The 67,950-nt window shown below is 37.4% G+C and overlaps 9 protein-coding genes, 1 long non-coding RNA gene and 1 pseudogene across 18 annotated transcripts; 7 read left to right on the top strand and 4 right to left on the bottom strand.

Annotated features, from left to right (window-relative positions):
* Positions 1 to 1,514: 1,514 nt before the first annotated feature.
* Positions 1,515 to 2,867, bottom strand: LOC148696443 (uncharacterized). Its single transcript, XR_015963828.1, has 3 exons — positions 2,676 to 2,867; positions 2,373 to 2,451; positions 1,515 to 1,758 (listed from the first exon to the last, which is right to left on the bottom strand). It is a non-coding gene; the product is annotated as an uncharacterized LOC148696443 (long non-coding RNA).
* Positions 2,868 to 7,076: 4,209 nt separating this feature from the next.
* Positions 7,077 to 13,741, top strand: NHL8 (NDR1/HIN1-like 8). The gene is made up of 7 exons (XM_068450138.2): positions 7,077 to 7,675; positions 10,149 to 10,223; positions 10,304 to 10,817; positions 11,556 to 11,941; positions 12,653 to 12,879; positions 12,992 to 13,139; positions 13,328 to 13,741. Exons 1-7 carry the CDS (start codon positions 7,151 to 7,153, stop codon positions 13,454 to 13,456), a joined length of 2,004 nt encoding a protein of 667 aa, XP_068306239.2. The 5' UTR covers positions 7,077 to 7,150; the 3' UTR covers positions 13,457 to 13,741.
* A 4,730-nt stretch (positions 13,742 to 18,471) lies between these two features.
* On the top strand, positions 18,472 to 24,197 carry LOC137711329 (E3 ubiquitin-protein ligase COP1-like; annotated as a pseudogene). The gene is made up of 13 exons (XR_015963691.1): positions 18,472 to 18,925; positions 19,009 to 19,077; positions 19,158 to 19,313; positions 19,399 to 19,686; positions 20,164 to 20,321; positions 20,437 to 20,502; positions 20,629 to 20,707; positions 21,884 to 22,039; positions 22,146 to 22,244; positions 22,861 to 22,965; positions 23,273 to 23,452; positions 23,644 to 23,754; positions 23,835 to 24,197. The product of XR_015963691.1 is annotated as an E3 ubiquitin-protein ligase COP1-like (transcript).
* A 2,232-nt stretch (positions 24,198 to 26,429) lies between these two features.
* LOC137711610 (uncharacterized) lies at positions 26,430 to 28,895 on the top strand. Of its 2 annotated transcripts, XM_088695970.1 has the most exons (6): positions 26,430 to 26,737; positions 26,837 to 26,915; positions 27,421 to 27,507; positions 27,678 to 27,814; positions 28,078 to 28,209; positions 28,575 to 28,895. In XM_088695970.1, exons 1-6 carry the CDS (start codon positions 26,592 to 26,594, stop codon positions 28,762 to 28,764), a joined length of 771 nt encoding a protein of 256 aa, XP_088552096.1. In that variant the 5' UTR covers positions 26,430 to 26,591; the 3' UTR covers positions 28,765 to 28,895. The 2 variants fall into 2 exon arrangements, with proteins under 2 accessions (XP_088552096.1, XP_088552097.1); XM_088695971.1 differs by lacking the exon at positions 27,421 to 27,507.
* Positions 28,896 to 32,390: 3,495 nt separating this feature from the next.
* On the top strand, positions 32,391 to 37,995 carry HSFA1D (heat shock transcription factor A1D). The gene is made up of 2 exons (XM_068450699.2): positions 32,391 to 33,187; positions 36,554 to 37,995. The coding sequence occupies exons 1-2, from the start codon at positions 32,885 to 32,887 to the stop codon at positions 37,808 to 37,810; spliced, it is 1,560 nt and encodes a 519-aa protein (XP_068306800.2). The 5' UTR covers positions 32,391 to 32,884; the 3' UTR covers positions 37,811 to 37,995.
* A 1,974-nt stretch (positions 37,996 to 39,969) lies between these two features.
* SAMBA (valine-tRNA ligase) lies at positions 39,970 to 43,043 on the bottom strand. Its single transcript, XM_068449963.2, has 3 exons — positions 42,797 to 43,043; positions 42,449 to 42,559; positions 39,970 to 40,404 (listed from the first exon to the last, which is right to left on the bottom strand). The coding sequence occupies exons 1-3, from the start codon at positions 42,966 to 42,968 to the stop codon at positions 40,343 to 40,345; spliced, it is 345 nt and encodes a 114-aa protein (XP_068306064.2). The 5' UTR covers positions 42,969 to 43,043; the 3' UTR covers positions 39,970 to 40,342.
* A 53-nt stretch (positions 43,044 to 43,096) lies between these two features.
* LOC137710826 (uncharacterized) lies at positions 43,097 to 47,196 on the top strand. 6 transcript variants are annotated; one of them, XR_015963689.1, is made up of 7 exons: positions 43,097 to 43,550; positions 43,876 to 44,266; positions 44,400 to 44,566; positions 44,806 to 45,114; positions 45,266 to 46,350; positions 46,482 to 46,593; positions 46,826 to 47,196. XR_015963689.1 is itself a non-coding variant. In XM_088695969.1 (5 exons), the coding sequence occupies exons 1-4, from the start codon at positions 43,386 to 43,388 to the stop codon at positions 45,100 to 45,102; spliced, it is 1,020 nt and encodes a 339-aa protein (XP_088552095.1). In that variant the 5' UTR covers positions 43,097 to 43,385; the 3' UTR covers positions 45,103 to 45,114; positions 45,266 to 47,196. The 6 variants fall into 6 exon arrangements, 2 of the variants coding, with proteins under 2 accessions (XP_088552095.1, XP_068306062.2); XR_015963690.1 differs by having other exon boundaries at positions 45,266 to 45,694; positions 46,043 to 47,196; XR_015963688.1 differs by having other exon boundaries at positions 46,482 to 47,196.
* LOC148696442 (uncharacterized) lies at positions 46,299 to 47,029 on the top strand. The gene is made up of 3 exons (XM_088695218.1): positions 46,299 to 46,350; positions 46,482 to 46,648; positions 46,826 to 47,029. The coding sequence occupies exons 1-3, from the start codon at positions 46,299 to 46,301 to the stop codon at positions 47,027 to 47,029; spliced, it is 423 nt and encodes a 140-aa protein (XP_088551344.1).
* Positions 47,197 to 48,686: 1,490 nt separating the features above from the next.
* Positions 48,687 to 52,748, top strand: LOC137710297 (leukocyte immunoglobulin-like receptor family A protein). Of its 2 annotated transcripts, none has more exons than XM_068449229.2 (5): positions 48,687 to 48,821; positions 49,052 to 49,177; positions 50,183 to 50,272; positions 51,125 to 51,392; positions 52,339 to 52,748. In XM_068449229.2, exons 2-5 carry the CDS (start codon positions 49,135 to 49,137, stop codon positions 52,610 to 52,612), a joined length of 675 nt encoding a protein of 224 aa, XP_068305330.2. In that variant the 5' UTR covers positions 48,687 to 48,821; positions 49,052 to 49,134; the 3' UTR covers positions 52,613 to 52,748. The 2 variants fall into 2 exon arrangements, with proteins under 2 accessions (XP_068305330.2, XP_088552094.1); XM_088695968.1 differs by having other exon boundaries at positions 48,739 to 48,821; positions 48,942 to 49,177.
* Positions 52,749 to 53,618: 870 nt separating this feature from the next.
* ATSYP24 (syntaxin) lies at positions 53,619 to 57,483 on the bottom strand. The gene is made up of 7 exons (XM_068449227.2): positions 56,901 to 57,483; positions 56,312 to 56,405; positions 55,973 to 56,112; positions 55,731 to 55,805; positions 54,304 to 54,461; positions 54,120 to 54,220; positions 53,619 to 53,975 (listed from the first exon to the last, which is right to left on the bottom strand). The coding sequence occupies exons 1-7, from the start codon at positions 57,092 to 57,094 to the stop codon at positions 53,910 to 53,912; spliced, it is 828 nt and encodes a 275-aa protein (XP_068305328.2). The 5' UTR covers positions 57,095 to 57,483; the 3' UTR covers positions 53,619 to 53,909.
* A 2,151-nt stretch (positions 57,484 to 59,634) lies between these two features.
* On the bottom strand, positions 59,635 to 63,548 carry LOC137710684 (protein IWS1 homolog 1). The gene is made up of 11 exons (XM_068449783.2): positions 63,127 to 63,548; positions 62,641 to 63,046; positions 62,261 to 62,380; positions 61,863 to 62,083; positions 61,637 to 61,766; positions 61,488 to 61,550; positions 61,326 to 61,403; positions 60,854 to 60,945; positions 60,653 to 60,709; positions 60,359 to 60,512; positions 59,635 to 59,894 (listed from the first exon to the last, which is right to left on the bottom strand). The coding sequence occupies exons 1-11, from the start codon at positions 63,144 to 63,146 to the stop codon at positions 59,796 to 59,798; spliced, it is 1,440 nt and encodes a 479-aa protein (XP_068305884.1). The 5' UTR covers positions 63,147 to 63,548; the 3' UTR covers positions 59,635 to 59,795.
* Between the last annotated feature and the right edge of the window lie 4,402 nt (positions 63,549 to 67,950).

Raw genomic sequence — 67,950 nt, 5'->3', positions numbered from 1 at the left:
TAACATTGTTTAAGAGATGTGATAGATTTACTTAGCAACAAATAAGCATCTTTTAAGAGATAAGATGAGTTACTACTTAGTAGAAGTGGCCTTCTCCTATTGTATTTTCTGACAATCTCAAGGTGTTAATTGGATGGTCATATACTCAACAACTTAAAGCACGTTTTTGGAGTAATTAAGTCGGCTTTTTGTTTGATTACTTAGGACTAATCGAACTGTTGGTTTCCCTAATTCCAACTATATGTATGTTTCTGAGGTTTACGCTCTTGCCTCTTTGCTACATTAGGAAATACAACTAAACAAATATTTTATTGTTGTAGGGTTGTGTAAAGGATATGTTATTCCCCCCTACGCAGTGCCTTTATTTATAGTAATAAGGGAGGAAAAAAAATCTTTCTCCTCCAAGAAATACAAGTCCTAATAGTAAAGAATAACTAGAATAAAATCTAATATAGGATTTACACAATCACACTTAAATAAAAGGTTTATAACACTCCCCTTTGAGTGTGTAAATACTCAAGTAGATTCGGCATCATGTAGAGTTGAGGAAGTTGACTTTTTGGCACTGAATCTGGGAACACGCTAGTCTCAAATAAGGTAGGAACTTGCATAAGGCAGTAAGTCTCACAAAAAACCCTATGGCTATGGTAAAAACCCGAGTAGGGACAAAATCTATAATCTAAGGAAAAATGTGTGAGTAATGCAAAGTCAAATGAAACGTCTACGGGATGTCATCATAGCTATGATCAACCCAAGATGGGTGCCTCGTCAAAACCTCGTTAGGTAGAAAAAAACTCAATGGGAAAAATGCTCCTAGTCGTAGGGAAAAAGAGTACATTAAGATCAAGCAAGAATACTTCAGGATACTCCCCCTGAGTTTGACACAATTCCAAAGAGAACCAACAATGTTACAACTCAGAAAGTTTACACATACCAATCCCTTGAACAAGCTTCTGAAATGTCGCCTTCAGTACTAATTTAGTGAAGAGGTTGGCCAGATTATCTTGTGAATGGATTTGCGTGACTTCAATCTTCTGATGCTCTGGTTGTTGAAGTGAGAAAAAGAACTTCGGCGCAATGTGCTTGGTGTTGTCTCCTTGCTGTTTGATGCATGTTATGTTGTCTTATTAGATTGTCGTCGGGATGGCAACGATGGGGTAAAGATCATAGGAGCTTCAAATATGGCCCACAACTGCTCTTAACCAAAAGCATTCCCAAGTTACTTGGTGTAAGGCAAGAATTTCAGCATGGTTAGACGAAGTGGCAACTAAGGTCTATTTAGTTAACCTCCAAGAGATTTGTGGTGCCTCCAACGGTAAAGATATAATCCATTGGAGAACGCGCCTTATGTGGATCAGATAAGTATCCTACGTCGGCATAACCAACAAGGCAAGAATTGACTCGAGATAAGGGGGTACGGCATCACTCGAGGATCTATAGAGGTAGAACAAGCCCAAATCCGTTATACCTTTAAGGTAGTGGAATATATCTTTAACACCAGTCCAAAAAAAAACTATATAAGCCAAAAGATGAGTAGTATTATATATACATGGTTCTCATAGCCCAGGTAAGTAGAGACTCTAACCCATTGAGATCTACAACAACTTAGTTTGCTACACAACAAAAGGATCGATTACAGACAGAGACTAACTATACAACACTTTGGCAGCTCACCCAAAAGATATGTACTCCTGGACTCCCTTTAACTAGCCCACACTAGAGCTGCCACTTGAAACTCAGCTAGTCGACCCTACACACCTGAAAGTACATGTTTAGGAAAAACGGGGTGAGCATAAAATGCCCAGTAGGGGTAAGTTCGTAGTCATTTAAAATTTCTAATGCATGCCGAAAGTAGTAAGAGTGATTCAAAACCACTTATATTCACAACTACGTAATCCAACAAATCTGAAATATGCTCAAAAGTTTTTGGAAAATAACATATGACAGAAAACAAAGATTTCGGAGCATCAGTAGCTTGATAACAATGGTACAACACACAAGTTCAAAGTCACCTCTTTTGTCATGAAGATAACAAAGCCATTACCATTTAAAGAATCACTAGCACAACAAATCATAAAGATTTTCTTTTATCCTAAACAAGTGACAAGCAGATTGGAAAGAACCGTAATATACTTGACCAATATTCATATCACATGTATTTATCACTTTCGTAACTCATTCTCACAGCCCCCACACATAGAGCTTTCCTCGGGAAACCTTGGGTCATTGTGCCCATAATCAAACAACTTCATAGGTCATTGTGCCCATTCATACATTTCTCAACATTCACATCTGGACAGGTATGATACTACTTTTCATCTACTTTCACAATTTGAAAAATCAAAATATTTTTATGGTTAAAGCACCCTTACCTCAAACTAAATTTCTTGACATTCAACTTCCAGGGTGTTCGTCGACTTGTTTCGTAGTCCCCTTGTCCTTCTCTTCCTTCTATAAGTAAGAAAAACCATCACACACCACTTATACAAATACCAAACAACATACCCTAATTCAAGATTAATTGGGGACTTTAATCAAACACTTGGTGCTCAACTCTAAAACTATAACATGAATTATGATACCTTCATGATTCCTACTCCCACCCAAACCAATTCCTGGGTTAACAAACCAAAAACAAAAAAATCAAATAGATCCCAAAGGTAAGAAATAGATACCTTAAATGGAGACAAGGGAAAGATCCTCACTTGTTCTAGTCTTCACAAGCAAAGAAAACTAACTCCTCTTCCTTAGATTTCCTTTTTTGACAAGTTAAGAGCTAAAAAGGGATGACCTTTTCATTTCTTTCGGCTGGAAGGGGAAGCAGCTAATTGAGGGGTTTTCTAGAAACCCCATCCCCTTTTTCTAACGTCAGCTTTTCCTTTTTTTTTTTTTCAAGCCATGGCTTGGTCTCAAAAGTAAGAGAACTTTTAATGGCCACAAGAAATCTACTCATAATCACCACCTAAAATTTTGTGGGGATATTACAGCTATTCATATGAGCTTTACCCTTATGGCAATTTACATTTATGAAGCTTGGGCTTGAATTATGCCTTGGACCTTGGTTGTAAAACTGGACACCATGATTCTTACATTTCCCATTCCACTGGTCTCACCTGTGGCCACATCCTCGTTTGTAATTATTGCCATAAGAGGATGTGATGTTCACTTCAAGGGAATCAGCATTCACTTCTAGGAATAGCGTCGATCCAATAGGTCGGGACTGATGATTTTTTATCAGGAGCTCATTGTTCTATTCAGCCACGAAGAGCACTAATATTAGCTAGTTATACTTGGTAAAGTCTCGCTTTCTATAATGCTGTTGCAGGAGTATGTTGGAAGCATGAAAGGTGTTGAAAGTTTTTTACAGCATATCTTCCTCAATGATATTCTCCCCACAAAGTTTGATCTGGGAGCTAATTCTGAACATTCAAAGTTATACTTAGCAACCGTCTTGAAATCCTGGATTCTCAAGTGTGTCCACTCATAACGAGTCCTTGGGAGAATGACAGTTTTCTGGTGATTGTATATATTTCAAAATGCCTTTCAGATAGCTAATGGATCTTCAACTGTTAGGTACTCGCTCTTCCATCCTTCATCAAGGTAGCGACGAATCAAGATCATGGCATTCGCCCAATCTTGAGATGATGCATTGTTTCCCTCCTTGATGGTGTCTCTAAGGTTTCTTGCCGTCAAATGGATCTTGGCATCCACTACCCATATGAGGTAGTTTTTCTCAGTAATATCAAAGGCAACAAAATCAAGTTTTGCCAAGTTCGCCATTTTCTGTTTGTAAAAGAAAAATAAGATGTGTAAGAACTTGCAATAGTATGTATTATGGAGGAATGTAGTGTTAGAATTTATGGTTCTTACAAATTTCTCATTTTGACATTCAGGCCAATATGATAAGCACTCGAAACTTCAGGCTCAAGATTTGCACAATTAACGAGGAATGTGATTGTACCGCACCACTCTCATTGAAATAATATAGCGTAGGATGGGCGATTATGCCGCACCACTCAAACAGTAGGAAAATTTAAATATATAGTGGAGGGTGGACGATTATACCGCACCATCTAAAATTGCAATAAAAGTTAAATTTGTAGTTCAAAGATGGGCAATTGTACCACACCATCTAAAACGAAGTAAAATTAACATAAATAAGCACTGGGTTAGTAATCAGAAGCTACACCAAATAAGAAATAAAAAATATAAGTAATTGTTATATTGAGAACTTGGAGAAGGCATAGTGCTAGAAGATCTTGGCAAGGGTACATCAAGCATGTGAGGTAGAGACGAAGAAGAACAATAAAATCCTTGGAGGAAGCATTTTTCGATGAAGGGAAATAGGAACTGGTTAAGGCTAGAGAGTCGTGCTGATAACGTGTTATAAATAAACAAAAGTTAGAGAGATAACCTTTGCTAGAGACAAGAGCGAAACAGGTACAATGTATCACACTGTTTAGTTTTGTAACTATAACACAAAAGGATTGCAAGTGAATAAGGGAAGGAAGAGACATTGATCTTATTGCTTTCACTTCTTTTCTTTTATATTGTGTGTTGTGATCATACAAGGAATACTCTTTATATAGAACCATATCCGTGAAGAATTATAAAAGTGAAATGAGTGCATTTTGAAAAACATCATACAACAACAACAATGCTACTATTCTTAAGTTTTCCTCACTTTTCATCTTTAACTAAAACATGTAGACATTCATTCCCACAACTTTTACAACAAAAAGTTCAAAATTAAAAAACAAAAATTATAACAATTACAAAAAAGAAAAGATGACGTAAAGAAAATTATATATGTCATCTAGGGGTGGTTCGGTATGGGATACCATACCGAAACTAGTATCCCGAATCCCAAACCAAAATTTTTCGGGACAGGAATTTGAAGACCAATCCAAAACCAAATTTTCGGGAATCCCAAATTTCGGGAATCCCGAAATATTTTCTGGATTTTGGGACAAATCGGGAATCCCAAATTGAAATATGAAATTATGAATTGTTCTTCAAATATATAATTCATGAACACATTCATGAACTAGGAATTTCATTTCATTCACACTACCATTTAATTGAATACTGGCATGCCTGACTGTTTTTATCATAGTCAAAATTCAAATTAATTAAACCCTTTTTGCAATATGTTGAGAGACAAAAGAACCAAGCCTTCTAAAATCATCAGCCATGGCAACAACAATAATAAAATCCACATGAATATCAAACAAAACATGAAAAATATGCAAGGTGTAGGGCATTCCAGGTTGCAGAGCATGAATTAGAAACTATTAGCATCAATTATAAAAGAATAATATATATAAAAATTAATATTATATATTTTTGGTTCGGTATGGGATTCCCAAAATATCGAGAAGCCAATCCCAAATCCCATACCGAAATTTTGGGATCAGTTCAGGATAGCATCCCGAAAATTTTGGGAATTTCGGTTTGGGAAATTTTTGATTTGAGATCGGAATTTTTTCGGTTCGGTTCGGAATTTTTGGGAATTTTTTCCACCCCTAATGTCATCCATCATAATCTTAAAGATGACGTATAGGAAAGTTATGTACGATTACAAAAAGAAAAAAGAAAATTATATACAATTACAAAAAGGAACAAAAACAGTGGTCCCAAGCTATGGTTTTGTTATGAATATAACAAAGTGTAATCGTCAACTCACAAAAAGGCTGGTTGACGTCGTGCACGCCGCCTTGTTTGTCTTTTTATCTTCCCTTTGTCCTTACTATTAAATAAAATTATTAGATTGTTTTTGTTAAAACTTAAAGTTTTAAATCATTTAGTACTACAATCTAGTATTATTCATCTTCATTTGTAAGCAAAAGGTCTTAAGTTTGATTCTTATCAAAGGCTAATCTGAACCACATTATTGCTAGCCTCTTGTAAGGCTAAACTCACATCCTCCCCCTTAGCGTAGATAGACTTTTTAGCCAAAATGGTCCTTGAGATTTGCATAACTCATCACTTTGGTCCCTGAGATTTGAAATCAATAGAAGAGGTCCTTGAGTTTGTCCACTATCAATCATTTTGGTCCTTCAATGAAAATTTATATTAAATAAGGACCAAAATGACAAAAATACCATCAAATTAATAAACAATGGGCCAAATGATTTGACAAAAATTAAGGGTATTTTATCATTTTAGCCTTATTTAATAGAGATTTTTTTATGGTGAACAAACTCAGAAGTTACTTCTATTGATTTCAAATCTCAGGCACCAAAGTGAGGAGTTATGTAAATCTCAAAGACCATTTTGGCTAAAAAACTGTGTATATACTATCGCTTGTCCTTACCATTAAATAAAACTATTAGGTTATTTATTGTTAAAACTTAAAAGTTTTGAGCCACTTAGTATTACAGTCTGGTGGTATTCTTCTTCAGTAGTAAGTTTTGCAAAAGGCGAATTTGAACCTTATTATTGTTAGCTCATTGTGAGGCTAAGCCCATCCCCTTTCCTTTATTGTAGATAATATCGTTTGTTAAAAAACAAAATATTAAAGATTTGAAGTCCTTTCATTGATACTTTTTAAGACCATTAAGATAATTAAAGGAATATGACAATAGCATTCAGGAGCTAGGACGTTTTTCGTGTCAGAAGTTATGGGTTCTATCTCTATTATTAATGTACACCCTTTAAATAGGTAATGGATCCATATGGAACGGTATGATATTTGTTAATATAGGTTTTACCTTAGTGAGATATACAATCTTTATTAGATAAGATTTTTTAATATGTTTCAAAATAGAATGATGCATTATATGTTATTATATAAATTGACAGGCTTATATAGTTTATGGAAAAATAATCTTCTCTGGATCCTGTTTACGGAAATTCTGGTAATCAATTAATTTTGTTCATTTATCGTATATCGTGCGGTCAGTTTTTATTATGTATTATTTTTATTTATTTAAAATTTAAAATTTAAAATAATTTCTAATTGCATGATATAAGATGAACGGACACGATTGATTGATCCAAAAGGATCCGGAGAGGATTCTATTCTTAGTCAATTTGTCCTTGTTTAGCGCAATGAAAGTCCCCCTTTCCATATAAAGAAAGCACAGAAACCCACACCTCAGTTTCTCTATCTCTTCCTCGACCCCGGTAGACTAATTGCGAATCTGCCATGGGAAAGGACAGAGGAGGAGGAAGTGGAAAACAAAAGCTCCGACCTCCCAACGGTCCTGACTCACCTTCACTTCCTTGCTCCTCTTCCCAGCCAGAGAGGGTTGAACCCACCGCCTTCACAAGCCACTCCAAACCCCCAAATTTTATCCCAAACCCAAAGAAGCCCAGAAATCCCAATTGGGTTTCACGGAATCGGCGTGGCCCGCTGGTCAAACAGCAGTTTGTGAAGAAATCTGAGGTGGGCTCTTCCAACGATCAAGTGGGGTCTGGGCGTATTGTCGAGACAGCAACTGGGCAGCAAGAAGAACATGAAGAAAAGGAAGAAGAAGAAGAAGAAAAAGAGAGAATCGCTATTGGTGTTGGTGTTGCGGGGGAAGACGTTGGGGCGTCGGAGTCCAGAAAATCTCATGAGGATGATGATTATGATGTGGTGAGTAGATTGGAAGAGTTGCAGCTGGGTGTCCAAGAGCCCGAGTTGTCGGACGAGCAGCTAAGGATCACTGATCAGGCTCAGGCGGATGAGGTAATATGAGACCTTCAAGTTTTTTTACTTTCTCGTTGATGCTAGCTTTAATTGTTGCCACCATTTTTAAGTATAATTTAATTAGTGTAGCTTGGATTTCAATTCAGGCTTACTTATTTAGCTGTAGTGTGCTGAAATCATGAGAATTTCCCCGGTGCCACCGTGCTGGTGGTATCAAATAAGACTCACACATTAGTTGGATATTAGTCTATTAGATGATACCTCATGTATTAAAATTTGAGTTTCACTTGGTATTTATCTCTGCATCATTGCTTATTTTCTTAAAGTAAAATCTGAGCAATTTGATTCCCTGCTTACGCTTATCAGCCCTCTCTTCGAGTCACAAGTCATAGTTATTTGCAAAGCATGCTCTTGAGTCTTGACATTTCTGGACAAAGGTTGTACAGGGCAAGTGTTTTGGTTTTATCTACCTGGGTTTATGAAAAATCAAATCAATGGGGATGGAAAATTATTCAGTAAAATTGACCATGGAAGCACTTCAGTTTTTCTTGTGTCTCAAACAATATAAATATTTATATAGTGAATTTCAGAGAAAGAATAGAATAAATAGTGAATTTCCCTAGGAAGAGCTTTTGTTGTCGTTTCCAGATTTGAAAAATAGTTAATGGATAATTGGATAGTTATATTTGATTTGTCACTTTGGCTTTTCTTGAACTGAATTAGTATTAGTTTTGGTATAGTGAAAACCATACCATTACATTGGTTCATTTTGTCATATCTGAGTTTCTATTATATACAGCCCCTTCTATTGTTTTAAGTTTGAACAAGAAATAGAATTGGGAACATCAGAGGGAGCAAAAAAATAGTGACAGAAATAGAATTGGGGAATGTTAAAAACAAATAACCGTGAACTTTTAAAATTACTGGAGAGCATCTTCAGTCTGAAAGAAAACTCTTGAGTCTATGATGTTATCGTGGTTATTTGTAACAGGCTTTTGCATGTTCTTTATTGGTGACATATTATTCACTTACCAAAAAAATATTCTTGAGGTTTGTTTCATCTTGAAAGGTTGGGGTTTATATTCATCTCATAACAAACTTTAGGAACCCAGAAAAGAGTTAAAAACCAAAGAGAATATTGAGTTCAGGATTCATTATCATAAGGATTCGACGTAACCTTGGAGTGCCGGCTGTCGACTACCTAACGCCCTCCCCCTCCTCCTTTATCCGGGCTTGGGACCGGTAATGTAAGATAAACTTACACAGGCGGAGTTAAAGAGAATATTGAATAAGGTAATTTTAATCTAGCATGTATGCTGTATGGACTATGGAGACAGAAATATTCGAGTTAAATAATGTTAATCTCGCACGAGCTTTGAAATTTTCATTTATATACCATTCAACAGTTGCTTCAGTACTAATTCCATATATGCACCCAGTATAGGTTAGGATTTAGTTCTGGTATAAATTTCTTTTACTCATGAAGTTTTTTGAAAATTGATGATTGACTTTTAATTTGGATGCCTTATGTGTCTTTATGCATTCCTCGTCCCCAGATTTGAAATGAATTGTCAAGAAAAAAAAAAAGAAAATTAATTATATCTACAAAGGCATTGGAGAAGATAGTTGAGAATCAGTACTCAGTATGCCAAGAAAGAAGAAGATGAAGTTTTTGAGGGGTGGAAGGAGAGAGACGAGTATGATTCATAGTGAAGAGGGAGAAGAGAGTATAAATAATCAAAGAAGTTTGAAACATTTTATTCATTTCTATGTTTAATAGTTGCTGTTAATAAAACAAACTAGTAAAATATAATCTAGATACAAGCCTAGCCATTGAAAGCTTCAATCTAATTCAATCTAATGATTTAAACAGTGTGTCACAATGAGTGTCAAAAGTGTTGTCTCGTGATTGTGAACCATTTGTTTTAAGCGTACGCTTTTTAGTGCTATCTCTTGTGATGTGAAAGCTTTAAACATAATTATAAATCGGTTTAATTTCTTTTGGCTGGTCTATATAAGCATATGCATTTACTTTTAATTTTTTTTCTTACAACTGTTATCCGACATGTAATCATTCTATTGTTTTACTTTCTAGGATTCAATTCATCTTTATCATTTTTACTCGTACAAGTGATCTGGTAATTCTACATGATTTGGTCTACCACAAAGTTTTCTTTTTATTTGTTATAAAACTCCCCATAAGTCACCCTCAGTTTCGGGGTGTGATGGATCGGTATAATTTGGTGCTCACACGTTTTTTAATATGCCTAACTTTTTGCTACATAAACATTATAGGGAGGGACTGAAGCTAGAGAAAAGGAATTGTTTGAAAGTGAAACATAACAAGGAATGATAGGGTGATGGATGTGACTCTGTTTGTATGTGAGATATATAATTTGGCCCTCGCATGTAGGAGCATTTCGAGCCTCCTTTATGTTACTTTTTCTAATTTGTTCAGCGTGCAATTGCTCTTTTTCTTTGGCACTTTTTCTCATCATTATGTTTTTGGCAGTTGCTCGCTATGGAGTCCATTTATGGAGACCATTTTTGCATTTTTGAAAGACAAAGAGACCTTCGATCATGTCAGGTTTGGCAATAATCCATGATTTTAGAGTTCCTTTAATTATTTATTTGAAAGAAATTCATATGACACCTGTGCATATGCAGATTCATATACACATCGAAGCTCCTGGTGAAATTGCTGTTACTACAAAGTTGAATTCATCGGATCATAAGACCAGAAGCAACAGTTCTGATGACTTCTCATATCCTTTCAATGTCCGGCATCTTCCACCAATTATATTGACGTGTATATTACCAAAATCATACCCAAGTCACCTACCACCTTATTTTTCAATATCTGTTCAGTGGCTGGATTCTAGTAAAATCTCCAATTTGTGTTCTATGCTGGATTCAATATGGACAGAACAATCAGGACAGGAGGTTATGTACCGATGGGTGGAATGGCTTCAAAATTCTTCTCTCTCTTATCTGGGGTTTGATAAAGAAATAATTCTTGGTCCTTATGGTGTAAGGGCTGCTGTAGATAGACGTGCAGTTACAGGAAGTGTTTCTCCAGATGTTGATATTCCGTTTATTAAAAGTTACAACGATGATAAACTACTTGAGAACTTTTACAATAATTTGCACGAGTGCTGCATCTGTTTCAGTGAGTATGCAGGTAATTATATTCTTTCATGACATAGGTTCTTTTGAATTTGATATAGAATTAACTTCTATTATTAAATTGGTTTGTCATGTTTCTCTTTCTTTTTTTTTTTTCTTTTGTGCCGAGGAATATAAAACATATATTCAGCGAGTTCACTTTAAGTTACACTAATTTTTCTTCAAGTTTGAGAATAATCAATAGTGATGGCACTATACGTTCTTTTTCATATGCTATATGGCGAACATATATTATGGTTAACTTTAGTATGATCATTGTTCGCATGCACATAGCCAAATAATTCTTCAAACAATTATGTCAGGGATTTCCAGTCAAATCATTTAGAGTTTAGCGGTAAGATCAACAGTTCAAAACATTTTATGAATCACACAAGTCAAATCGAAATTAACTTTTTGGTAACTTGTGATATTTTTCTAGTCCTTTCCTTCTGATTTCTGCACATGCATAACTATGCATTAAAAACTTGTATTCTTGTGTCTGTGTTAAACCACATCCTTGTAATGCATCTCTTGAGTATTCCATCCTTAGGATGAATCTATCAGTATCCAATTTTTCCTTTTAATTTATTTTAATTACTTTGTAGTTGATTGTAATTACCGTGTCAAAAGCCCTTGTAATTAGCTTGATTGATTCATCCTTAGTAGGCGGTTTATCACTGTGCCATCTGTTTATTATCAATTCAAAATGAAAATTTCAGGTCTTATTCATCGCACTAACTATGTATCTTTCTAGGCACTGAGTTTATCAGGCTACCATGCCGGCATTTCTTCTGTGGGGGATGCATGAAGACTTATTCTGACATACATGTCAAGGAAGGCACCGTACACAAACTGCAGTGTCCAGATGCAAAATGTGGGAGTATGATCCCACCAGGTTTGTTAAAACGATTGCTTGGTGATGAAGAGTTTGAACGATGGGATTCCTTAATGTTGACTAAAACACTAGAGTCAATGTCGGATGTCGTGTACTGCTCAAGATGTGAAACTCCCTGCATAGCGGATGAAGACCAGCATGCCCAATGCGTAAAGTGCTTCTTTAGCTTTTGCACACTTTGCAGGGAGCGGCGGCATGTGGGTGTTGAATGTATGACACCAGAGCTTAAGCTTCGTATCTTGCAGGTAAAATTTAAACTGCTTTATCATGTTTATCATTTCATCAAAGCAGGATTTTGTGGTAAAATCAACTGACGTTTGGTAAAAGATATATTTGGTTGTGAAGGTTTATACTATATCCTTTTGGGTGGTGCTATCCACATCCATTTTTACTTCTCAGACACCCCTCTCATTTTTCGGGCGTCGGATCGAATGAATTGAAGTTCAATGGACAAAACTTAACAAGGGTGTGTGAGAGGTAAAAAGGGGTGTGTGAATACCACTACCCATCTTTTTTTATCAGATAGTTTAAGGTATAGAAGTTTATCTGTGTAGTCTGAGTTCATTGAGTAAGAATATGCAATGGTTGAGTTAAATGGTCCAGAACCCTGCTTTCTGCCTCTTCACACATTCACACAGACAAATTTCTGTTTTCGTTTCTGGTTCAGCGTGCATCTAATGATTTTTATTCTCATCTGATTTTTCCAATGTCAATTGATTATTGTTGCAACTTGAATCTAATTATGCGTAAGAGAAAAAAAGAATATTGAACAATTTTTATCCTAAGATACATGGTTATTATTCTACTCATAATAAAAATTCGGGTTTGAAGGCATGTTTTCTGCCATGCTAATATGCTAGAGAAAAATCAATTCATCTAGTTTCTTAATTGTATGTTAGAAACTTCATTACATTTTCGTAGACTTAGAATTAGCTGTAAACGAATTTATTGAGCAGGAACGTCAGAGTTCCTCTCGCTTGAAGGATGATCAAAAACGCAAAGAACTTGAGATGATCAATGAGGTTCTCAGTGTGAGGGAAATTCTTCGCGATGCAAAGCAATGCCCATCGTGTAAGATGGCAATATCCAAAACCGGGGGCTGCAACAAGATGGTGTGTGAAAACTGTGGGCACTACTTCTGCTACCGTTGTGATAAGGAAATTGACGGATATGATCATTTCAGGTGCTTAAATCGATTTAAAGTATTTACAGGCTATTCCTATTGTTGATTTCTACATGCATGAATATTTACATACCTACTTTCTGTATAACTAATTAACTTGTTTTAATTGAAGAGATGGTGCATGTGAACTATTCCCGCAAGAAGAAATTCAGAACTGGGAAGCACAGATGAATCCACGACAGGTTTTGGGTCAGATTCAAGCTCAACTCTTTGTTCAGAATGGTCAGGTGTGCCCTAATTGTCGTCAGTTTAATGCCAAGGTAAGTCAAATATGTGCCCTAAGTGATGATTGTACATATTGAGGAAACTTATGTCGCTCTCTTTTTGATTTTGTTTTTTTGTTTTTGCAAATTTTGACGTAGCTAGCACACTAGCATATGGTATAGTAATTATCCTTTATGTTTTCGAAGTTCTGTGAATACGACTGACAAGAAACTTTTCCGACCAGATTGGCAATAACAATCACATGTTCTGCTGGGCGTGTCAAAACCACTATTGCTATTTGTGCAAGAAGATCGTGAGGCGAGGCTCTCATCATTACGGACCTAAAGGTTGCAAACAACACACTGAAGGATAGTTACGAACACAAACACAATTACATCGATCTATTCAAAGGAGTGAATGAAAACATTGTGGACGGACTCAGATCACATGTAAGTGAACGTTGTGGAGATTACATATGATCGGAACTTTAACAGCCAAGTGAAAATAAATGTTCTTTTCTATTCGCGGCAGTCAATGGCATCTTACCGGACTGCGTTTTCCTGTTTCATGGAATTTAACAGCCTCTTTTCATTTTTCTGCTCAAATTATTACGCTTCGTTTTGGCAAGGATATTCAATGTTGCATGGTTTCTTTTTCTGTTCTCTTTTCTGTTCGTCTCTCAAATAGGTCAGTTTTGGCCGACGGAACTTTAGTTACTTTAAAATATTAGAAAAATTATAAGTCTCATTAGTCCAAAGTATATGCGTTTAAAAAGATAATGATATTTTGTACAAAAAAAGATAATGAACTCGAGGGAGGTCATGTGGTTAATTTCCTCTTATGGTTTGATGTATTTAGTGGAGATTATCATATTAAGCCCACCTCTCCACAAATGTGCTGGGCAACGACCAATTTCCCACCCCAGCAAACCCCCCCCCCCCCCCCCCGAAAAAAAAAACAAAAACCCACTTCACTCACTCCATCCAATTAGCTGGGCTTAGGTGGAGGCCAACCATCTACTCAGCCTAGAATGGACTGACCCAGTAACCAACCCATCTGACGTCAGACACGGGTAGGATTTTTTTTTTTTTTTGGCGCAAGCGCGTGAGAAATACGTGCTGGTGGGCGCGCGTTCCCGATAGCACGCAGATGGGTGGGCCCGCACTGCGAGTGCACTATAGGAAGTGAGACTTGGGTCACGTGGCGCAACAATGGCCATTGGATTTTGAACAACTAGTTTTCTGGACCGTTGGAAATCCAACAATAAAAAATTGTTGAGTTTGAAATCTAACAGGTAGTGACGTGGCAAAATCTGGACTATTCGATTTCCAGATTAACGGTATAGGTTTTTTGGCCAAAAAACTTAAAAAAAATTAATAAATAAAGAAAATGTCAGAAATCTTATAGTTTGCCACGTGTCCAATTTTAGCCTGTTGGATTTCAATCTTTTTGAAATCCAACAATCTAGATTAATTAACTTAATAAAAATTGTTAAAAAATATTAAAAATTGTTTAAAAAACACAGAAAAAAATAAAACAAATTTTTTTTTCTATGAATACCTAACCATCATCTTTCACCTTACACCACATTTTAATATTTTCGACACCTTCAACCAAAATTTTCATATACTTTTGTGTGAAAAAAATGGCTAATTAGACGATCATCGAAGATGTTACGTTGTGTGAATGCTGGGTTCAAGCTACTCATAACCCGATTACGGGTAATGAGATGCAGTTGCGAGAACTTTGGAGTAAAATTACAACATCATTTTGCGAGAAACTTGGAAAAAACTCAAAAAGTTGTCAAGGTCATTGGAAAAAAAAAAAATCAACCAATCGCTTACTTGTTGGAAAAACGCCCTCTCTCAAGCTGCCAATAATCTAAGTAGTGGCATAAGTTTAGCGGATCAGGTGATAATATATTTATTTATTTATTTGTATTACACCCGCATTTTATAGTATTGTCTTATCCCGCATTAATTACCTTGATTATAAAATTGTCTTCTCCTGTATTTTATAGGCACTTCAAGCATAAGTTTGGTACAATGAGAACAACAAAAACAAATCATTCAACCGCTGGGAACGTCGGAATGTTGTCAAAGCTTGTATCAACTTGTCCAGAAGTTGTCATGCACGGCATCCCTCTACACTCTTTGCCAAAAGCAGACTTGGACCAACAGGAAGGGAAGTGCCTTAAGGGACGCTTGAAGCAGTGTTAGAGCTGACTCGTCCATCACTAAGGCCTCAAGGTAAAAAGGCGGTAGTGAAAAAAGGGAGTTCTTCCAAGAATGACTACAAAATATAGGGACAAACTTGCTCACCAAGGTGAACTGAACTTGGCACGGGACGCGGCTAGAGATGAGGCAAAAGCTACAAATATGCAAGTAATCTTAGCAGCTATTGAGAGACGTGATGCGACTAATGAGAGACAAAGACAACTACTTAATTAAGAAAGGGAGATGCGTAGAGAAGAAATGATGGCTCTACAAGATTGTGACACTATGAACTAGTCTCTAGAATGAGCATCTTTGAATTCTAACGAAGATCCTAGCACCACATATCCTAGCTACTAAGACTTTATGCAATTTCTTATTTATTTTTAGTACTTTATGTAGTCTCATATTTATTGTACTTTATGTACTTTCTTATTTATTTTTAGTATGTTATGTAATTTATTATTTATTTTTAGTACTTTATGTAAATTCTTATTTATTTTTAGTACTTTATGTAGTTTCATATTTATTAAATAGCGTACTTTATTTAAACTAAGAGCATGTTTATTCAGACAAAATAAAACTACAAAAATACACCAAATAAACTTAAAAAAAAAAAAACACACACACACCAAATAAAATTACATAAACACATCCAATAAATTTATAAAAAACACACCAGATAAAATTACAAAAACACACCAAATTCTTACAAAATCATGACATGTGATGCTACGGAAATGGTTAAAATTCTCCAATAAAATCTATCCACAAAAATTGTACTTTCGGATAATGACACATGACATGACAATATTGGTTAAAAATCCTATTCCAAAAAAATAATAATAATATTTTAATATGAATTGACTAGGCAATTCAGTTTAGAGCAACTCCACACCATTGGGGTAGGTCGGCTCAAAGCACAAAAAACAGCCCAACACCCCCCAAAACTCTTCCAGCCTAACCCAAGCCAACTTCTAGGCTGAGCCAAGGTCCGGCCTATGTGACGTCACACTGGAGTCAACATGACGTCACTAGCCAGTTTTGAATTTTTTTTGCGCCAAGCGCATGGGAAACATGCGTGAGTGGCCGCACGTTCCCAACAAGAAAAAGGGGGCGGGGCTCGTATGTGCTGGCACAATAGATGGAACTAAAGAAATGCCACGTGCTTCGGTATGGGCCATTGGATTTCCAACGGCTAGTTTTTTGGACCGTTGGATTTCCAACGGTCAAAAAATTTTGAAAATCAAATCCAACGGCTAATGACGTGGCGCATTTTGGGACGTTCGATCCCAAGATCAACGATCCACGATTTTCTCCCAAAAATGAAAAAAAAAATGCAAAACGGTCATAATTATGACCGTTGGCCACGTGTCAACATCTAGGTTGTTGGATTTGATTCTTTTCAAATCCAACGGTTTAGATTAATTAACTTAATAAAAAATTATTAATAATTGTTTAAAAACACAGAAAAAAAAACTTTATTATTTTTTTCTATAAATACCTAACCACCATCTTCCACAAAATAGTACTTTCAGATAATGACATATGGCGTGACAAAATTGGTTAAAAATCATATCCGAAATTAAAACTTTTTTTTTATTTTATAAAAAAAATTAATAATATTTTAAGTGGGCTGGGTGCCAGCACATTTTGTAAGGGGTGAAGATCGTTTGTGCGAGCGCATTTTTTAGGAATGGAGATGCATTTGGCCAATTACTATTCATTGGGGTCTATCGCTATTCATTGAGTGGATTAAATAAGTTGGGTGCCAACGTATTTGCTCATAGGGATGGAGTTGAACTTGGATAATTACTATTCATTACAGTCAATTACTATTTATTTAGGTGGATTGAATTGACTCTTGACCAGGGGTTTTTAAAAGAGTTCTACCTGGTTTGCAATTCGAGTTTATTTAACCCTATTGAATACTATAATGTCAGCTAGGCCTAGAAGTTGCAGCAATAAAAAGCCCAAATCATGCCATCCGAGAAAAGGCTACAGAATGTCAGCTGGAGGTGCACGTGGCTGATTGTGGACTTCTTATTTTTGTGTTGCACACACTAACGGTTGCCAACCAAACTCATGAACATTTTTAACTTCTCTCTCGCTTAGTTCTTCTTCTTTTCAGGTCACACTGCAAACGCAGTCTGATTCACCTTCAACCTAGTGCTCCCTCCTCAAATTGTAAGCTCTATCTCTGTCTCTCTTTCTCTCCCCTGATTTAATTTTCTTCTTTTGTGTAATATTATTCTGGATATTTGTTTGGCTTTCATTTGGGTTTTGATCAGTGATCTAAAAAGCACCGTTCAGGCTCTAGGTAGTGCACCGCCATGATTATTCCTCAAGCGTTTAAAAAATTAAAAAGGTTGCCTAGGTGCCCACTTAGACTGCATAGATCACGACTCTCACATGAATAGAAAATAGATAACTTTTATTTTGTATTATATTTTATCAATAAATTGTAGTAGGCTTGTTGGATACCTGGATGAACACTCATTATATGATTGGTCGTAATTTTCAATATGCTTTAGTACTTTATAATTTATGTCATTTTATTTTATTACTTGTGTATCTCAATATAATTATGTATTTGCTTAAGTACAAGTAGACATTTATTTATATGTTATGATAATAAATTTAATTAACACTAAATAAAACCTAGGCCCCCACTAGACGCCTAGGCGCTAGCCGTGGTCTAGCACCTTTTAGCACTTAGGTTTTGATGCTTTGCTATTTTCCCCAACTAATTAAATTTGCCATATATGTTGATTTTAAAATAATTGTTGATATTTTTGGCTAATTTGCAATTTTGCATTGATTTGATTGGGTTTACTTGTTTGAAGTTGCAGTGTAGCCAATTTGATTGGATATCGAAGACAAGGGCAGAAGGAGAGGCATTCCTTCTTTAGCGTTATTCTTGCAGGTTGCACCACTGGTCATTTGGTAAGTTTCAAGCACTTGCATCTCTTTAATTTCCTGCTTTTGTTTTGAATATTTTTGGTACTCTGCAATACTTACTGCTACTGGGGGATGTATGTTTGAAATCCTTTTCACTTTCCGGGTATTTAATTTTAGAACTTGTAAGCATGCTTAAGGTCATAGAAGTGCCTGCTATTTGATTATTTAGTAAAATGTGTAACATATGCCATAAATGTTAGAATTGCCCCAGATGACTACATCTTTGAGTATAATACCTGAATCGACACATTTTGTTTCTTAGTTCACATAAGAAATATGTAACAATTTTGATTTCTAGTCCCTGAAGAGCAGTAGTGGTTAATTGGGGCTCAAGAAAAGGTATAGAGAGAGAGAATGGAGGAGTGTTCGACCGGGGCTCTAGTCCCAGCAGTGAAACCAGAACCAAAGGGGTCAAGCTCGGGGATTTGGCATATCCAAGCAGTGGTAACATGGGTCGTCCGGTGCATGAGAAAGGACTGGCAGAGGTCGACAGGGACTTGTTATGTCCAATTTGTATGCAGGTGGTAAAGGACGTCTTCCTTACAGCATGTGGTCATAGCTTCTGCTACATGTGCATCAAGACCCACCTCAGCAACAAGAGCGACTGCCCTTGCTGCGCCCAGTTCCTCAGCACCAACCAATTGTTCCCTAATTTTTTGCTGGACAAGGTCTCCTCAAATTCCCACTCCTTAAAGATGAAAAATGATATACTTGGAACTGCAGCTTACTGTTGTACGACATGTACTGTAAGAAGACCTCGGCTCGTCAAATTTCCAAAAGTGCATCCCCTGTAGAGCATTTTCGCCAGGCATTGCAACAGGTGAGTCTGGCTATATGAGTCAAGTAAAATAATATATGAATTGTCGTTTGCTGTCTGAATGTGGTGGTGTGATGTGATAGGGATGTGAAGTGTCAATCAAGGAGCTAGACACCCTGTTGGCACTCCTGGCAGAGAAGAAGAGGAAAATGGAACAAGAAGAGGCGGAGAGAAACATGCAAATACTGCTTGACTTCTTGAATTGCCTAAGGAAGCAAAAAGTTGGCGAGCTTAATGAGGTTTCTTCGTATTGGTGTTAGTTGAAATATATTTGATTGAATTGAATTAAAAGGTATCTGTTACTAAGTCAATTCGATATTGCAGGTGCAAACCCATCTCCAATTTATCAAAGAGGACATAGGTGCAGTAGAGAGACGTAGAATGGAGTTATACCGTGCTAGGGACTCTGTCAAGCTGCGGATGCTTGGAGCGGATGATTCTATTTATGGGGCAAGAAAGCAATGGCTTTCCTCTACAAATAACAATACCGGTGCACTTAGTGGACGAGGAGGGATGTCGTCTTGGAATCTTCTGAAAAAGGATGCATCAGACTCCCAGTATATGACTCAAACTGGTCTTGCCATAGCCAGAAAAAAGCAGGTCCATGCACAGGTCAGTGACTGTCCTGTAATGATTGTAGACTAATTTTGCACTTTGTGTGCTTCTATTTTATAATGAATATACTACCCCTGGGATCTTTGCTATTATTTAAAGGCAACCCTCTCAATCATCCAAAACCTATTTCTTCATTTGCTCCTCAACAAAAGCCACTTCAATTATACCCTACAAATGCATTAATATACCTCTTTGTCAACTTGGCAGGAAATCGATACTTAATACTGGGTTTTGGTTATGGGGTTTCTCGACTTTAGTTGAGTTTACATTTATTTTTAGGGAATTATTATTAGCACTCCAAAATAGTTGCGCTGCACTCCTCCTTACCTTTTTTATTCCATTAGGAAGGAGTGAAGAATGAATTTTTTTAGTGTCAGCTCCCATATTGGTCAATTTACTTGAATTTAAGGTAAGCTAGACCCTCCTCATTTTTACGGCTGTCTTGGTTTGTTCTCATTCCATCCCTGGATGTAGTTTGGTGAACTCCAAGAGTGTTACCTGCAAAAGCGGCATCAGATGGTGAACCAACCATATTCCCAGCAAGAACAGGGCAAAGGTGTAATACAAAGAGAAGGTTATACTGCAGGTCTTGCTGATTTTCAAACAGTACTCACTACGTTAACATGTTACAGGTATGATCACAGATATTGGATCCCTTACATAAATTTACTTTTTGTTTGGGTTAACAGTCAGATATACGATTTTATTAACTATAATCACCATTCTTTTTTGTTGGCTATGAAACAGTCGAATGAGGGTCATTGCTGAACTTAGGCATGGGGATCTATTTCACTCCGCCAATATAGTATCCAGGTGATAGTTACGTTGCATATACTGTCTAAATTTCAGAATTAAATCTCTCGATTCCTTATGGATGAACTATGTTCTGGAGAAGTTGTAACTGGTAATGTTAACCTCATATGTTCATTTTCATTGCAGCATTGAATTTGACTGTGATTATGAGTTATTTGCTATTGCCGGAGTATCACGGTGCATAAAAGTTTTTGACTTCTCTTCGGTATGATTTCGATTTTAAGATTGTTTTTACCATTACTTCTAGCAACATTATTTTTCTACCTACAGTCGGTATTGTCAACTTCTAAAAGCAAGGGTGTCGAGATATTTTTGGTTGCTTGAGTGCATCGTCTAGTCAAAATGTCAAATACTAGAAGAAAGGGTGTTCAGATATTTTCAACAAAGACAATTTGCTGTATCTTTTGTATTGTTTGAATGCCTTCCTCTAACATATCCATATAGTTTTGATTCAATACAAAAGTTGATTTTACTTGGTATATTTGAACAAATAGAATTAACCATTGAACAATTAGCCAATTTAAAGAAAATTACTTGAATCATAAACATTCATGTATGGTATTTAAAAAATCTCTCATAATTTATGTTTTATTTATTTTTTTCTTTTCTGGATCTGGAGTATGAAGAATATTTGTTGATGGTATGACACAAAAACAACAACAACCAAACCTTATCCCACTAAGTGGGGTCAGCAGTATGAATCCTAGAACGTTATTGTGCTCGGTTTTGCACCAAGTCTTCTGTTAGTTACAAGTACTTCATATCATTTTTTATAGTCTCTTTAAAAGTGTTCATAGGTCTTCATCTACCCCTTTTGCCATGGGTCTCCGTCTCATAGTTGCATCTTCTAACCGGAGCATCTATAAGTCTTCGGGTTTACATATCCAAACCATCTAACCAATTTTCTCTCATCTTATCTTCAATTGCGGTCACTCTTATTTTACCTCAAATATCCTCATTCTGAATCATATCCTATCTTTTGTGCCCAGACAGCCAACAAGGCATTCTCATCTCCGCTACACTCATTTTTTGCACGTATTGCTTTTTGACCGTCCAACATTTCGTGCCATAAAGCATCATTGGACTTATTGCCGTTCTATCACTTGAGCTTCAATGGCATACGACTATCGCACAACACACTGGATCCACTCTTCCACTTCATCCATCCAGCTCGTATTCTATGGTTGAGATCTCCATCTAATTCTCCATTATTTTGCAAGATAGATCGAAGACAACTAAAATGTCCACACTTTGGTGAGGGGGTTGGTTTCTTAAACACACTCAAATTATGAAGCCAGCCAATCAGTTGACATCTCATTGACTACTGTATATGGCTTTTTGGAAATTTTGATATTGATTGTTAATGATATTTCTTTAACAGGTTTTGAATGATCCAGCTGACGTGCACTGTCCTGTTGTGGAGATGCCTACACGTTCAAAGCTTAGTTGCTTGAGCTGGAACAAGTTTACTAAAAACCATATAGCCAGTACTGATTATGAGGGAATAGTAACAGTTTGGGATGCAAATACTCGGTAGGTATGTGATGTTACTTGTTCTGATCGATGTGTCATGCGTGATTTGAACTTTTATACTTGTTACATCACCTTCAGTTTTTTTGCTCATGCTTAAACTTTTTCGACAGAGTTTCATGGAATATGAAGAGCATGAAAAACGTGCTTGGAGTGTTGATTTTTCATGCACAGAGCCCACGAGGCTTGTATCTGGTAGTGATGATTGTAAGGTACTCTCAAAATCTTTATAATGTTGAACCAAGTATTTTATTATGCTTACGTGACCAGAAATGAAGTACCAGTCTCTTTTTGGAAAAGCAATGAAATATTATTACCGTATGCACCATTTTTTACATATAAAATCATTAGTAAGAAATTTCTGAGAACACCCCAAGGGGGCATATTGCTATTGTGTATGCTAATATATATTGTTGCGACTTTCGGGTTTAGGCAAATGCTATATTTGCTATGCTTGTCTTAAGGTTGGCTTGGCTGGTTTAGGCTAACAAAATAGTTGATGTGTGCTTGTATCTGATTTATGCACTATATATAGGACATCATCAATGTTGATGTGTCCTTGTGCCCTTTGACGATGCATATTGGTTGTGGAACTGTTTCCTATGTTTTAACTTTTAGAAATACCAGTAAATATGTCTTTTTTAACAATGCCAAACAATATTAGATCCTCCCTTTATATACCTTGAGGTTGTGCTCACAGCTTACCATCTGACTTTCGGGATTTAAGTGAGCAATTTTGAGTGACACGTACTTTTGCTTTCTCCTTTTTTGATGCTCAAGGAAGGGATCATTATAAACTAACCACATCCTCTATACCCTGTAAATCAGGTAAAACTTTGGTGCACAAGGCAGGAAGCTAGCGTTATTGATATTGACATGAAAGCCAACATATGTTCCGTCAAGTATAATCCGGGATCTGGCAACTGCATTGCGGTATGCACCTTTCATTGCCTGTATTGGAGAAACTTTAAGGCACACTTTTGATCATGTTTAGTACTTAAATGATTTGAGGGCAACCTTGTACTTTTCTTGCTTAATTTGCGGTAATGTACGGTGCCTGAGAAATGCACTGGACTAACATGCCTTCAGCTGGCATGTGCATACGCTAATATGTGCATGCACACATCTATTAAGTTTTGCTTTGACATCCTGTGGTGGGTGGGGTATGTGGTGCATATAAGAGTCATATACATGATTTGTCCTGTAAGCTGAAACCTTCTTCTTCTGCTTCCTTTTCCAGGTTGGTTCAGCAGACCATCATATCCACTGTTATGATTTAAGAAATCCGAGCGAACCACTCCACGTGTTCACTGGGCATGGGAAAGCTGTTTCTTATGTAAAGTTCTTGTCAAACTATGAGCTTGCCTCTGCATCCACTGATAGCACGTTGCGGTTATGGAATGTGAGGGATAATATTCCAGTAAGTGATTATTCCATGAAGCAAAGTCAGTTTAGTACACTTCAATAGTTAACAAGTTATTATATGCTCTAATCTACGCGGTTTATAAAACCAATTGAGAAAATAGAACAGAATTGACTTATTCACATCATGTTATGAAACTTACTTATCGATTAACTAAGTTGTGCTCTTCATCTGTGTTTTGTTTGAAGGTTCGTACTTTCAAAGGTCACACAAATGAGAAGAACTTTGTAGGTTTTACAGTAAACAGCGAATACATTGCATGTGGCAGCGAAACAAATGCAGTGTTCGTGTATCATAAGGTTAGTGGCATTCAAACTTAACCCATTCCTGCTTTTTGTTACCTAGTGAATAAGTAAAATTTCGGGGTATAATTTTTCAGGAAATCTCTAAACCGCTGACTTGGCATAAATTTGGGTCGCCTGATTTGGATGACGCTGATGATGATGCGGGGTCATACTTCATCAGTGCTGTATGTTGGAAGAGTGATAGCCCTACCATGCTAACTGCTAACAGTCAAGGAACCATTAAAGTGTTGGTTCTTGCGGCATAGACAACTAAATGGAAAACTAAAAGCAGGTTGCGCGAGAGAGTTGTTTCTACGGTTCGATATTCGGTTGTTGAAGTGTAAATGCTAGGATTGAGATACAATGCCAGTGAATGTTTCATTATTTGTTATACAAAGAAAAGATACTAAATGTGCCAAAGAAAGTGAATATATATAGAGCAAAAATAGCTTTGGTTTGCGAGTAGACTTGTGTTTTATGCACCAAGTCTTCGTTTCTTGAGTTCTCTAAGCCAATGGCTTATTGCATATATCACAAAATTGATATAAACCAAGTAGATATTGGACAGGAATAGTAATAATATGTTAACATAAGATTATAAGCGCTGAAAATCGTATATTAACGGTGAAACTCAGGTCAGTAGGTTTTTCCGAGGAATGTGCAGAAGCTTGTAGTGGACCGTCTGCTATCGGTGCAGCCAATCGGGACCATCTGCTATCGGTGCAGCCAATCGGCATCAGAGAATGCAAAGAAGGTGGTTAACGGTCCCGGAGTGATGGTTAGGCCAAGGCCAAGAGAACCCTTGTGAATACCATCATTGACAATGATTCAGAATATAAATCATGAGGATTGAAAATAGTTTCTTCCATAACAAATACAAACTTTTCTTTCTTCCATAACAAATACAAACTTCTCTAAAAAGTTTCCCTTTTTCTCTCTTTAAAACTCTCTGTGAAACACAATTCCAGTAACTTTTGCCACCAACCTTAGCTTTTGGCTTGGATACCGGAGGCATCCACCCTTCCTTCCTTTCTTCTTTCCTCTCTCCTCTATTTTCTCCCGAGATTTTCCTTAGTTTCTCTCTCCTTTGCCCTCTCCCTCTTTTCCTCCCATCTCATCTCCTTTGTTCCTTTCCACCTCCCAGCTTCCTTCCTCTTCTTCCTTCACCGTTTCCAGTTTTCTCCCTTTCTTTTTTATTCTCGGTTCTCCGCTGAGAATAATCTTAGTTTTCCTTGAGTCGAGTCTCAACTATCCCGGACTTCATGCCCCTTATCTAGTGTTTTTTGCCTACTTTTACTGCTTTCTGTCTTTTATTTTTCCTTCCTCTCTTCTCCTTAGTTGTGATACTTCATCCCTATCCCACCATGTGCTTGGATTGGCGGGCTCCGATCAAAAATTGGATACCAGATCCACTTCCCTCCCTCACTTCCCCTCCCCCAACTAGCATATGTTACTTTGTTTCTATATATTTGCAGAGGTTCGTGAAGAGGACTTGGATCTGGGTCTATTTTCTCAATTCGGAGTTTGGCTTCCTCTGAGGATGTGACGGTGGTTGCAATGTGGTATTTGCTGCTGGATAGTAAGGTTTTTTATTGTTTGTTTTTTGTAGCCTTCGGGCCTAAGCTGGTGTGGGCCTCCTGTTGTTTCTTGGTTTGCCGCTCTCATTTTGTTTGTGCCTTTTACTTTCTCTGTAGTTGTCTACCCGGTTCTTTTTGGGCCTTGTACTAGTTTTTTATTGTAATAAAAATAATGTTTGTGATAAAAAAAAATAACAAATACAAACTGCTAGTCTAGGGACCGCTTGACAACTATTTCGTTTTTAGATTTTTTTTTTTTTTTTTTTTTTTTTTTAATATTGAAAATTCGTTTGGTAACTACTTTGAATTTTTAGTTTTTTATTTTGGTAAAAAAGATGAAAACTAAATACTAAAAGTCAAATTTTAAAAACTTAATAAAGTAGTTTTTACTCTTTGGTTTTCAAATTTCAAAAATAATAAAAACTGAACGCGCCGACATGATTATCAAAAGACTTCTTAGCATTTATTATTAGATTGGATTCAATAATTCACTGTTTCAATACATTTAAAGGTCATTTAATAACCATTTTGTATTCAAATTTTTTAGGGATTCAATAACTCACTGTCAGTAATGCTATATAGAGTAAGTGGGATATTATATGGCCACTAAAGACTATTATTGAAGGCATTCGTTGATTGCCCCATCATTTTTCAATATTTTTTGGAGTTATGTTTTTAGAGAAATTTTTTCTGTTAACACAATGCAGAGAGAACTTATTTCATGTTGTGTTTACTGCTTCTAATCCTTCCATTTATTTGCTATCACACACTCGTTCTTAATTCTCACACTTCTCTTAATTTTTTGTCGTTAAATCAAATGAATTGAAGAAGATGAATGACAAAAAATTAACAAGATGTGGAAGGTAAAAATAGATGTGTGAATAACATTATTCTTTAGAAAACGCACACTCAAGGAAAGGCCGCTTCCGCTTTCCGCCCGATTTTGCTTTTCTGTTGGATTGCATGGTGGAGATTGTACTTAATCCACTCTCCCACTTCCTTAACGTGAATATTATCATTTGTAAAACAAAAAACAAAAAATAAAACAAAACAAAACAAAACAAAGAAACAGTAGCCGTAGAATCTGTTTTAATGAGATTTTGCGGCTGGGATTAACTATGAGTTATAACCGGACATGTAGCTCTGAGGAACATAGACGCCCAATCCTTCATCCCTAAATTGTCAAATCCCTAACCCTAAACCCCCAATTTCCTCCCCTTCCACTCAATCTCAGCGTAATTGAGCTTAATTTCGTGTCGAGGGTTCGAAAAGAAAATGGAACGATTAGAAGTGGAATGGAAGAAACAGGCACATCGATGGTGGTCTCAATCCCTTCACTACGTTCATCTCATTCCACCTCAACAGATTTATACTGCCATGGCCGTACTACTATTCACCACGTTTTTGCTCTTACTGGTTATGTATGTATATATGTATATTTGCAGTATAAATTTAGTTCTTGAGCTTGTCTGTAATTTTAATTATTTTGATTTGTTTATATATTTTTGTGATGTAGTTAGGTTGTTGAAGCGCCCAAAAGCTAATACGATACTAGTGACTGGGCTTAGCGGCAGTCGCAAGACTGTGCTTTACTATCAAGTAAGCACTTTCGCAGCTTATTCGATTTTCTTCGTTAAATTAGTAACAGTATCATATGACTTAATGTGTAGTAGATAGAAGATAGATTCACCAATTGACCTGCTTTTCACAATCGTTCGTTAGAGCTCACTAGTCTCATGCTTGGTCCATGATATGTAATGCAATATAATATTTATGTTAGGCCAATTAATAGGATAAAAATTGTGCAAGCTTTCTACGAATTGGTTTTGCATATTGGATTGTTTTTCTGTCAACGTTGTAAGATTGTCGTGCGTTTGAGATGTTATGTTGGTCCTTTGCTTAAGCTGTATCCTTTGGTTTTCTTTTCCTTTTATATACTTTCCGTACTCGATGCTTGTTTCTAATATGATTTTATCTTGGTAGAAATTCTGAATGCTTTTTTGTTATGTTCTTTTTTCCTCCTGTTTTGAGTTTCCTTGATGGCCTATTTATTACATTGCAATGTGGATCTTACTTTTGTGATATGACTTGATGCACATGCCAGCGTCGGGATGGCTCTTTTCATCAAGGTACTGTCACGTCTATGGAACCAAATGAGGGAACTTTTGTGCTGCATTCTGAAAAATCAAAGGTGTATTTAGCTTCTTATGATCATATAAGATCTTATGTATTTATATCCCTTTGATGTTTGCAAGACACTAACCACAAACAATTTCGTTGCTTTTCTTTTTACTGTTGTTTTTGTTGATTGTCCTTCAGGCACTTGATGATGCTCACCCTTCTTTTCATTGTCCCTGACAGAATGGAAAGGTAAATCCTATTCATGTTATTGATGTTCCTGGGAATTCTCGCCTAGATGATTTCCTACCTCAAGCTGCTGGTATAGTGTTTGTGGTCGATGCTGTGGAATTCTTACCAAATTGTCGTGCTGCTTCAGAGTAATATTTTCCCCCTTTTAGTATATAGCTAGAATGTGATATTGAACAATGACTATTTTGCCTTCAAGATTATGCTTGCATCCATTTTACCACTTGGTGGTAAACAATGCCAGCCCTACGGGTCTAAGGTCGTAGAGTGATAAAAATGATCATAACAGACAGAGACACCCAAAATTTGGGATCTAAGCATATAGATGCTTACTTTGCATGAAGCTCAAGTTTTTCACAGTAGAGGATGACGTTTGGAGTTTTATTTGCACCAGGTACCTGTATGATATTTTGACCAAGGCGAGTGTGGTGAGGAAGAAAATTCTAGTTCGTATTCTCTGCAATAAGACAGACAAAGTGACGGCACATAGCAAGGAATTTATTCTAAAACAATTGGAGAAGGAAATGTAAGATTTGAATTGTTTTAACATCAGTGTCTTTTTTTTCTCTGATTGATCTTAAACTTGTAACGCAAGCTTTCAAGTGGTGTTAATGAGATAACTATATTGTTCGTCTTTGTAATATATTTTATATTGATAACATCCGGGTTTTCCGTAAATATATTGTTTGCAGTAACAGTTTTGCCGTGATTTTTTATTTGGCATCACATTCAGGACAAATTTTTCATTCAATGCTACTCTTGTTTTTTTAACCCTTGTTTCTGCAAGTGTTCATTAGCTCAAGAATGCTCTGTGATGTTATGATTCATATTCATCTTGTTTCTGATTCTTATATCGAAACCCTGATATATTTGTGACATAACATCTTACAGTGACAAATTACGAGCATCAAGAAGTGCAGTATCAACAGCTGATATTACAAATGAATTTACACTCGGAGCACCTGGAGAACGATTTGCATTTTCACAGTGTCAAAACAAAGTTACAGTTGGAGAAGCTTCTGACCTTGGTGGTGAAATTTCCCAGGTGGAGCAATTTATCAGAGATAACATAAAGTCGTAGGATATTTGATCCCATTTCACGAATTTGTGGTAATTTCTTGTAAGTTAAAAGATGTTCCAAGTGATTATGGCTCATTGCATTTGGGATGTTCACGCTGCTCGATTCTTAAATGATTTTTTAATCCCTTTTAATTGCACTTTTGCAATGTCTAGCCATCCTTGTTTTTAGTGCTAACCACACGTCCATTTTTACTTCTCACACACCCCTCTTAATTTTCGGCTGTTGGATTGAATGAATTGAAAAAGATTAATGGCCAAAAATTAACAAGTGTGTGGGAGATAAAAATTGATGTATAAATAGCACCATCCAAACACAAAATATGTACAAAACAAAGTTTAGATTTAAAAAAAAAAAAAAAAAAAAAAAAAAAAAAAAAAAAAAAAAACCTCATGGGATAGTCTTTTGAAGACCTTCCGATTGTATAATAGGGACCTAAAAGTGTCCATGAAGTGCTCAATGAAATCTCGTTCGACAAAAACTCAGTAGGACTTGCTCTGCATCTGTCGACAGATTTGCTCGGAAGTTATGGATAAATGTCGACAGGCTTACAACATTATTCGGCTGACGATTACACAAGCACCAAGTGCTTGACAAAATAGATCACTTAATAAACTGAAAAAGAATTTGCACATCTCACGTGCTATTTTCGTCTAAGAGAGAGACGGACTCAATCACATAGAGAGGGTATGGTTTCCTTTTTTTTATCTAAGAACGAATGATTCGTGACTCCAAGTCATTTAAAAATAAAACCAAATAAGTCACCTATCATGCACAGTTCTGTCTAAGTGTCATAACCTATTGTCTAAACGACTAGGCATTAATCGTGGGCACCTAGGCCCCTTTTAAGAACACCGAGTAGTAGTGGCCTGAAAGGTAATGGTGGTGGCGGCATGGGTGACAACAATAAAGAATGTAGTGGTGGTAGTAGTGGTGGTGACGGCGATGGTGGTGAGATGTAATGGTGGTGGTGGTGATGGTGGGAAGGGTGATGGTAGTGGAGAATGTGGTGGTTGTGATGGCGGTGATGTTGGTGGAATGTGGTGACAATGTGACGGTAGCGAAGGTTGTGGTGGCAACAATTGTGATTGAGGTGCCCGCTATGATGGCCATGGCAAGGTGGCAGCGGCAGATGTACTTTTATTTCTTAAAACTCTAACTTTTTTTGTCACTTAGTAATACAATCTATTAGTATTCTTTCTTTCTTGTAAGTGAGAGGCATTAGATTTGTTACTCGTTGAAGGCGTATTTGAACAAATTTTATTATGTCTGGATCATTATGTTGCTTAGCCTAAGTCTTTCACCCCCTTAGTGTAATATATCTTTGTATTCGTAAAGAAAATAAAACATGAATGTTGTTATAGCCTGCATCATAAGGATCAATCATGATACGACAATAGAAGTTCAAAGGAACTTGCATAGACTGGTTTTATCTAGAACACATAACACTTTCTATACTTCGATCAAGAGTTCATTCTCTAAAGTGTGTATTTGATCAGTCAAGGATAATGTGAATAAATTAAGCCCCTTGCATGTTCTGTAAAGAAGTCATTTTGGACATGCTAGAGTTACAGCCTATGTCGTTGATATGAATCTCACTAAAACTTTGGAGGAGTTTGAGAAAGCTAACTCACACCCTAAGTCGAACTTTGAGATGAAGGATCTTGGGAAAACTTGTTCATGTCTCGGCATGAGGTTCGAGCATTGTTCTAATGGTATCCTAGTCACTAATCAAATTACCCAAGATCATCTGTACGTGTTAACCCTAAAAACTACCAAGCCTACGTGGCACGCAGACCGAGTAATCAATAAATTAACTACGTCCTTTAGTTGTGTGCATGGCATGCTAACTCATCGACCGAGCACGGTCGGGGAGTAAAATATGTTGATGTCGCGTTGGACACGCTGCTGACTTTTTGGTCTTGCGACTGCGACCGAGGAAGGAACACGTCTCGGCCTTCCGGTTCTAGAGTCTGAAGATAAAGCTGCTAGTTTTGCGAAGTTCAATATCAAATTCGGCTTTCAATGTGCTGAATGTAGTAACATGTAACACCTCACTTCGCCGAGAAGGCTAATGAGATGACCCCTGCCAATAAGGATTCGAAAATCCTTCTCGACCAAGACTTGGATAGATAACCAGTCAATCTCGACGCAGTGCTGTTTATCCAAACTGAAGGTGCTCCGCGGTCGACTAATTCTACGGCAACAGTGTTGTTTATCCAAACTGATGATGTCACCGGTTGTCTTCACAGTGCTGTTTATCCAAACTGAAGATGTGTTGGTGGAAAAAGAAAATAAAAATCTCAAGGTTTTTGAGAGGTTTCGCGTAAAGCGAGAGTTTGCGTAAAGCAGTTTGTGTGTTGAATTGGAGAGGCCTTCAAATGTTGCATGCGACTCTATATTTATAATGGATGTCTTTCGCTTGGCACGGCCTGATAACTTTGTAGAGTCCAATTGCAATTCTAATTTGCAGAACTGAACTTCCGCATCAGAAGCCAAGGCATATCCTTCAAATTAATCTGTGGGATTTGTTCCTTGACCTTTCAAACCTAAAAAAAGTTAGGCTTATCACATCACATCAGAAACCAAATCTATCTAGGCTTCTCCATAATCTTTACCAATGCATGCATCCTGATCCCCACCATACTTTGAATGAACAATAATCAGTTTGCAACACACCACTTGTCAGTTAACCAAACTGATCCCACCCACACATTCACACGCCAAAACATCCAAATTAGCTTGAATTGTGCTGCCATGTTTCCAGTTGGAAATACATATCTCATCTTTTATAATAAATTATTATTAAAAGATAATTATGATAAAACACCATAACATTATCCTTTAATAATAACAAAATGAATTATCTTCAATTTTCATCTGACGGTGTCAAACTATGCTCACTCAAAGCCCTTGATTGCACAGGCCGATAATGTAAATTTGGGTCCAAACAGTACGCTAGATCCAAAGTGACACCTTTGAAGAGTTTATGGAATCCAAAGTTCCATATTTGAGTATGATTGGAGTTTGTTGTACTTAGCTCGTTGCATTAGGCTGGACATCTCTTTCGATGTGCCTATATACCACCATTAGGTTGGTGAAAGATGTTTTTTTTCTTATATCTTTATGGAACTACGAAATTTGGGCTTGTTTATCCCTAGCATCTCTAGATCTAGTCCCTGATCATTAGAGTGATGCTTGCCTTGTTAGTTATGTCGACAAAGAGTTCCTTATCAAACTCTCACAAGGCACATTCTCAAAGACGTTTTATGCCTTTATCGTTAGGAATACACCAATATTTTGGAGGTCCATTTAATAGAGCTTAGTTGCGATGTCTTCGAACCTCGATAAGCTTGCCGCGCCTCATTACGACGCTACACCTCACTACGCCACATGTGAGTAGACACGGTTGAGAGCTCATGTTGAGCATGTTCGAAGCACTTGTATATTTTTATTCATCTTTGAGTCCCCACAACGATCGATGAAGACTATGCCTTGTGTGTCAACCCAAGGAGACCATACCAAGCTTATGGCGTCTAAGAAGAGTGAAGTCAAGAAGATCTCATGTCAAGACAACCTTGCTGATCTCTACACAAAGTCACACCCGAAGTCCACCTTCCCGAAGTTTGTCGGAGGAGTTGGATTGCCTACACTATCTTATTTGCAACATTGATAATTTTCAAGGGGAGTTTTGTCGAACTTAGCTAAAGTATTTTGTAGTACACCCAGTTTGGGTTGGTCATAACCTTGACAACCTCGCCGTCCCTCTCTCAATATTTAATTACTCCAACCGTTTTTAATTTTTTTAATTGGAATTTTGTGCAGGAACATTATCCGTCCCCAGGCCCCTGAGGAGGCAAATCGTGCCCGTTTCGTGCGCCGGTCTCCCATTTGCCCACCTCCCCACCCTATTCTTCACCGGTCCCACCCACTGTCCGTATACAACACACAGACTCTTCTCTCTCTCTCTCTCTCTCTGTCTCTCTCTCATAGAAGCAGCAGCCTAGGGTTTTAAAGCCAACCATGGATGGAAATGGCTTCTGAAAAACCCTATCCAATAGTCTTCATTTCTTTCTCATTACCCTAATTTCTCAATTCTATAATCAATTTCTTCAACGGCGATATGGGGGGCGCTGATAACAACAACCGCGACGAGACATCAGTGGCCGCCGGCGGACAACAGGCGGCTTCGGGTTCAAGTTCGGCTCCGGCGCCGGCACCCTTACTGAAATCCAACGCCCCGCCGCCGTTCCTGTGCAAGACGTACGACATGGTGGACGACCCGGCTACCGACCCGGTCGTGTCGTGGACCCCCACCAACAATAGCTTTGTGGTTTGGAAACCGCCGGAGTTCGCCAGGGACCTCCTTCCCAAGTACTTCAAGCACAATAACTTCTCTAGCTTTGTTAGGCAGTTGAACACCTACGTATGTCTCTCTCTCTCTCTCTCTCGCTCTCTATATACGTGTATATATTTCTCACTGTTTAAAAATATGCTTTTAATGGTGATTGATTTTGGTCAGTGATTGGTGGAGACAGAGATTGGTCTTATCTGGGGATTAGTGTTGTATACAGGTTACCCAAATGTGAACCAATTAGGCGTATAATTGTGCCGAAAAGACCCTAGATTTTCTGGTTAAGTCTTTGGGTCAATGACTACGATACCCCATTTGGTTTCTAAGAGAAGTCAGGGTAACATGTATGGAGTGTTGGGTTTTTTCTTTTATGTTTGTTCTTCTTTGGGAGTTGAAGCTTTTGACTCTGGTTTTTTGTTTTCGGGCTACTATTACCACTTAAAAAATGTGCAATTTGAAAGTTTGATCTCTCTTATTCCTGCATTTTCTCAGCAATCAGATGGAGCAGAAGTGGGATAAAAGGGAAAGAATGTGAGGGCTGATTACAAGGTTAATTATAAATGTAGATATTTTAAATATGTTTGTGGCATATGCAATACTGACCCGGCTGAGGGCTAGCTGCTGATGATAGAGCTGGCGGATGTGTTTTTTAATGTTTTGTATAACTGATTGATTAAGAACATCTTAATGAGAATATTTCAACATCAAAACTGAGCCTGTTTGTTTATTTTTGAGTTGTACATTGTGCCAGTCTTTAAGTTTCTGACATGACCTGTTGACTGTCTGTTCTTGGAACTATGAAGTATTTAGTATGCTAGCTGCTATGTGATCTATGCATAGGCTTACTGACTTACTGTCTTTTAAGTTTTCTAGTATCGTAGTAGTTTGTGTCGTAGTTTTCTCTACGCCTTGGTTATATGTCCTCCTCTTTTTGGTCAGCAGCTTGCTAATTGTATTCTTCATATGGTCATTCTGTCTTATGATAGCAAATATATTCGCTTACATGTGATGGCTAATGCATTTGACTCTAACCGAGTGTAACGACCACCACTGTGTGCCATTTTTCCATGGATGACTAGAATACTCCATTTGGTTGCTCAGAGAATTTAGGGTAACATGTATGGAGTGTTGGGCTTTTTCTTTTGTGTTTTCTTTTTGGGGAGTCGAAGTTTTTGGTTTTGTTTTGTTTTTTCATTTTTTTTTTTTTTTGTTTTTTTGTTTTCGGGCAATTATACCATTTAAAGAAATAAGAATGTGCGATTTGAAAGTTTGATCTCTCTTCTTCCTGCATTTTCTCAGCAACCAGATGGAGCGGAAGTGGGATAAAAGGGAAAGAAAGTGAGTGCATGATTACAAAGTTAATTATAAATGTAGATATTTTAAATATATTTGTTGAATATGCAATACTGACCCGGCTGAGGGCTAGTCAAACCTTTATGCAGGTAATGATAGAGCAGGCGGATATGTTTCTTTATGTTTCCTATTACTGATTGAATAAGAACATCATAGTCAGAATATTTTAACAGAAAATCTGTTGTTTTGGACAGTTTTGAGTTTCTAATTTCTTTGGGTCTGGAGCACCGAGCAGTATGGTGTTTGTGTTTTTTGAGTTGTACTTTGTGCCAGTCATTAAGTTTCTAATGTGACCTTTTGACTGTCCTTGGAACCATGAAGTATTTGGTTTGCTAGCTTTTATTAGATCTATGACTTGGACATGCTAACTTACTTCCTTTTAAGGTTTCTAGCATCCTTGTAGGTTGGGTCATAATTCTGTCTACGCATTAGACATGGTAACTTGCTAAGCTGTAAGCTTCATATGGTTATTCTGTCTTATGATAGCAAATATCTGCACCTGTGATGGCTAATTCATTTGGGCTCTAACAGAGTGTAATTGGGTTTGTAACGGCCATCACTGTGTGCCATGTTATCATGGTTGAAGATATCACTGTTGGTAGAAATAATAATATTTCTTTTACGGAAAGGTTGCTGGAAATATGTATACAAAATTACAAACTGAAAAGTGGTTACAATTACAGACATGACTGATTTAAAAAGGGTTGTGATTTAAAAAAGGGATAATTCCTTTGTCTTTCTATGTGTTTACCTCATTCATTCTTATGATTTTCCATCTCCCTATAGTGAAAGGAATTTGTTGCCTTTCTGGCTAGAAATGTGAGACAAGGGATCTCATACTTCTTATCCTGTTTTATGGCTGTTTGATTAAGGTTGGTCTTTGGACCATGGTGACTTTGCGTGCAAAGCATGTAAGACATGTTTAGAAAGAACAATTAGATATTTGCCACCATGGCACTCATTGTTATTTTTATTGAGCCATATTTCAAATAGTATTCTATGAAAAATTTAGTTTAGTTCAAACTCAAAGATTATCTGTATACTGCATTCAAAATTGTTTGTATAGAAAATCAGAGATGCAAAACTTGTGAGCGTCTTCTTTTGCTATTCATCTTGAAATCACTATGCATTGTGGACATGGCCTGGAAATTTTCATTGTCTGTGGATGTGGAGAAATGTGACATCTATCTGTAAGACTCTTTTTGGTGCTTTTGGAGAGTTTACTTGCTAATGGTTTCAGTGGGGTGACTTAGACTCTGGCTATGAAACACTTTTGGTTCCTTACATGTCTAAGATGGTCATGCAGTGAGTCAGAGACTGCACGGAATAACTAACTCTATGAAGTTAGTTTTGGAACCTTTTTATGGTTTATGCTTTCCTGTGGACTAGACAGATTGGAAACTGAATTTCGGATAGGCTTCACATGATAGGTTATCTTTTCTGAATGTGATCCTTAATAATGTATCCACATCTATTCTGAATCTGATCCTTAATAATGTATCCACATCTACTTGGAATCTGATCCTTAATAATGTATCCACATCTATTTATTTTTGTAACACTGATTACCTCTTCTGCTATCCCCAAATCAAATGGGGAAAGCATTGCAAGGCCAGATTCTTCAGAAAACATTGCTTGAGCAGGTTGTGTTGGCTGGTTTACATATTTTGTTCGTGGAGTGGATAATTGAGTTGTACTCTCCTGGTAGTATTGGGGGATGAAGGAACTCGTTCCTTAAAAATTTTGACGTGGAGAAGTCTCTAAATGTAGGGATTCAACTTGAGTGAGAGTCCCTTCAGTTCACGTTGAGCTAGGTCGTGAAACCTTGTAATGTTTTTCTTTTTTTTCTTTGCTTAATTTCGGGATACACTAAGTAGCCTTAAATAATTATTCTCTTCAACTACATTGATCAATTTGCATTTCTCATAAATGATAGGTGTTTGATCCATTGTCTTCATCAATGTTTGTCTGCTGATTCTGATATTGTTTTTGTTTTTTTCATTCCTTTGCTAAACCATGAAAAAGTCCCTTCATTTTTTCCTTTTCCATCATGTTGATTGAACCCCTTCACTTTTATTCAAAAAGGGATTTAGGAAGGTTGATCCAGACCGCTGGGAGTTTGCTCATGAGGGATTTTTGAGGGGTCAGAAAGATCTCCTTAAGAGCATCAACCGGCGAAAACCTGCCCATGGACATAGTCATCAACAGCCACAGCCATCACATGGACAGAATTCAATGGGTGCGTGTGTAGAAGTTGGGAAGTTTGGCCTCGAGGAAGAGGTTGAGAGGCTAAAAAGGGACAAGAATGTGCTTATGCAGGAACTTATCAGGTTAAGGCAGCAGCAACAGTATACTGATAACCAGCTACAAACAATGTTGCAGCGTCTTCAGGGCATGGAGCAGCGGCAACAACAGATGGTGTCATTCCTTGCAAAGGCTATGCATAGCCCTGGTTTATTCACTCAATTTGTACAGCAAAATGAGAGCAGTAGGCGCATAACTGAAGTCAACAAAAAACGGAGACTTAAGAAGGAAGGTATTGCTGAGAGCGAGCATTCTACTACTCCTGATGGACAGATTGTTAAGTATCAGCCTCCCATGAACGAAGCAGCAAAGGCAATGCTCAGGCAAATCATGAATAGAGATATATCTTCTCGGTTGGAATCTTCTAATAACAATTTTGATAACTTCCTTATTGGTGATGGTTCATCATTATCATCCAGTGCAGTAAACAGTGGGAGTTCTTCAAGCCGCACATCAGGAGTGACTCTTCAAGAGGTCCCGCTAACTTCAGGGCATGGCCTGCCTTCTGTAATTTCTGAAAAACATTCTTCTCCACGGGTCACTAACTCTGGAACAGTTATGAGATCTCTATTCTCAGATGTCAATGCCCTTGTCGGAGCACAAGAGTCCCCATCAATTCCCATACCTCAGACAAATGTAATTATCCCGGAGCTATCTCAAATACCAGATATGCCACCCGAAGGCTTAGTGGATATTCCTGAAGAAAGCATGGCAGGTGAAGACACTGGTGTTGGATTTATTGAAAACATGGCATCTGAAGCAGGTGATGGATATATTGACCCCACTCCAGAGGTATTGAATGGGTCATTGGCGATAGACTTTGATAATATTTCCTCAGACATCGAAGCATTTCTAAAGGATTGGGATGATATTATACAAAACCCAGGGGCAGATGAAATGGATTCTACTTGTGCGGAAGTAGGATTGCGTATCGAAAATGAAGAGCAGCAGCCGACAGAGAATGGAGACAAAACCCCGAATATGGATAATCTGACTGAAAAAATGGGACTTCTTACATCAGATACCAAAGGGGTATGATCTTGTTTATATGCTAATGTACAGAAGTCTCATCACTATCTAAACACCACAGACAACATACTAATGGTCGTATTTTGATATCGGGTCCTTTATATGGCCCCATTGAAAACCAGCTGTACCTTCATCTGTATCAGTACATCTCGTTTATTTTGCAAATCTTATGTGGCTAGAGTTTCTAGTTTCCATTTCCCTTTTGATTTTTTTTTATTTTTCTTGTCCGTGTTGAATGAAACTGGAAAAGGACATGCCGATTATGGAGGTTGATGTCCTGCTCCATGTAGAGTTAGAGACACCACCAGCCTTTTATTTGAAGCAATTGATCACTGAACGCTTTCTCTGCATTAGAGCACTTCCAGAGTAGGGAGGCCTCCATGACAATTGGCAATTGAATCCCCTCCATTGAATAGTAACCGTCTTCAATGAACAGTAATTGTTTTTTGCATCTTTACTCTTAAACTGAGTAGTCATGACAATACACAACAAAATATTAGTATTTTTTATTTTATAAAATAATAAAAAATAATTTTAAATTTCGAATAGGATTTTTAACCAATCTTGTCACGTCATATGTCATTATCTGAAAGTAAAATTTTTGTAGATGGATTACGATAAGATTTTTAATCAATTCCGTGACATGTTCTTGATTGTTTAGAATCGTTGAAAATATTGAAATATGCTGAAAAATGGGAGAAAATGATAAGGTATTTATAGAAGAAAAAAAATTATATATATATTTTTAAAATTTGTTTGAAATTTTTTGGATCTTTAATATTTTTTTAAAATTTATTAACTTAATTAATCTAGACCGTTGGATTACAAAAAAAAAATATTGAAATCCAACAATCCAGAATGTGACTTGTGGCCCACCAAAACATTTTAGATTTTTTTTCTTTTTTCTTTTTTTTTTAAATTTTAAAAGCCTAAAAACCTAGATCGTTGATCTGGAAATCAACGGTCCAGATTCAAAGGTAATTGAGTGGGGCTACCATGCGAGTCCCATCATCTGAAAATGTGTCGAAGAAGCGCTCCATGTGCATGATGCAAATTTTTTTAGAACATGGTTAATATCATGCTGACGTCAGCCTTGCATCAGTCCCCCTCATGCGCTCGGGCCTTGAACTCCTGCCTGCCCTCTCCCATGGGCTCCCCCTTACTCCAATTGCCCAAATGGGCTGGAGCTAGTTTGGGAGGGGATTGGGTTGCTTCAGATCCCTCTCTACAGGGCTAAAGAGCATGCTGGAAGTGCTCTTAACGTACTCGTTGGCTTGCTTTGTGTGTGCGTGTTTTGTATTAGATTTTGAATTTAGTTGTGTTTCGCATCTGATTTTGATTCTAGATTGAAAAAAATTCAAATTTTGGTGTTGGTTTTGGTTGTGGATTTGGTTCAACATTGTTCGGTGTTTTGGTATATGCATTATTCTTCGAATTCCATGTTAATTTCATATTTATTTGTGATTTTTCTTTTCATTTGTAATTTAGGTTGTGATTTTTGTTTTGATTTTTTATAAAAAATGTCAGTGTTATAGTTGTTTCTACTTGTCATTATAAATCGATTATAGTTTTGTGTTTGAGTGTTGGTGGTCTGTTTTCAATTTTGTGGCAATTCCATAGTCATCTGTCTGTTCCATTTTAGTGATTTAAATTGTTTTTATTTTTGTGTTTTGTTTTGACCGTTTGGGACTTACCATTTTAGAGCATCTCCAATAAAAACGCCAAATGAAAAACATTTATGCGGCAATTTGACGTTGCGAAAAAACTTTTTATTCTTACTTGATATGTCAATCTTTTTATTTTATTTTATTGTTTTTGTAATATTTATGACTTGTTTATTAAAGAGCGTTAACTCTTGGTTAAATACACATCAAACAAGTTACAGTATGGTGGATCCCAATCTTACTCAATTTATAGAAGGATTTGGCATCAATCTCTTAAAATTCTAATGGAAAACAAGTAACACAACACATATTTAGGGGCATATAGTGCCCATGATTAAAAAAATAAAGTATTTCGCAAGTGCTCATGCAGAGAGGCTAGCGTAAGATAATGGAACTGTCAAACAGCTGAGCACAAAACTTTATTCTTTTACTTTTGGGTGGGATAGAACTTTCATTAAACACCAAATTGATGAATTTGAAACACGAATCAACTAAAATTAGGAGTTGGCGGAACCCAATGACCATTTGTGATAAAAAGTAAAAGTCCAATAGTATATTCAATTTTTGCCAACATTGCAATTCTCAGTATTGTATTTTGATTTCATATCAGATACAACTGCGTGGCAGTGACATTCGAGAGCTTGCCCCTTCGGGTTTGACACAACAACAGGACATTATCCCACTAAGTGGAGTCGGTTATATAAATCCTAGAAGGATGACCGAATTGCTTTGCCTTGTCGTAGATTGACTCATTTGCCAAACAGACAGAAGAAAACCCAAAATGTTTGTAGTCGTGTACCAAAGCAGCAATCCAGGAGCCCTCATACTAGTTAACATCATACATATGCAAGAACGCATTATCCTGCCTGGTTGAAAATCATTTTGGTGGAGCCATATTCCATTTATTTGATGCTTCCTTGTGCTTCTGGAGAAAACCGCCTGATTAAGAAAAAATAACAGCAAGTTACCAACCATTTGATGTCACAATTCAAATACTGATGAGCGAGCGAGCGTCACCAGAATGAAAATCACCCGCACAAGTTAATAGAGAGAAAAAAATTAGGCTCCAGAATTCAAACAGGCATGCGAAACTAACTTATTTCTGTTTTGGAAGAAACAAATTAATGATCCTAGCACAGGAAGTCATTTCCTAAGTTGTTGGTTCCAGAAATCAAGCATTCAACCCACCCAAATGAAATCCTCATATCCCCAGGACCCCAGTAAAAAAAAAATTATAGCCGATTGTCGTCAATGTCCGGAGGTTGTCACCTCCATGCCTCTGCCGTCTCTAAAGTTAAAGGGATAATCGCAAGATGGGTTGGCAGATCAAGGGGTGGGGTGTGGGAGCAAGATCAGAGAATGGGAATCGGAGTTATGCTTCTATGACTACGAATTCTTTTATGGCATGCCGTGTTTTCTGGCAAGTGGTTTGTTGTGTTCACTACCTGCCCGCATTTCAAAATAAATGACAACGGTGGATGTTCATTATCTCCTCTTGCACAAAATGGGTGTCAGTGAATTGGAAGGTACTAAAAAGAAAACTATGATGAAAAAGATTCTAGGGTATGGCTTCATTTCATTTCGTTTCAAGGTATAACTAGTTAGCTTCATAAGTGCTCCCAAACTCAATTAACACCATCACAGATTTACAAAGAAAGGGTGTACATGTTAACATCTTCTTCCCAATGTATTATGAATCAAACTATACCTTCTTACAACATGAACAAAGACCCTAGGTGGTATTCTGTTTAGAACGTCGAAGCACAAAAGTGGCTACGGGCATAGGATCTGGGAAGGGAAATGACTCTACATGGAAAGTCCTAATTTTGGGGCATCCAAAAAACATGCATAACCATTTCACTGCAAACTAGTAGGAACCAAAGAGGAAGTCAATTAAAAATCAGAATTTAGCAAGGAAATAGAAACAATAGCAGCAATGCAGCATGATTCCCAAAGCATCTGTAACCTAATAGCACATTTTCAGTCTGTGAAAAACAGAGAGCTGCAAATGGTAGAGATTCATGGTGTACATGAAGCAAATTAATAAAATTTGAACCACATATAAAGGCAGAGTTTTTTTATTTTTTAATTTTTTATGATTACAATGTCTACATGTTCTTTAATAAATACCATTTATTCCATAAACAAGCACAACTAAGGCATGCAGAGAAAATGAACACCATATGCGCACGATACTCAACAGAGAAAATGAACTGGGCATGCTGTACCAAAACAGTTAGACACATCCAAGATTACTTTCTACATCAAAAGCTGCATAACCATTCAAGGCGGTTAATGCAAATTGCTTCAAACCCTATGCTATAGGTGTTCAAATAACTGGCTTGAGCTGATCAAGTTGGTTCAGATACTCTACTTCCTGTGGGTTTGTTTCAGTTACAAATTTAGTACGCGATCTATATGAAGTTAGTCGACTGTTGGGTGTTATGAAGTCAACAAAACCGATCCCATCGGACTATATATTGAGTGAAAAATATGATGTCTAATCAACATGATGAGGACATGAGCATCAACTTTAGGTTTACTGTTGAAAGAGATGAAAAGAGAGAAAATGATCTAATCCCCTTTGTATGTATGCAAATTAACTGTACAGCTGTCCCAGTTTTCAAAGCATTTAAGCTCTAGTTTTGAAACCTCGTGGAAGAAACTAGATAAGGCGGGTCTTCTATGAGTTACCAGCCCTACCAAACTGATATATATATATATATAGTTACAGTACTCTAATTATGTTTTGAGAAATCCTAACTGTAGTTGTGCTGAATGTCACGAGAAGCTGACACCATAAAAACCTACTGAAACGCACTGAAAATCAAGGGCATTGTTGTTTTATTTTGTTCTTGATAAAAATTCAAAAGTTTGATACAGATGACACCAAACCCAGGCGCATAAAAGACGCGGTAAAATTCAACATCGAAACTTTGAATTATCTTGAACCAAAACTAGTTAGGAAGCATAACTAACAAACCTTGTCTTGATATAGGGATAACGCGATGGCGCGGCCCTTCGAACATCCAATTATCTTCTTCAAGGGATTTAACCACCTTGTTAAGTGCATCCATAAGATCGGATTTTATAACTGCAATGTCGAAAAGTAAACACTCAGATTTCGCATAAACTACACGCATTAAAACAAAACAAAACAAAAACAAACAAAGCAGAGATGCATTCAATGATCAATCGATTTCTTTGATGACAACAGAAACAAGAAACCAAAATCATGTAATCAAATATTTGAACCAGTAACAGTGGAAACAAATAAACAAACAAACAATTGGAAAGTGAGATTGGAAAGCGAAAAGTGAGAGGAACGAACCAAGTAATGCTTCGTGTTTGCGATCTTGAATGGAAATGAGATCGGAGGGGAAGAAGAGGTCGTCGGAGAGAGCGGCGGCGGCGGCAGGGTTGGAATTGCTTCGTTCTCTTTCTCCGGCTATCGCTGTCGTCGATATCGACGAATGTGCCGGCGATGAATTCGAATTACTCATTCTCTCTGTTGCAAAAGGAAGAGATTTGGAAATGTTTTTTTTTTTTCTTTTTTTTTTTTGGAATTTCTGAAAGAACGACCCTAAAATCCCTGAATTTAAAAGAAGTCTGTATCCAGTTTACTCACCATGATACGTGGTCCAATAAAATCCTAACACGTGTCCAGTTTGCCCAGCTTCTTCGACCTTTGTCCCTGCAAATCCGAAAAGCCTTCTCTTCCTCCAACTTTGCCCTTCGTCGATCCCATCCCCGTCTTATCCTCCCTCCTCCGTCGACTCCGCCGTCGTCCCCTCCAACCTCTCTCCTCCTTCGCCTCCCTTCCTCTGCAAATCCGACCACCAGACCTGATAATACATGTGCTCTCCTCGGCGCCCTCCACTGTCCTCTCTCACCACCACCAGCCACCGCCCCTCGACCGAATGAGATCTGAATCTAACATGAAAGTAGAAAACATGAAGGCAAGAACATCCCAGCCATCAGCCACCGTTGCCTTCTCCAATTCCTTCCTTCTGGGATTTGTCTTGGTACTCTTCTCCGCCATTGGTTTCTGCACACATTCTTCTGCACATTATTCAACTCTTCAGGTCAGTGCTTGGTTTTCTCAGATTCCTCAATTTTTTTACTTAATTTCATTGCAAATTTGCAATTGTTACCAACATTTTATGAGATTTGTATCACATATTTTTTTTCGTTGGATGGAGGGAGAGAAGTATTACAATTTTTTAGTGTTAAGAAATTTTGAGCTCTACATGTTCATGGCGTGTTGTTTAATAAGCATAGCCCCTCTTGGATTACTCAATTTTTTAGTGATAAGAAAAGTAACACTATCATAAATTGTGAACTGCATCTTCGTGTCTGTAGGATTTCTCTAGTGATTTTTATCCGTGACGTATATTTTTTATTTTTCAGGCAGGAACGTCTGATTCAAACTATGATGGTGGTGGCTCTAATATCAGTGCCTTTTCTAGATTCAACAAGTATATTATGCAGTCTTACTACGAAAAATATGAAAACTTGTTCGATTCAGATTTCGAAGACTTTGTAGCACAAGAGCTTCCTTTTGGTTTGTGTGAGGTGCTGCCACATGATCTGAGTTTTGTTGTTAGACCCCCAATCTTGCACCGCAATTTGATAGGCAGAGGTTCGCATCGTCATCTCACCTCATCCATTAGAGTTAACATCAAACCAGAGCCCATATATGAGCTACCAACTCACCATTGTGAGCTCATAATCGTTGAGAGACTGCCATCTGGGGTTTTTGCGGATCCATTTGAGCTTCAACATCTCCTTCAGCGTGGTGGTAAGTGTTCCTTCTTGTTTCTGCTCTGCTCCCTCCGCACCACAAATGAAAACAAAATACTACACATTACCTGTTATCCAGAGATGTTGCACTAATTTCGTTTCTTGTATTTCTGATTTTCCATTTAATGCAGCATATAGCGCTATAGCTGTGTTTGGAGATGCGAATTTGGAACTGCCTTCATTTCTTTCCAATCGTACCGCTGTTGAGGTTCACATGGATATTGGTCATAATTTCTTGCTCAGGCACGACAAAGAGTCTAACATCAACATAGAGCTTCCATTGCATGCACGATATCCAGTAAGTGGAGAGGTTTTGAATTAAATTTGTAACTGTATCTGATTTCCCTGTGAAGATATTTTCACCTCGACAGGTTCTGCATTCGTTCTGCATTTGCATATATGATTTGAAATTGGGATATTTGGCTTTTTAGGTCGTTAAAACTTTGAGGCATGTGTTGTGCGCTGAGGATTCTGAAACCTGATATATTCGTTATTTTGTATCATTTGACCTTGCTTTTTTTCTTTTTCTGAATGCAGCCTCTAGATGAAAGCGGCTATTGGGAAGTCAAATTTGGTATGCCGGATTTGTTCATGCGTTGTAGCATCGAGGGAACTTCACAAAATCGAAGCTGTTTGTATAAGATGCCAGAGATCAATGGTTCTGAATTAGGATACGCTAAACTTGTCTGGAAAATCCCTTCTGGGATGAAGGCGCATGCTGGAATCGTATCCACTCTCACGTTCGTTGCAGCCTTAATTTCGGCTATTGCAATTGCTGCTACATCCATTTTTCATTCAGGCGTTGCCTCCGGCAAACATTTGAAAGAATCTTAATTCATTAAACATGTATGTTGCTTTACCGTCATTTAGCATTCATTTATATGAATTGGCTTTCATAACTTGCACCGAGTTCCCCCTTTCGATCCATCCTTTGTTTTTAAGTGACTTATTTCCCATTCTCACTTTATGATATTGATGTTCACCCGTTTGGTTGAAGAGGCATTGGAGTTTGGCGGGCTGAACAATTTACATGGCACGGGTACATAATTACAATGACCAAATTGGCTGAATTAAAAGCACGACGACGAAAATAGGTTTTGACCTGAAACACAGTGATCAAAAAGGTTCTTAACCTTTGTTGTTAAATTTTTTATTTTTTAACCAAAATATGTGGTGACGTGGAAAAAACATGGAGTGTTGGATGAGTAGTAGGATGCTGATCAATGAAAACGCCAATTATTCAGTCAAGGTGGGATTTAAACCCAGAAACAGCATCTGGGTTCTCTCTCTGACTATGTGTGTCAAAGGCAGAGAAAACCTTTAATTTTCTTCAAAAACTTGATAAATTCGCATCTTACAATCAAAAAGTTGGATTTATGAAACTGTTTCTCCTTTGGGATCGTCAGAAAGTTCTCCCTAAAATGAGGTAAATCAATTGAAGATGATTTAATTTTCTGTGCTCTGAACAAAATTTTCGGTTTTGTTTCATGAATTAAGTAGGTTATCTGATTTTATTTCTTCTGTTGTGTATGTAATTGGCACAAAACCGAGAGCAATGGTGTTCTAGGATGCATATAGCCGACCATAAGGCTTTGTTGTTGTTCTTGTCTATGTAATTGAGAATTAGTTGATTCAATTAACAGAAGAATTTTGAGGTAGTCTCTAGTCTGTAATCTTAGGGTTGATGGGAACCCTAATTTGGTACAATTTGGGATTTTTTGTGCACAATTGAAATTTTGAGCTCAATTGGAGAAGCTGATTGATAGCATCTCAGGAACATCCATCCCCAGACAACCATAGGAAGGAGGCTCCTGCTGATTGCTGAACACACAACACATATATAGTCTGTACTCTTTACGCATATCGAATATGTACCATCCCACTGGGGACAGTGTTCGTATAAATACATGTAGTCCACTCTATATTCCTTGCTTGTTTTTCTGTCAATTTACCATTGCAGTCCACTCTATATTCCTTGTGTTTTCTGTTCGCACATGTTTGTATACTTGTCCTCTCTTTCTTCTATTTAGATGCATATCATTGCGGATCCATTTGAGCTTCAACATCTCCTTCAGCGTGATGGTAATTATTCCTTCTTGTTTCTGCTCCTCCCTCCGCACCCCAAATGAAAACAAAATACTACATATTACCTGTAATCTAGAGATATTGCACTAATTTCGTTTCTTGTATTTCGGATTGTTCATTTAATGCAGCATATAGCAATATAGCTGTGTTTGGAGATGCAAATTTAGAACTGCCTTCATTTCTTTCCAATCATTCTGCTGTCGAGGTTCACATGGATATTGGCCATAATTTCTTGTTGAGGTACGATAAAGAGTGTAACATCAACGTAGAGCTTCCAATTTATGCACGATATCCAGTAAATGGAATGGTTTTGAATTAAATTCGTAACTGTATCCGATTTCCCTGTTGAAGATATTTTCATCTCGGCCGGTTCTACATTCGTTCTGCATTGCATATAAATTGGGATATTTGGCTTCTTTTAGTGATTAAAACTTCGAGGCGTATATTGTGTTTTTTTCTGAATCCATTGCAGCCCCTAGATGAAAGCGGCTATTGGGAAGTCAAATTTGGTATGCCGGATTTGTTCATGCGTTGTTGCGTTGAGGGAACTTCACAAAATCAAAGCTGGTTGTATAAGCTGCCAGAGATCAATGGTTCTGAATTAGGATACGGTAAACTTGTCTGGAAAATCCCTTCTGGGATGAGGGCGCATGCTGGAACCTTATCAACTCATTGAAGAACACAACCTCGTTTTGAACAACCACGCTACTAATCGAACCCATGTTTTAGATCTTAGTTATACTCTGATAATACTGGCCCCTTTAAAAATACAAGTATAGATATACACACACATATTATTGTTTTTCAGTTGAACTTATCCATTATCATATGCTTATCATAACAAATTAATGGGACTTGATGAAGTTTATTAGTCTTATACTTGTATTATTAGGGAATTAAGCATTTCCAACATGTCATTCAAAGTTTTCATATTTTGGACCCATATCTGTTAATATTTCCAAGAAAACCTACATTTATAAAACCTTGATGCTTATCCCGTGGGGTAAAATCCGGAAAAGAATTATTTAAAAACCAAAACGGTAGCCCTCAATTCTTCCCCCACACGCCAAACCCCAACTAACACCCGTCACTGTTTTCCTCTACCCAGATTTTAGTCCAATAGTACCATGAAATGCTTAGCAATGTGTTTGGAAAACAATTAAAAAACTAAAATAAAATTGAAAAATGGTATTTATAATGCGAACACATGACATGTTCAGAGATTTTTGTAGTGAGCAAAAATGCTCCCATCAAAATACCAACAATCAAATATATAACATGCCAAAAACCATTGGCAACCTCCTCATAATAAAACAGTGGATGTCTAAGTACAGGACATATGTGGCTGAGGACCATGACCCATGCTTTGATTGGTATGATTTAGTAGTATTCATCTTCATTAAGTTAGAGGCCTTAGGCCATCTCCAACCGAAGGAGGGCCAAACGGCCATGTTTAGCCCTATAACCCTATAAGAAATTATATTTTAATACAGTGTCAAGCCATATTTTATACCATCTCCAACCGAGGGGCCAAAGGATCATAGGCCAAACATAGCCCTTTGACAAAAAACTCATCTCCAACCGAGAGGGCTAAAAGATCATAAGCCAAATATAAGCCCCCCTCAATAATTTATTATTTTAATTGAATTAATATGGTTAATTAAATTAAATTACCATATTAAAATAAGATTTTGGGATATATTTTGAGTGCTACTTGTCGCTAAATGAATAATCCTCCGAATTTCTTATCTTTATATAATTTCAATAATTTTTCGGATTGTATGAAATGGTGAAAAGTATGTGAGAAATTGTGTAGGAATGACTTAGGTATTTATAGGAAAAAAAATTAGAATTAAAAAAAATTCGTCAAAAAAAAAAAAACAAATTCCAACGATAACTTGATGTCAGCTAACTGGCGTCATGCTGACGCCAAGTAGTCGTTGGAGGGCAAGTGGGCTAGCTGGAAATGGCCATCCCGTTTGCCTGATTTGGGTGTTTTGGCCCAATGGGGCCCACAAACCTTTTGGCCTAACCCTCGGTTGGAGACAGTTTTTGTGTCATTCTGAACTTTTTTAGCCTTATAACTCGTTGGCAGAGTCGGTTGGAGATGGTCTTAGCTTCGATTCTCGCTAAAAACAAGTTTGAACCATACTATTGTTGGTTATTGTGAAACTAAGTTCACTACTCTACCTAGCACAAACAATACCATTTATTTTCTTTAGAAAGCGAGTTAAAAAAATAAATAAATAAAGAACAGCAATCATTTTAATGTTAAATGTATATGTGGTGACGTGGAAAAAACATGGAGCGTTGGATAAGAAGTGGGTGCGATCAATGAAAACGCCAATAATTCAGTAAAGGCGGTATTTAATCCAGAAACAGGATCTGCCTTCTCTCTTGCCTCTCTCTTTTCTCTCTTCCCTCCTGTCCGGGTGGCTCTGGTTTCAGAAAGAGTTGTATAATACGAGGTAAATCAATACCAGATGATTTAATTTTCTATTGATTTTGTTTTTTGAGTTTCGCTTTATGAATTAAGCATGATTCGATTAACGGAAGATTTTTGAGATAGTCTCTGTCTGTAATCTTAGGGTTTATGGGAACCCTAATTTCGTACAATTTGGGATTTTTTTTGTATACAATTGAAATCTTGAGCTCAATTGGAGAAGCTGATTGATGTTGTGCTGATTGATTCCGACAGAATTCCGGATCCCCAGACAACCATAGGAAGGAGGCTCCTTCTGATTGCTGAACGCACAACACACGTATACACATCGATCGAATATGTATCATCCCACTAGAGGCGGTGTTCGTGGCGGTCGAGATCGTAAGCCCTCTCCCTCTCTCATCATATATACACGCACGCGCACACACACATGTATATAAATATGTGAACATTTTTCTGTATATTCATGCTTTAGTAATCTGTTCTCTGGCTGTTCTTTTTCATTTATCTCTTCTGGTGTCAATAATGAACAGTGTGGTAGAATTTAAACGTAAAGATAAAGTTTCTCTGGAGGGGAATTTATTTACTTAATAAGAAAAGTCCACTAATTTGATACAGATCTGTGTTTGATTTTTGGTGTTTACGAAGATAGTTTTTCCCCCTATTATTGCCCAATTAGCCGTAAAAAAATAATTGCTTCTAAAATTGCATGTGGAGTAGCTAATCGTATGCTCACAACTAGAATTCATGAAATATTGGTTTTGTTCCGGAGATAGTGACTTGGTGAGGCAGTTATTATTCTGTTCTGTAAAGTGCATAGAAAAACTTGAACTTCTGATGTAAAAACATATTGATGCGGGGGAGAAGATAGGAAAAGTAAGAAAGGAGGATAGAGGATAAAAACAACAAGGGAGCAACAGGGTGGCTGGTTACTAGAGGGTCTTTCATTTATTCCCTCATTCTCTATTCATTTTTCCTAATTTTTCTTCTCCCTAATTTTAAGGTGGGCAATGGCACATGGCTGCCCTCTCAATCCTCCATCCCTGGGCGGCCGTAGGATTTTAGTGTTCAACATTCAATTCAATTCAGTAGTTTAGAATAACGCCCATTATTTAATAGGTAGTTGAAGCACGACAAACTCTTAATACCTACAATGAAACTCTGATAGTCGTAGGAAAGTGAACTTAGTAGTAAAAAAAAAAAAAAAAAAAAAAAAAAAAATCATATTTTTGGTACCCTAAATAATATGAATATTCATCGCATATTTATATGTAAATCATGGACATAATCCTTGTATGTTGTAGCTATAGGTGCATTCTTATCTTGGGAGGCTTTTAAATTTTTTTATTTATTTAATCAACTTTCTGCTTCTCCTTTGATGCACAGAATTCAGTTGGGATGATGTTAAGGTTGATAAACATCGAGAGAACTATCTTGGTCACAGCATCAAGGCGCCTGTGGGAAGATGGCAAAAAGGTGAGCCGTTTAGGTCCTTCATATTTGGCTATAATCATTCGTTTTCTCATTTCAAATGAAGTATTCGATTTGGTTTTAAGTTGCAAGTAGCTCTGTGGTTCTTCTGAAAAATAGTCAAACCCTCTCCAATTCAAAGATAAGCCACTGAATAGAATAAAATTATAAATTTAGGTAATTATTAAATGAAAAGACTAAGATACCTTAAATATACTCCTGTAGGTCTTTACTCTCATATTTCTTCGTTCTTTATATCTTTCTGCTCTTTGATTATTGGAATCTTTTCATGAAAGATGAAAAAATGTAAACTTCTGGTTCTCTTAATGTTGCAATGAGGATTGCTGACAATTTTGGATGTAGACTATAGTTCCGAGTTCCTTCTTGTCTGCAAATTTGCACATTGTATGGCGTGAATGGACTTTGTTTGAATCTGTAGGGCTATTGGGAATTTGTTCGTGCAGAGTATCTTAAGTTCATGTTGTCTGGAAATTAATTCCAGTTTTATTCTACAAATGATTTGAATCTATAATTTATAAAGCGATTGATGCTTTTCGTTTTCTTTATAAGGCTGATCCACTGCCATGGGTGAAAAATGTATTAGAGAAGTCTCCTTGTCCAATAAAAGTTGCGTAGTCTTTTTCATTCTGTTACTAATTTCTTTTATACAAAGGTCTAATCTCTAGAAATTGAAGTGGTTGTCTGGTTGGAGCTACTAGCAAAGATACTGTATATACTGATTCTTACATAGTTTTGTTTTCTTTTGATTTTAATGTTTTTCCCTGTTTCATTCCCATGTATGAAAGGTTTTGCAGTTATTAAAAGATTTTCTCAACTTTTTATTGTATGCTTCCACAGGTAAAGATCTACACTGGTATGCTAGAGACAAAAAAGCTCAGAAGGCAGAAATGGATGCTGCAAAAGAAGAGATCAAGAGAATTAAGGAAGAGGAGGAGCAGGCTATGAGGGAGGCTCTTGGCTTAGCTCCTAAGCGTGCAAGCCGTGCTCAAGGTAGTCGGCTTGATAAGCATGAGTTTTCGGAACTTGTGAAACGAGGCTCGACTGCAGAGGATGTAGGTGAAGGGCACGCTGAAGCAGCACGTGTGCATGGTCTTGGATTTGCAAGGTGCGTAACACCCCAAAAAAAGGGTTTAAATTGTACCTTCCTTACTCCCATTTTGATATGTAGTCCTAGCTTAATTGCAATAATCTGCAGCCACTTATGAGCTCGTTTGGATGTGCTTTTAAAATGATTGAAGGCGTGTGCTTCTTCCAAGAAGCACTTTAAGTGCTTTTCCAGGATTTACTTGCATTTTTACTGAGGATTGATTCCAAAAACATTTTCACCAAAAGCGCTTTCAGTCATTTTAAAGGCACATCCGAACGAGCTCTATATCATCAATCTCTTTGAAGATTGAAAGTTTAATGATGTTGCTGGTTTTGACTGTTTTTGTTTAGTATAAGTTGGGATGGGAGTTATTTTTGTGGACTTCTGGTATAATTTGAATCTTCTCTCCAATTAAATAATATAATAATTTTGTGTACTATAAAAAAAATGTTGCTGGGTTTTCGTAACAGCCATTTTCTGAGAGTTCTAAAGAAAATTATGGTATAGAACGGTGAAAGAAGAAAATTGTGTAGAGCTATTCCAAGGGTGGTGATGGAATACTGTCATATTTTCTTGGATTCCCATAATGTGAAATGGGGATGTAGGCCATTGGAGAAGGAATACATGGATGGTGGGGAAGTAGTAGGGTTTATGGTTTAGTATGTCTTTGTTTCAGCAGTGAGATACTTTGAGAAAGGAATTTATGAGATACTTGATAAATTTGTTAGGCGTGATTAATGTAGTAATTAATGAGCTTGTAGTGTGTGTGTGTGTGTCTATATATATATATATATATATATATATATATTCGTACTTAGTGCCAATAGCCTGCTGTGTAGTTTGTTTGTGATGTATGATTACTAATTTATGTTTTGCCTCCCTCCCATAATCTTTTTCTTTGCTTAGCGTAATTTTGCTTGATCCATTTTGTCCAAAAATAAATTAATTTATAATCTTACTGCAGAGCACCCTGCCCTTGGGATGAGTCAAGTTCTCTTCATCCAACAGCGAAGGATGTTCCACCTGAAATGGGAAAGTCGGATGTTCCTAATTCACCACCAAAAGAAAAAGTTGAAGAGGAGCTAGAGGATGAAAGCAGTCGAAAGAAGAGGAGGCGTGATGAGAGAAAGCAGGAGAAACATGAGAGGCGTGAAAAGCATGGGAAACGTCCCTCAGATGAGAGGAGGAAAGACAGGAGACACAAGGAGAAGAGAAGACATGGTTCCGACGCCGAATGATATGTCAAGGCTTTTGTGTAATCTTTTTCTCCGAGATTTGATGGAGATAAGTAATTTCATTGTAAATCATGCACAATCTAGCATGTTAGTTCCGGTTTCGCTTTACTACTAGTGAGTTTATGAACTTGCCTACTCATACCAAGTTCCATCTCTTGAGCTAATATGCTCCTGGTTAAATGCTCATCCTCTTGAAGCCGCTACTTGGCTATAAACCCAGAAGACGAAAAGAAACCTGGGCAGGAGATTTACACAATTCGTAATTCGTCTTGATGCTGAGAAATGTGAAGTCTGCTGGGACTGAAAACTGGGAGGGTAATGGAAGGCTTAGATTAGATGGTGTTGGAAGCGAGGAGAGAGGACCAATTGAAGGGAGTTCACAAAAAGTGATGATTGGCAGCAGGGAAATTCAGGTGGTGGATGTCGTTGAAATTTCGCCTGTGGGTTTTGATGTCTCACCCATTAAGGATACAATAATTTCATGCATACAAATTAATGTTTTAGAGGCGAAGGCGTAACTAGGCTTTTTGCGTATTTCTTATTTATAATTAAAATAATAAGATATGGGTTATAATGGGAGACACTCAATTTTTTCACACATTTTGTACGTCTGCTCAGACTTTTTTCAAGAATCGGAACTATCTATATTTCAATTCATCATTCATAATATTAGAGACGAACACATTACAGTACGGTTCGGGATAGGGGTGGAACCGAATCTCAACTCGACAAAAGTCCGGTAGTACAGTACGGTATGGGGTGGAACCGAAGGTGGGTACCTGTTCGATTTCAGTACGATCTGGGAGAGTTTCGTTACAGTGGCCAATCTGGCAACGTGAGAAGATTAATAGAACAAGATGCTAACCAGAATGTGTTTGCCCCTCCACAAAAAATCGATGGAGAAACCGACCCTAACCTTGATCGGTTAGTCGAAAGAATACCTTTTCAGCTCCAAGACCGACCGATTAACCAAGTTCAAACAGCAGAAAACTACATATGAGCAAATAAGTGAAAACCCAAAGAATTATGACTTTTATTTTAACTTGTATATGTATTAACGAACACCGTAATATTTAAAGAAGAAGAAACAAAAAACAACACGCACACAGAACGCCATCAGAAGCCCCAGACACCAACTTACAGAACAGAACAGACACCTCACCCAACAGCAACCAGAAATTGCAAAGGATATATGGACATGGAATACAACGGCAAACTCAAGTCAGGCATCGCAGAAATAGCAGAGGGATGCGTAGCACAATCTTGAGTTCGCTGTCATTGAGTTTAGACAATCTTCTGATTAAGCTGCAAGTACTACTATCACGATGAGAAGCACAATTCCAAATATTACCAAGAGCAAGCAACTCTGCAAAAAACAAAAAAGACAACTATGATTAAACAAACTTAAAAGTGATTAGTTAAAATATTTGTAAAGGAACTGAAAGAACATTTGGAAAAATATATATACAAATATATGTAAAATGTCATAAAATAAATGTGAATAAATTACCAGAGACGAATTTGATCTTTGGGTCTTTGACGCCTTCACAAGTTGAGACTTCGCCTGCCCAGTTGCAGCATGAGCACCCTCAATATTGGAGCCAATGTCATCTACAAAGCAGATATCACCGATAAGAAAACACAAGCCAGATAAGTATAAGTGCCTTCAGGAGAGTAAGGAGAAGGTAAGTTACCAATCATGGTTCCTTGCTCATGAACCAGTATAGCAAGATCTTTAAAAATATCATTCACTTCACCAATTTGCTGCTGGATTTCTTGTATTCCCTGTTCTCTTTCCTCAATGATAGCCTCATTGAAGGCAATCTCGTTGTCCAATAGCACAACCTCTTGTCTGCAGCAAAGCTCACTTAGAACCAAAGATATATGGCAAATCCAACCTTGAAAAGAGTTTAAAACTGAAGTAGATAAATCAAACAATCCAAATTTTGGAAACAACTAGCAGAAGGTATCAGATCTGCTCTCTCAATTGGCAACGAAACCAAAGACTACTGATGCTAAGGCTCCCGGTGCCAACTATTTTTGTGCACAAGAGAATCTTTAAGGACAGGAAAAAGGCATTAGCATTTTGATGTAGAACACCACAAGCTGGGTGTGGCATGATTATTGTGAGCTTCGGATGTCACGAATTTTAATAATTTGGAGGAGGAATGCTAGCCACATTCTCATATGTACCTTCTCACTTTTCCTCATGCCATGTGTCAATTTTCTTGTACCTAAACTTATGCATTTTATGCTTAAATTAAATTTTGTTTTCCAAATTACCCTTCTTAAATGTAATAAGTCTTCATAAACTTTTTCCCTTGCTAATTAAAAGTTGAAATTGGCCGACTGTTCTCCTCCGTCGTTTCCTTCGTCATTGCAAATGCCACAATATTGTTTCCTCACTCCTAAATATCATATGGCCTTTCTAATAAGAAAGGAATAGATGTCTTCTGGTATCTAATTTTTTTCTAGTAAGAAATGAAGGTGCAATGAGGTTAGTGCTGATGCAGTTCACTTTTTTATGGCGGTTTTGAAAAGGTTACAGTGGTTCGTTTTTCGACCTTGAAAAGAGATGATTATGTTTTTTATGTTTTGTCTTTTTTGAAGAAGAGAGAGTATTAAATCTAGACTAGACAATGAAGACACGAAAAATTTCAAAGAAAGCTCCTAGACCAAAAGACTAGAAGAACCAAGACACGGCTCCGACACCACAGCACACATCAAACACCTCACTCAATCTCATGGTCTGACCTGCACTTTGTTCCAAAGGGATTGCAACCCACCAATAATAGTCTCTGACACCCTATCCCATGACTACTGATAAAATACCCATTTTCTATGAACCATATTACACTCACCACTTCCCACCAAAGGCTCTATCCCTCCACCATAGGCCTAAAACTGGACTTGGAAAAACATTCATTTATATATCATTGATTGACTCCAAATTATGGTAGATAACTCATTGTCTTCACATTAAACATAATTTCATTCAATTTCCTTCTACTTGAAAATGCAAGATTCCACCGGTTTGTCCCTTGTCTTTTCTTCATTTTCAACGGCAATTCGACTAATGCAGAACAGTTAAAATTCTGTATCAAAATCAAGTAAAACTCACCTTCTAGATTCCACAAGGAGAGCACGCTGTTCCGGACTCTTTTCTGAGTTTACATTTATCTCGCTAGCGGTGTAACTGCGTGAAACATTAAGAATAATTATACAAGTTAAGATTGAGGGCCTCCAACACTAGATGTAATGCAAACTAAACAAAACAAAAATATCTTCTGGAAGATATCACATAAATAGTGCAGACAAATAAAAGACGGGAATTGATTGTATACATCCTCCAACAAAATTTACCTGGAAGGAAGAACAGCTTGAGGAACAAAAGGAGCATATGCTGTTTCCCTCTCAGCTGCAAGTCGTTGAGCCTTCTGAAATTCTTTCAGCACTGCTTGAAAATCTTTTGCGAGCTTAGCATCTGTAATCTTCTTGCTTGCCTGCAATTAAGTTGATGACATCCAAGATCATCACACCAAAAAGTTTGAATTTTCAAAGACCAACCCTATCGTTTGCACGATTGTCAAGGAATAAATGTTCGTATTTGTAATAAATACCATAGACATGCTCTCTAATTTTGGGTGTGTGTGTCTGTGTGAGGGACGGATGGAAGAAGGGATGAAAGTGACAGAGACTTACATTAACTTCAGTATGATGATCTCTTTCGCTGACTTGTTTAAGTTTTTCTGAAGTATCCTTCACCAATTGCCCAATATGTAGTCTCGTCTTGTGCCTGCAATCAGGAAAAGTCAATACGGGGAGCATTAGACAATGGAATTTATCATGCAAGCAGGTATTTTGCTGAAACCTTTCACAAGAAAAGAGAATGAATAATGACCAGAAATGACATTTTACAACTTGAAAGAAGTAATCGTTGTTGCTATCCAGGATGTCGCTCTTCCTTATGAACGGATCACAATCAAGTTGTATAGCAGCCCTTAAGCTAATTTTTTCTTCAATATTTCAAATTTTAAGTAATCCTACATCCACCCCCGAAAACTATAGCGAAACAGATAATCCTAATCCATGGAATTACACAGCATCCAGAAACCCATAATTCCAAACAATCAAATCCAGCTTATTATTATGATACTCGCAATTAATTCAACCTTGATAACACAAAATCATCAATAACTCAATCATGGAACAGAAAATCAAAACCCCACAATTCAAACAGAAATCAAGAAACGATACAAAATTGACAAATGAAAGTGAAGAAACAACTCACAGCTTTTCGCGGAGCTCGGGCGTGTCCTTGGGGGTGCCGATGGTGTTGACGAGCCTCTGGAAGGTGGATACGGCGGTGTTGATCTGGAAAATGCCGGAGGCCACAGCTTGGGTGGGGTCCTGCTTTCCATTGCCGAGGTCTCCTCGCCGGAAATAATTGGAACCCCGACCCGCTTCCAGATCGCGAAAGCTCATCTTGTTGCTTCCCTCCCAAACCCTAGCCCTTACTTTCCCAAGAAAATCCCGACGCGAATTTCGAGGACGTAGAAGGAAAGTTGGTGTTTGGGTACAGGGATCTTCAAGGACCTCGATGCGAATTGAGAATTGGGGCGAAAAGGGCAGCTATGCACCAGGCGATTTTTGGGGAGGGAGGGAGAGAAAGGAGAGAGAGAGAGAGAGAAGGTATTACCTGGTGGAGCTATGGAAGGGAAGCCGGTGCCGGCACGTTGATTGTACTACACGTGGGTGGCGGTCATAGGTCAAACTTTTGAAGGGAACGCTGAGTTCAATTCCTGTATGGTTATCTACCAACAAGAACATTCTTCATGTGCACATATAATTGGTACGGCTCAACTTTTTTTTTCATCATATTCTTCTTTATCTGTTTAGTCTTATTGATTTTTTTTTTTTTATTTGTCGTTTTCGACCATTTCCAATTTTAAACATAAAATTTAAATTTGACAATTTATTTTAATTTTAAATATAAAATTCAAATTTAAACAAAAAAGTAAAAAGTAAAAATTCATATTTATTTTCTTTGCATTGCTAATGAAATACAATGAATTAAAAGGTATAAAAATATTTAACCATTGCCTTGGTAATGAAAAGAAATTAAAAGGTAAGGCTTTAAACCAATAAAAAGTATTTAATAATTAATTTTTAAAAAAAAATTTGAAGTTGCTGACAAACTTGGTAGCGAAGGGAGAAAGATGTCATTCCATGTAATGACACATCAGATTTGGCTTCTCAGTGGGAAAACATTGTTGTTTTTTTTTCTTTTCGTTATTGCTTATTTGAACATTTTGAAAATGCTCTTAGCAATATTCTTTTTTATTTATTGGCTTTTAATATTAGCACCCCACAAAATATTGAATGCACCCCACATTAAAATTTAATATTAAATAATTTATTTACCCTACTATGCAATGGCAATTTTGACCTTATTAGGTTTAAAAAAAATTTAAAAAATTCTAAATGCACCCTAAATCACTTTTAACGTATTATTTATCTTCTTCGACTATTAAAATCCCTCCAACCCTCCATTGTTGAACAAAACCCTAACCAATGAAACTACAAACATGTTGATTGAGAAAAATTATTTTTGACGAATAAAACACGAAATCGATGTTTCGAAAGCTGCACATGAGGTAAGACTTCATTTTTTTTTTTGTTTTAGTGATTTTGACGACATCGATAATTATTTAATCTTGTTTTTGCTGCGTTATTCATGCTTCTATGTTCGTATTCATCTTGTAGGGATCAAATGGATTACATGAAAAATTAAACACCTAAAATTACCACCAAATATTAAAAACAGACGACATGGGTTTAATGGTGGAATTGAAAACAACCCACATATGCTTTAAATCCCAGATGGCATCTTTGTAGACACCTCCTAAACCACCCACGGCTCCAGCATCCTCAAAGGCAGCATTCGATTTTAATCCGATTTGAAGGAGATGGAGGCCATCGAGACAATTGTAACTTGTAATGTTTTTTATTTCAAAATTATGAGTGAAGTCATTTGTCTCTAAAATGTTTACAAATTTTTACACGTAACCCTCCAATAAATTTTTCCTAGATCCATCATTGATAGGCACGGCTGGTGCAGTTCCAATCTTAGGTTGCTTAACAATAATATAGAACTAAAAGCTTTATACATTTCACCAACAATAATAAAGTAGAAGATATTTAACGATTCACCAACAAAAGTAGCATACTTTGTTACTTGTTAGAGTGAGAAGACAACTTCCTCTTAAACTTAAGTCTATGCGCGTTGCATGCTCAATCTAGCAAGAAATCTAGCACAAGTGTTTCGATGAACAACCAAACTAAAAGGAAAGAAATGGGAGTTGGTGACTATAGAAACTGGTTGATTGCTTAACAAGCAAGCTCCATCAGCTTCATTATTAATCTTTCTTTTATTTTTTATTTTTTTTTTTAAAATGACCAGCTGGTAACTTTGCTACAACAGTCCACCTTTTCAAGGGCAGAAAATACTCAAAAAAGCATTTCAACCTCCCCTTAGTCACCATCGTGTAATTCACCAGCAGCAGGTATCAAACTCAGGATGTGCCATATGAAGTACCGTCCTGGAATTCGTCTGCAACCACTAAACCCCCATTATTAATCTTTATTTGACTTACCCGCGTAGGGTTTAATTTTCAAGTCTATCTACGACCGGATACTTTTCCCCAGCTCTCATTTGAATTATCTGCCCAGATAAGTGCTAGATCTTAAAAAGTCCAAGAGACGAGCTAGGCCTTGAAAAGTACAGCATAAATCACTACGAAAGAAAAGATAGAAACAGGTTTGGTTGACCAGAAAGTGGCGTTTCTTTGAAACCTGTCATTACACTAGGAATGAACTGACCGGAAACACCCATCATGAGCCCTATACCTGGAGTAAAAGGAAGTTTCTACGCCGCTACACAGCTTTGTCTTGGCAAATTACTTGCCAGTGGATAAATCATCTGGCTTGGATAAAAACTTGAAAAGCGAAAAAGAACTAGAAACTTCGCAGTTAAAAGGATTAATCAATAACTTTGTACCTTCAAGCGAATGAAATGCGAATATTTGTGACATATAAAAGTACGTAGGCACAATGCACTTTGCAGTATTGTACTGCACCCTGGACGGTGGCGGAGTAAAGCAATATATCTGAATGTTTGGTAAAATCACAAATACTTGACCATACCACGACCCTCCACGCTTAATCTTGTGGCCTGTAGCTGCTTCTTCTTTGGTGCTTTCAACTGCTGCAACTTCCTATTCATCTGCCAAATAAATAAAAATAACCTTTCTTCAATTATTATATCAATGAAGATTTTTCAAAGAAAAGTTCAAAACAGAAAGGAAAGTCATTTAAGAAAAACTGAGATAAACCAACAAACAAAGATGGGGAAAACTCCTTCGGCCGTTGAAAGAATGAAGATTGAAGCTCAAAGAAAATTTCAAACAAGGGCAAAAGCTCGTCTCCAAAATTTAAACTAATTGGGAGAAAATTACAATTGAAGCTCCATTCAATTTTAACTTCAGCGCAATATGAATAAAAACCTCAAGCATCAACTTCAACCACTAAAATGAAAAGTTTTTATACATAAAAGATTTCCATTTCAGATCGTTGGCAGCACTAGTAAATGTATAGAATAATGCGCACTCAAATGCCAACTAATCAGCACATCCTTTTTATTCAAAATTTTCAGATAGTTACCAATCAGAAAAAAGAAAAAAAACGTACCTTCATACGGTGCTGATCTTGTATCCCTTGTTTAGCACGGGCCCTAATTTCATCAGGATCGATCTTGGATTGTGGCCGCACCAGGAAATCCATTGGCGTCGCTTCTGGCCTTGAGGCATGTTGCCGAGAAGATGATTGGCCAGATTTTCTTTCCCTGTACCAAAGTCAAAATTAAAATTTGAACGAAATGCACCTTAGACAGAACTGGCATAGCAAATAAGCCAGCAATAGAAGCTGAATTCACCGGGAATAAAATGAACACTGAAGCATGCCTAATCTATCCTCAAAATTTACCTTGAAAATTCATCCACATCATCTCTAGATTCCATTCCTGTGCCATTACTCACTGGCCTGTGTAACAAAATACAAAGGATAATATATGAAAACCAACCAGTAATGAGCTAAATTTAGAGAAATTTATATTGAGTTCACCATGGATTTGTGTAAATCCATAGTAGCAATAAGATATTGTGATGAAAAAAATAGTCTCAGTACTTTTTCATTGTTGGCCTTCTAAATGGAACCCTCTCATCGTCAACGTTTCTCATATCCTCAAACCTTGTACTTTTATTAAATATAGGTCGACTCTGCAGTCATGTGCAATAAAAAAAAATGTCAAAGTCTTTCAAGGCAGTACAAAAGAATTTCATTTTGTAAGCATTAACTAAGAAAGGAATAAGAATTAGAATCTCGAGGCAAATTTATCAACAAATAATGGAAATGAGATCTCCTATATATGATCCTCGGGCAAGGAGAAAAACTATTCAATCACTGCCCCTTCCAGTAGGATATATCAGATTAGTGCCCCACACACACACACATATATATTTCTTTTAATGCAGTGTTACTAAGGAGAATAAATTTGTAGAAAAGGGAGGGGGTGATTGCCACATATTTGTAAGAGAAAGATAAAATTGTAGAACAACGGAAGGTAAGTACTAGAGGACGAATAAAATTAGTAAATTACCCATTTGTCAACCAATTCCTTGGCAAGTTTTCTGTTGGAAGTTGTTTCTTCATCAGATTTTGACAAAAACATAATGACCTGCCAAGAACAAAGTAAATAAATCAAAGTTGTCACACGGATTGACAAATCTTTATATGCTTTTTCAACGCAAAATGATCTAACCTTTCCGAGACCACTCTTTTTCAGTTGTTCCCTTCTATCATACTGCTCTAGATCTATAGGGAACTGCACAACAGATACAAGAATTAAGGTCCTACTGTTGACAACCTATACAAAATTTCACATACTACAAAGGCGACAGAAGTGTATACATCAGTCAAAATCTGTAAAATTGCTGCACGTATATTTATGTTTGGTAAACTTCCATCTGGGAGAGGTTCAAGCCAATTCTTCAGTAGAGTTAACACTCCATGGTCTAAAAACTCCTGTTGAAGCTGCTTCCTGTACAAACAGTAAAATTTAAGGGGATATTATTACTAATTATAAATATATGTGGTGCAAGTCTGGATAGAGAGAGATCACATGCAGCCAGCTTACTTTGACAGGACCTCTGTAAGAAGAGGCAACTTCTTGAGCTTACTAATGGCAGGTTTTCCCTGTCTATTTAAATCTGCATCCTCTTCTGCTGTAACTTCGAGCTCAGCCATGACTTTCTCAACCAGGAAAGCTACCTCTGCGGGACTTTTTTCATTCTTCTTCCTTTTCTTACCCATCTTAAACATATCCTTAATTTCATCATCTTCCTCACCCTCTTCAGCCTAGAAAAATTAAAACAATAAACATATGGGAATTACACAATCTGGTAAACATATGGGAATAATCAATTAACCGAAGCTCTACTGCATCTTGCATTTAAATTCCATGACACGGCATTGTTTCATTACATATAGATAGAAGAACAAGTGGGAAAAAAAAAAAAAGAAAAAAAGACAAACCTGAGGATGGTGACTAGGAGAACGTGGTTCATTGTCACTTCCATACCGATCAGAAGGATGCACACCAGTGTCATCTATAAAGTTGTCGTCATCATAATTCCTGACACCCTCTTGATCATCCTATTCCATTGAAGAGCGGAAAACATTTAGGAAGTTCCGATAGGAAGCACAATACAGCTATAAATTCAGATTCATACTGACAAATTGCGTTTAGCGCACTTCGAATGGAAAAAATTTCAGTTGAAAATGGCAAATCAAGAACCAATACATTTTTCTATATAAACAATTAATCTTGCAAAAGTGCATAAAATTCAAACATAAAATAAATTAAAAACAAACAATCGAACAAGTGTTTAAAACAAATTGCTATTTATGACAACCTCAGAATCGCCTCCGGCGATGGTGTCCCACATCTCCTTGACCTCACCATCCGTTGCCGCCTTTTCAGATGAGGATCTCCTCGGAAATTTGGACCCCCTCTTCTCCCCCTTATGCCTCTTCTCCTTCTTCAACCTCTTCCGATTGCCCTCGTCGCCATCGCCGTCATCGTCCACCAAATCAGAGCTCACAGGCAGTTTTCCCACGTGGCCCTTCTTGATCAGCCGCTTCCTCGGCTTCGATTTCAACGACGATGGATCGTCGTGGACGGGGGTCTGAGACCGACCTCGGTCGGGCCAATCGTCGTTATCTTCCAGGACGTCATCTTGGAGGGGCTCGGGGGACGGATCGCGACCAGCTCCAAAGTCGTCGTAGTCCATCAATGGCTCCCCATCTTCGTCACGGTACCTGAAACAATAAGGATGATTAGGTGCAGGGAATCGAACAAAACCCTAACCTAATCGTGAGTTTGCGAGAGAGGGGCTTACGGATTGTCTTCGTACGCCATTGTGCGGTGTCAGGAATCAGGATCCCCCAACTGCGAGATTGAGATTTCACGAGCGATGGAAAAGTGATTACCAGAACATGAACCCCCAAATTGCACGACCGATCTCCTTCTCTTTGAGTTGTTCTTTCGTGCGCACACACATGAACCGATAGAAAATTTGGCTACCGTTAGATTAAAATCTAACGCCTGAAAAGAAAACCGATAATTTTTTACCATGGGCTGTCCGGGCCACCCACGGTGCGGATCATGAGCTCTTCGGGCCGTCCATTACACATAATTGGACTCTCCAAGCCACCCATAACCCGTCTTGTGGTGTTTGGTACACATCTGCTCTTACTAACAATGACCTTCACGACTATTAGTTGGCAGGATTGCGGAGACTGGTTTGCATCATCCAGGCCTTTCAAGTATGCTCTTCAACTTCCGTTTTTAGATACCTACTACGGTTTTTCCTTGTAAATAGCCAAGTCAATCAAAGAAAACGGTAATCGTCACTTACTGCTCATAACTCTCTCAAGTTTTCTTCTATCTACTACTTTTCTAACTCAGGCATCGGAGACCATTTGGCGGACATTGTGCTCCATTTTTCGGGGGGTTAGTTAATTAAGCTAACGGTGTTTATTCTCTTGAAAGTGGATTTTCGTCAGTTCAATTTGTGTAAGAATTTGCATCTACAAGTTGGAACTTTCATTGAGTGAAAAATTAAGACATACTTAATGCGTGCTTAAAGATTTGAGTAAACAAGCTAAACCCTAAAAGGCTTTCTTCAATGTTCTCTGTTATTCGCTCATTGTTCTTGTTCACATCAAACACCTAAGGTGGATACGCGAAGAACTGCGAGCAAGAACAATAATGACCAATCCTAGCAAGATGGGATTGTCATGCAGTCTATGAGGCCTTAAAACGTGAATCTGGAGCTTTCATTGATTATTGACCCCACCAAAACCTTTTATTCGAGGATTGTAGCCACTTTAACCATGAGACGGGATTGCCACGATTTCGTCGAGGCCCAAATGGCCATTATGATTATTACCGCAATGGTCATCCTGCCACCACCGTGGTCACTACGATATTAGCTGGTTCGGCCGGCTACCGACGAACAGCCACCACCAATTAGGTAACCACTTACCGATGTGCTGCCACTGGTTCAGCTGAATTTTTTTTTATAGGGTGGTTCTAACTAAATCAATTTTGCGGTCAAGCCCGTTGATTTAGAAACCCTAGCTCTCATGGGCTTTAGCACATCATTGCAACCTTCGGTGGATTTTTGCCCACAGTGTATCTTGTGTTTACTAGTAGACTTGCACCAGAGCAGAACATTTGGGATCTACCCATCTGGAAATTATTTCTTTGCAAGTTGTAGACTTGGCGCTCATTAGCAACGAGGATTCTCAATCAAATCATTGCTTATTCTAATCTCATTAGTGACCTTGATCTTGGCTTACCAAATTCAAAAGAGTTTGAGTAGGAGTCCCCATTTTGCTGAAGTCCAGGAAAATAAGTCGCTGATGACATAGTTCTCATTTATCAACAATAGAAGCAAGAGCTTAAAGAACTTCCAACAGACAGAGAAGGAGATCGAGTAACGAAACATCCATAAGTGTTTATTCCAAGCTAGGACTCCACTCCGACGTGCCTACCTTTCTTAAGTCCAAGGCAAGTGTCCAAACTCGGCTCAATCTCGAAGGAAGTGTTCGTAATGTAAAAGGCTTAAGTCATTGAACCATCTAGGAATATGAGGTAGCACGTCGATTCAGTGGAAGCAGGCTCCACTAATTCTCTAATCCAACTGTTGGAGGAAGCGAAACGCATATCATCGCAAAACCGCAGAGCGACATAGGCACAAGCAAGAAGATAACCCATCCAATTTGAAGACATATAGTGGATGCTTGACGAGTAACTCATGGGCTTCAAGCCATAAGGAAACTTGGAAGAGTCATGAAGGAAAAATTATGTCCTCAGTAAAAACATCCAAAAGTATTGGCATACAAGTATTAACACTTTAAAAAAGGCATGCACTCTAAACAATTCTATAACTCATGATTTTCGAAGCCTAGCGAATGGTGAACCATAAAACTCTTTACCAATTAAAGAGAAGAGAGAGTTAGAGCTTTCATTACCCTTGAAGCTTGTCCTTGATTACAAAAGAGATTCACCCAAGTGGATGACCTTCAAGTTCACTCCTAACTCCTCGAATGTTTCCTTGTGTTTGTGTTCTTCTCTCCTTTGATGATTGCTTCTTTGCTTCTTATTTGCTCCTTAAGGATTTAAGGAAAGGAACTTCAAAGTTTGCAAGGTTGCAAACCTCTAAGTCTCCACACCAAGGATATGGTGTGAGAAGATATGGATTACTTGGATGAGCTTTGATGCTAGTAAAACTCCTTAAAGTGGCCAACCTCTATGTAGAGAGAGAAAATGTTTCTCTTTGCCCTGAAGAAACCTTAATGAGGGAAATGCTATAGTCACTTTTATACATCCCTTCATTTGATTGGCAAACTTGTAATAAGTCCACTCCTCTTACCTTGGGTGACCATCCTTGTTTAGCTGGCCTAATTGCTCATTTCATTTTAGTTGTCATACAACTGTGCTAAGTGGACCAAAACCCGTTTAGGTGCTGAAACCTTAAACTAACTTAAAAGCCTTTACAAACTTTTCATATGATTAATTAGCTGAGCAATTAATCTTGACCATGATCAATTAAACTATTTAATTGCTTATCCATCTCATATTATCCCAATAAGCGAGACAGTGTGCGATTGTAACTCTTAACAATTGATTGTGAATTGAAACTAGATAGTTTGTTTCATGTCTACTATCTAATATGATACTTCTCTATATGATTCTATTGAATGTGATTTGGAACGTACTTCCTAAATGTCATTCATATGCTTGGACCAAAGATTCTTGAACCATATCTCAAAGTATTCTCCTTTCACCATGGAAGGTTAAAGATATTTTGTTGTGTATTCACATGCCTACATGATCAGGTAGCTTAACCATTAGACAACGATAAGGCCATCTCCAACCGACTGGGCTATGTTTAGCCTCCGTCTAGATTATAGCTTTGCAAGAAATTATTTTTTAATGAATATTGCCAAGCCATATTTATATACCATCTCCAACCGAAATGGGCTATTTTTTAGCCCCCTCAATTGTTGATGCACAAAATCAGTGAGACTTTGGAAAACCATAAAGTGTCAAGTTTGTAACCTTCGCTTGGTTGCTCCGGTCACTAGTGAGGATAAATATGTAAAAAGATAGAGATAGGGAAGCAAACACAAGATGTATGTGGTTCACCCTAAGTTTGGTGGTTATGTCCACGGAGTAGAGGAGTTCTCATTAATAGTGAAGGGTTTACACAAATACATAGGTTCAAATATAATCATCATTAGTGAGTTCTAATGACTAGTTTAAGTACAGTAAGGGATTAATTGTAGGAGAATGGTCTCCTTTTATAGTTGAAGAGAGTTTTTAGCTTTTGTTTGAGGTCGATGTGGGACTTTATGAGCTTTATTCTGACGTTGACATGTGTCGCGCTGTGATTGACCTCTTGGTTAGAGGGAAACTCTTGTGCTTCGGCAGAGTGCCTCAACATAAACCCTTCAGTGGGTCCTTGAAGGTATGATGTTGACCGGTGCTCGGTAGTTTCAGGATTGGTCAAGTATGGTACAAACATATTTATAGCTTTGCATGAAATTATTTTTTAATGAACATTGCCAAGCTATATTTATATACCATCTCTAATCGAAATGGGCTATTTTTTTAGCCCATTCAATAATTTATTATTTTAAGTTTGTTCTCTAATTTTACTAGTTAATTGAATTAAACTACTATATTAAAATAATATTTTCGTACATATTTTTAGTGCCACTTGAAGATGTGGTCATTTGAAAATTATTGAAAAAAAATTAAAGGAAAGATTATTCGAAGAGGTAAGAGATGGGTGTGTAGGAAAAGAGTGTTTTGAGGTGAATAGAATGAGAATAATTGAAATAAAATGAGGTAAGATAGTATGAAAGGATGAAAATGATATGAGAAATGGTGTAGAAATGTCTTAGGTATTTATAGGAAAAAAATTATAATTTTTTTTTTAAAATTTTGTCTTTAAAAAAAAATTAAAAAATCCAGTTGGGCCCAACTGAATGGGCTAGTTGGCTAGCTAAGAATGGCCAACCCGTTGCCCATATGGCTGGATTGGGTTTTTTGGCCCAGACCTCAATTGGAGATGAGTTTTGTGTCAAAAAGGGCTATCATTTGGCCTATGGCCCTATGACTGGCCCGGTTGGAGATGGCCTAATGCCTTAGGTCAAAGGACTACTTTGCGTTATTGCAACTTATGAGTCCTTACTTGACATGTATGTTCGAACTCTCTCTTGATTGTTGTTCAGTGTACTCAATAGCTTTTCGAGTACCTATGTGTTTGTTTTAGTGTCTAACATGTAATGACTTGATACTAGTCATACTCCCGCTTAAGTTAACATAACACATACTAACCTTAATAGATTGTCAATGCCCAATTGGCAATCTTATGGCTAGGAACATTTTACGAATGAACATAAGAGAGATCTCGTTAATCTAACTTAGATCATTTATATCTTAGGTTGAATACATTTGTCGGATTATGTTATTGCTTAAATACATTTCTCAATTATTATAAATTACAAACTGTGTCAACTTTATTATTTTTAAGCCGCCGTATGATTTATTTTAATTCACGCGGGAAGCACTTCAATCCACAACTGCCCCATCAGAAGCATTTCAACAAAACCGATACCAACCATTTAGAGCCGCTAGAAGAACAACA

The sequence above is a fragment of the Pyrus communis genome, chromosome 6 (genome assembly GCF_041283825.1).
Source record: "Pyrus communis isolate YQ-2024b chromosome 6, ASM4128382v1, whole genome shotgun sequence".
In the NCBI taxonomy this organism is placed as follows: Eukaryota; Viridiplantae; Streptophyta; class Magnoliopsida; order Rosales; family Rosaceae; genus Pyrus; species Pyrus communis.
This window is presented reverse-complemented; position numbering and strand designations above follow the sequence as displayed.

Excerpts from the sequence above, each read along its gene's own strand:
- NHL8 (XM_068450138.2), top strand. The coding sequence starts at position 7,151 with ATGGGAAAGGACAGAGGAGGAGGAAGTGGAAAACAAAAGCTCCGACCT. Across the intron at positions 7,676-10,148 it reads ATCAGGCTCAGGCGGATGAG|TTGCTCGCTATGGAGTCCAT; the intron begins GTAATATGAGAC and ends TGTTTTTGGCAG. Across the intron at positions 11,942-12,652 it reads TTAAGCTTCGTATCTTGCAG|GAACGTCAGAGTTCCTCTCG; the intron begins GTAAAATTTAAA and ends TTTATTGAGCAG.
- LOC137711610 (XM_088695970.1), top strand. The coding sequence starts at position 26,592 with ATGGAACGATTAGAAGTGGAATGGAAGAAACAGGCACATCGATGGTGG. Across the intron at positions 26,738-26,836 it reads TTTTTGCTCTTACTGGTTAT|GTTGTTGAAGCGCCCAAAAG; the intron begins GTATGTATATAT and ends TGATGTAGTTAG. Across the intron at positions 28,210-28,574 it reads AAACAATTGGAGAAGGAAAT|TGACAAATTACGAGCATCAA; the intron begins GTAAGATTTGAA and ends AACATCTTACAG.
- HSFA1D (XM_068450699.2), top strand. The coding sequence starts at position 32,885 with ATGGGGGGCGCTGATAACAACAACCGCGACGAGACATCAGTGGCCGCC. Across the intron at positions 33,188-36,553 it reads TTAGGCAGTTGAACACCTAC|GGATTTAGGAAGGTTGATCC; the intron begins GTATGTCTCTCT and ends TTATTCAAAAAG.
- SAMBA (XM_068449963.2), bottom strand. The coding sequence starts at position 42,968 with ATGAGTAATTCGAATTCATCGCCGGCACATTCGTCGATATCGACGACA. Across the intron at positions 42,560-42,796 it reads CAAACACGAAGCATTACTTG|TTATAAAATCCGATCTTATG; the intron begins GTTCGTTCCTCT and ends TCGACATTGCAG. Across the intron at positions 40,405-42,448 it reads TATCCCTATATCAAGACAAG|GCGGTTTTCTCCAGAAGCAC; the intron begins GTTTGTTAGTTA and ends TTTCTTAATCAG.
- LOC137710826 (XM_088695969.1), top strand. The coding sequence starts at position 43,386 with ATGAGATCTGAATCTAACATGAAAGTAGAAAACATGAAGGCAAGAACA. Across the intron at positions 43,551-43,875 it reads CACATTATTCAACTCTTCAG|GCAGGAACGTCTGATTCAAA; the intron begins GTCAGTGCTTGG and ends TTTATTTTTCAG. Across the intron at positions 44,267-44,399 it reads ACATCTCCTTCAGCGTGGTG|CATATAGCGCTATAGCTGTG; the intron begins GTAAGTGTTCCT and ends CATTTAATGCAG.
- LOC148696442 (XM_088695218.1), top strand. The coding sequence starts at position 46,299 with ATGCATATCATTGCGGATCCATTTGAGCTTCAACATCTCCTTCAGCGT. Across the intron at positions 46,351-46,481 it reads ACATCTCCTTCAGCGTGATG|CATATAGCAATATAGCTGTG; the intron begins GTAATTATTCCT and ends CATTTAATGCAG. Across the intron at positions 46,649-46,825 it reads CAATTTATGCACGATATCCA|CCCCTAGATGAAAGCGGCTA; the intron begins GTAAATGGAATG and ends AATCCATTGCAG.
- LOC137710297 (XM_068449229.2), top strand. The coding sequence starts at position 49,135 with ATGTATCATCCCACTAGAGGCGGTGTTCGTGGCGGTCGAGATC. Across the intron at positions 49,178-50,182 it reads TGTTCGTGGCGGTCGAGATC|AATTCAGTTGGGATGATGTT; the intron begins GTAAGCCCTCTC and ends TTTGATGCACAG. Across the intron at positions 50,273-51,124 it reads TGTGGGAAGATGGCAAAAAG|GTAAAGATCTACACTGGTAT; the intron begins GTGAGCCGTTTA and ends ATGCTTCCACAG.
- ATSYP24 (XM_068449227.2), bottom strand. The coding sequence starts at position 57,094 with ATGAGCTTTCGCGATCTGGAAGCGGGTCGGGGTTCCAATTATTTCCGG. Across the intron at positions 54,221-54,303 it reads TGAGCAAGGAACCATGATTG|ATGACATTGGCTCCAATATT; the intron begins GTAACTTACCTT and ends TCTGCTTTGTAG. Across the intron at positions 53,976-54,119 it reads AAAGATCAAATTCGTCTCTG|AGTTGCTTGCTCTTGGTAAT; the intron begins GTAATTTATTCA and ends TGTTTTTTGCAG.
- LOC137710684 (XM_068449783.2), bottom strand. The coding sequence starts at position 63,146 with ATGGCGTACGAAGACAATCC. Across the intron at positions 60,946-61,325 it reads AGGAATTGGTTGACAAATGG|AGTCGACCTATATTTAATAA; the intron begins GTAATTTACTAA and ends ACATGACTGCAG. Across the intron at positions 60,710-60,853 it reads AGAAGGCCAACAATGAAAAA|GCCAGTGAGTAATGGCACAG; the intron begins GTACTGAGACTA and ends TTTGTTACACAG.